Raw genomic sequence first — 65,020 nt, 5'->3', positions numbered from 1 at the left:
ATCCTGAATTCACAAATACAAATACGAACAAGACCCATGGGCTGTTGACAACTACAAACTTGGGGATTTATATCTGTTTAATCTCTTCTTTATCACCTTTACATGGAACTGCCGACAGCATAGAGGCAGAATTGCAGGATTACATAGTGAAATTGGCTGTGGTGTCTGTCTGCGTTCCTATAATAAGAGCTGATAAGCTGGTCTGTTAGATTCAAGTGTTAGGATGAGTCAGACGTGCTGTGGTCTGATTGCTCTCAGAGTGAACACATCATGGAAAACTCGATGTGATTTCCTGTGCAGAGGCTCTCTGCGGTTTGCTGGTACACAGCGGAGAGTAACAAAATAGGGAGGAGCTCCAGATGTTTTTACACTGATGAATGCAATTTTTCTTTGAGTTCTTGTCCAGTGTATCATTGGCGTTGCCCAGAAGAGCAATATTTGCATCTTGATTGAGATAAAAATATAAAATGTGAAGTTTTAACTTGATGTATATTAGTAGGGTTATGAGGAAGAGGCAAAATGGCTGAACTCAAAGTGAATACCGATATTAATCATATACTAAATGGTCTTCACTTATATAGCACTTTTCAACCTTAACGGTTCCCAAAGTGCTTTACAGATCAGGCCTCCATCTCCACGACATAGGGTTCAGTGTCTTGCTCAAGGACACGTGACGGGGTGAGCCAGGGATCGAACCCCCAACCCGCTCTACCCTGCCCTACCTCCCGGTGCTAACCACTGCTCCACCATGCCGCCCTCAAGCCTAAACCATAAGAATGGACCAATATTTGTTGTCACAAATTAAGCCTGTTAGCATTATTTTAGATAGTACACCAAAATATCAGTGGAAATCTTCTACATTGTGATTGTACCATTGGGTTTTTTGTGCTAAATATATAATAGATGATTAAAAAAACACATGTATTTATGTAATGTTAAGCCAAAGATTGAGCATTAACCATCAGTGAGAAAAGTCAACTGTTCTTCCTCAGCAAATTTTTTAATGTGCAAGGTTTTTGCAAGACATTGACAACATGAAATTGATTTAATTGCAAACCTTTTTGAACTTGTGACTTCACGAACAATCCAATTCTTTTCAGTGGTAATTTGGTTTGGACAAAGGGAGCCGAGTCGTACTCGTACATAACACATTTCATACAGAGGGTAGCAATAAGCAGTAAATTCACTGACAAAGCAAAGGGATATGGTGTCACCTTGTGTAATGTTTACAATGCAGATCATTAGGCATGACATTAGGTTGGCAATAAGAGTAATTTAGTGCCGCTAAACTGAGTCCACACATGAAATCCTAACCTTAACCCATGAAATTATGTTGGTAGGATGTCTAAATTTGAATCTGATCCAAATCTTATCCTATCAGTACCCTACTGATTATTTTGCAGATAAATTTAGTAACCCCCACCCCCTAAAAAAAAGTAAAAATGATCCTGTTGGGTTGTTGCAATTGACATGGCAGCATCTGTAACTGCTGTTTGACATCAGTCTGCATAAACCCACCTCTTCCACTGCTATGATATTTGAAAATAGGGTCAGATTTGTTTGTGTTTATAGCAGGCACCCAAACACTTTATTTGTGTCACATTTTAAAGTGGTGTCTGCTTTGGGAGGAAGTGTGTTTTTGTTTACATACAGAGCCCCAGCTCAGTCAGCAGTTTCATACTAGATTATAGTATATGATACAGGATACCACTCACGTGCCAAATTACATAATTTTTCAAAAGCCTAAAGTGTCGTGAAAATAAGAATATATGCTTTACTGAGACATGTAGTGACAGCCAAAAGCCTGGAATTAAAGTGAACGATGAGCAAACACATCCCCAGGTTCAAGCGATCAAGATGAAGAGGAAACTAAAGGAGAGGAAAATAACTTGGTATGAGGGGGGTTAACAAATGATGCTATAAAATGATCTACAAACACTGTAATCCAGATTAGCAGGTTCCTAAAGGTCCTGGGATTAGCAGTATAATGCCCACTAATGTATCTTTTAATGGAAGCTGTCGTCTATCTCGTGCATTTTCATCATATGGAATCAATGGTTTAGGCAGGAAATGGAGCCTGCTGGCACACTTGGTGTGAGATAATGATCAAAAGGGGACAGACATAAAGATGTTGTCCCTCAAAGCTCAATAATGCTGTGAGCAAACACATTAGGAAACTCTTGAATAACCTCTGTCAACCCTCTTGATAATCCCAGTAAAAAGCTCCCGCACTAACTGCCTTTCCTCTAATATTAAAGTATGCTTTCTAGATACGGCCCACACTAAGTTTTGACTGGTGCAGTCACCATAATGTGCTGCTTCTAATAAAAGTCTGAACACAATTGTATCCGTTATGTTATGTAATAAAAGGCATATTGGATTTGTTCCACCTGTGAGACGGCCTCCAGTGACAACCGCTGGAAAAAGAGCAATTTCTTCTGATGTTGCATTAAGATATCATACTGGTGTTTTTGAATGTTTTAGCCCATTTACCAGAAATCATTTATACCTTTTCAGTTCTTCAAACCATCATCCCAAGCCTTTTCCTACCTTCCAGGCAGCCGTTGTTTTCTATTCATTCCTGTACAGCATGAAAATCAACTATGAGACACGACACTAGCTTGACATCATATTGAACATCATGTCGTTTCAAATCCACGCAGCAATGATGTCACTTTGACACAATTAAATCCAAGCTTGATGTTGACTGATGACTGAAATGTCAAGTCATCAATGGCTGTCTAGAAAGTAGGAAGAATCGTTCCATGTGAAAAGTGAAATAAGGAAGTAGCTATGCTTTTGGAAAATGGCCAGAAATAGTGTAGCCATTTTAGCCATTGCATAGCACTCAAGAAGCAGTTCTCTGGCCGCTGCCTTGGACATACATGTCACCTGAAGTAAACCCACACAAACTCAGGGGAGAACACAGAAACTCTTCAAGGCTTCAGTCAGTGAGGTCTTGTACTTTCTTGCTGTGGGGGAGTAGTAACCACTAACTACTGAGCCACTGTGTGGTCAAAATATCATCTCCTAAAATCCTCTAAAACATCCCTCTTTTGACTCCTCTGAGTTTAACATCTTACTTAGAAATGCCCACATCTGAGATTAAGAGTCCAGAACAGGATTAACACTCTGTGTAGCCCTAATCTGACATGATCACGAAAAGCTCACTTGATGTCTTGTTACTAGTGCAGAAAAAAAATCTCTTAAAAGCCAAAGATGGGTGGGTCGGCCTCAGATTTAGATTTGGAAGCATATTGCAGCTTGTTTTAAGTGGTTTGTGACGGCCGGGTTAGCAGGGAGGCAGCCGAATGTGGGAGCCCAGAGATGGAGGCTGTTTGTGGAAGTATATGAGAAAGATTCAGTCAGTTAGAAACAGAGGCAGAACACCGAGGGGAGAGGGGGGGGGGGCGAGTGAGAACCAGAGAAAGAGGAAGTCTGTCTTTGTTGAATTATTGATGGACCTCATCCACTATGTGGTCTCTTACATGGCGCAGCATGCAGCAGCGGGGTAAACCATGAGTCACGCCTCGACTCCACAAAGGTCCAGACTTAGGAGGATCTCCACTCAACCGTGACTTACACACACACAGACACACACACACACATAATAGTGCTCCTCTCTGAAATCCCTATGAAGAGGAAAGCTAGGCTTACCTTAAAAGCCCTCATATAAACTTTGTATTGATCTTGGCAAATGTGATGCTGCACTCAGGAGGCGTGGGATGTATGCGTGTGTGTGTGTGTTTGTGTGTGTGTGTGTGTGTGTGTGTGTGAGGGTGGAGCTGACTAAACCCATGATAAAAAGCAACCCTTTTGCCATCCTAAAGACACAGTCATCATTCAAGACCCGCTGTTGTTAAAACTGCATGCTGAATGCAGCAGCGATGTTTCTAAAAAAATAGACTTCTTTGAAAGTTTCCGTTAAAAGAATACTTTGACAATTAGGGAAATACGCTTATTCATTTTCTGGTACAGTGTAAGCTGAGAAGATTGATATCACTATCTTATCTGCCCATAAAATATAAAACTATAGCCTGTGGCCTGTTAGCTTAGCATTGCATAAAAACTGGAAAGGGGGAAAGACATAGCCTGTCTGAAGGTAACAAAATGTGACTCCCAGCACCTCTAAAGCTAAGTATTTAACACATTACATTTTGCTAATTTAATCCGGCCAACAACCACAGAGTAGAGAGTATTTCTTGGCTCTGATCAGTTGCCAAGCAACCAGCAGATTGAAATACTGTAGACTTTTTTATACAGATCAAATTAATGAGCTGGTAGGCATATTTTGTTACCATTTGACAGAGCCAGGCTTGCTGTTTCTCCTTGTTCTTTGTGCTAAACTAAGCTAAGCTAAGTTAACCAGCTACTGGTTAAGGCTGCAGCCTTATATTTAACGAACAAGCATGACAGTGGTATCAATCCCCTCATCTAATTCTCCGCCAGTAAATAAATAAGCATATTTCCCAAAATGTCTAACTTCTGCTTTAAATTACATTCTCTTTCAGTCTGAGAGGTGGCACGGGCTGGCCACTGAGTAGCGCTCTTTTTTTAAAAGGTGAGCCTAGATTTCCTTGACCAGGAGTTTTAATGAATGAGCTGGCACTAAAGCATGAACGTCACTTCTTTAGGTAGAGTCGAGTGAGGCTTTCTAGTGTGCTACTATAGCACACTTTCCGTGCTAAACTGAGATGAGCCAAAAGGATCCATGGCACCTGCTGGGTCAAGGCTTAGCTCTAATCCTATCACATCAAGGTAAACTCTGGAGAACCCGAGGGCGGTTTGGCAAGAGTGAGAAGCGATTTGTTTAGGGAATAATGTCAGCACAACAGGCTAAGGTGCATGCCATTTACTTTGAATGTTGACAGCTTGAATCAGCCTCATTACATTTATTTTATCAGCCATTTTCTGTCACCCACCTTTCCTGTCGCTCTCCACGTCATAGTCTCTAATAAAAACATATCAAAACAAATGCAGTCTGCCGCTTGTCAACCTCTGGTGTGTGTGTGTGTGTGTGTATCATACTTATTTGTCCTTTGGCTCCTCTCACCAAAGCCTCAACGTAACCCATTGTATCAGTCACTTTCTGCAGAAAATAGAATGCACAGTGAAAGGAGCAAACAACGAGTGGATTCAAAAAATGTCCCTCACCAGGCTGTCAATAGACAACTCCACCACAACAAAACAGTGTAGGCTTTCTATAGTTAACAAGAGAGGTACATTAGTGACCTATAACGATCTGTTGCTTATTTGTAATGTTCATTGTTCTCCAGTCAAGCATTTTGTAACTGTATGCGCACACTGCAACCAGCTCACAATCTGGAGGACAGAAGGTCTTGGCCATTGTCTGTTTCACTCTTGCTGTTCACAGAAAATCCCCTCTAAAAGGCTTCTAGGTTGGATTTCTGTAGGAGAGGCGACGGTGGATGCCGCAGAGATAAGCTTGTGAAAGGTCAGAGGCCAGTGGTCAGAGTCTTGTTCTTCATGCCACTCTGGACAACGCTCCCAACGCTCAAGACTTTGAAGACTTCAGACTCTGATTTTCTGTCTGTCTGCCATTTCCCAGTCATGTTGGTCTGTCCGAAGCAAAGTTTGCATGCAAACATTTTTCTTGTATTTTTACAGCATAGACAGATGGTGAAGTGAGTGAATTAGCAGAATTAGTCCTTAAAAGGCACCAGGTCATGTGATGTTTGAACTCGAATGCCATTGGCGATTGCATACATACAGATTTGAAAATACTATACACTGTATTACCTTTACAAATACAGAGAAGAAGAAGACAAAGAATTGCCTTCATTGTCAATCTGAAGGGTTTTTATCTATGTGAATCATCAATAAATTGATCATTGGATGGATTCACCTATAGGGTCACCAAACCTAGTTTAGGAATCGTCAAATATTATGTGTGACATCTATTCAACATATGTGTTCTTATTTAAAGGGAACTTTTTAAGATTAGCTAAATTAAGCTCTAATATTCCATTTAAAACCATAAAAACATCTATGTAGCATCCTATGCAACTACACCCATTTCTCTTCTCCCCCCTCCTCCTCCTCTCGCTGTCCTTTTACCACAGATAAATTGATGCCAGGTAGCGGTGTTTAATTCAAAACCACCAAGGTAATTTCTCTTGAGGGGCCTCTCTCTTTAAGAATTCATGAAGACTTTTCTGCTTTCTCTCTTTTTATTTTCAACAAGACATTTCCCTCAGGCTGTAAGTCTGAACCGGCCTCCACACTCATCTCTATTGCTGCTCAGGCCTGGTACTTTATTTTATAGCATAAAATACAATTGAGCTTTTCAAGGGGGAAGATGTGTATGCAAGTGTGAGGATGCATCTTTTGAGTGATGAGAAGATCAATGTCACTAGCACATTAGCACAAAGACTGGAAACAGCAAGTCTGGCTCTGTCCAAAGGTAAGAAGAAAAGCTCACTAATGAACATGTTGTATCAAGACTTCAGGAAGTCCCTCATAACCCACCATAAAACCACAAAGGGACAATTTCACACTTCAGTTTTTGCCAAATGAAAATAAGGCAGTCTCTATTGACAGACAGATTTCTAATGCTAATGCTAATTACGCTCACATTGGTCTAGGGTTGTGCTAGCCTGTCATGACCTCTTCTTTTCGCTCATCTTTTGGTTGTGGTTTGGTTTTATTTCTCTCTCTCTCTCTCATTCTCCAAATGCATTTTCTCTCTCCTCCTCTCATCCCCTCTGATGTAAGCAAAGTCCCACATCTTCTTTCCCCATTTTATTCCTACACCAACACACACACACGCACACACACACACACACACACACACACACACACACACACACACATTGACAAGGGGACCAGCTACAGTCACATCTCACACTTGCTTTAAACCACTCTGCTCTCCACTCCACTTTGCTTCACTTCACTTCACTCCCAAAGCCTGCATGTCAACAAAGGGTGGTGGTGGTGGGGGCTGCTCCAAAATAATAATGCACATGGGAACCCAAGGCCCCCAGCGGGAGATTTTATTTGTTACATGAGCACTTAGCATTCATTATTTAATCGGATACAAGACTCCTGATTACACCAAGAGTTAAAATCAAATACCCCTGCTTGTCTCAGTTGCCATTCGCAGTCTCTAATGCCTATTCTGGTTCATGCAAGTGGGAGATGTTTTGGGGGATGTATATCAGGTGTGGGGAGAGCCTTTAGGAGGTTTGCATGTAGCCAGTGTGGCTGCTCTTTTGGCAGTCAGTCAGATGCTTATCTAGCCATAATGGAGAGAGAGAGAAGCCGTTCTGGAAATGGAAAAGGCTTCAGTCCCCAGATTCAGCCTTTAAGCTGCTTTAGAGGATTGCTGGGTATTTTTTCTCTCCCTCCCTCTAAAACAGACAGCTGATATCGGCTCTGAACCAGAACAGGAGAGGGCAGAAGCCCTGAGCTTTCACTGCGCAGCTGCAGACGCAGGGCAGGGAAGGGCCAAGCTGCTTTGTCTTGGCTTTATAATCCACTCTTGGGAGACATGTGACAGCAGAGACTGTTGCCAGGAAGGTCCTGCTCTCTGCTGGGGACATGTTGGCGTCTGTCCCCTCTGACCACAAGAGACCTGGTCAGGTCAAGTTAAATTTAGTCAGACCATGTGTTTTTCTTCAGCTGTCAAGCCCAAAAAATACCTGTTGTGACATCACTCACTGGACCAGAAGAGTAACATGCATGAAGGTTTTAGCTTCATAGAGAGCAGGACTGTGTCAGTTTTTTGCTTTGCTGAATTAGGCTAATCATGCATGGATTTTGGTGAAGTTCAAGGTTATGGTTGCTGTAGCAATTTCAAGAGGATTCAGGGAGTTTGACATTGACTGGGTTTCAGATCAGGCAAGCCACAGCGCACATCCATTTTCTATACCTGCTTCCCTTTCTGTACCGCCTGATCAAGGTTGGGGCGCCTGAGCAGTTCAAGTGCACATTGATTTGAGACATATCCATGCAACCTTAACAGTGACAGAAATGAATGCAGACTCGAAGTTCACTGTGAAGGTTTATGCAATTCAAGTTTTGAGAGTCTGATCATTGGTGTAGGCCATCATACCATATGGAAATGAAGGACAATCAATGGAAAGGAATGGTGGGAAAAAATGCATCCAAAAACACTGGTAATTGAATCTATAATTTAAAAAAAAGTGTAGACTTGTTATTTTTATACTACATAGAATAGAGTAGAATGTACATCCATGCACACATAGGCTACATACATACGGTATATACTCAATTATTCATGTATCATATATTCAATGCAGTGCAGTTTCTCAAAGTTTACTTGGTGCGTGTCATGCACTGTATTTAACCAAACAGCACCCGCGAGTGGAGAAATGAGATTATCGCAGTTTTGTAGTTGCAATTCAGTAACAATCCACGAGGTGACGCCATTTGAACACAAACAAAACTTTCCCCGGACATTTGCGAACGGTAACGGAGAAACCCGAAGCGAATCCCGGAAGCTCCGTCGTTAGTGGTCACTGTCAGCCCGTTGTTAGAGCGATGTGTTTCTGCTGCTGCTACGGCTGCGTTGGAGCTGGAGTTTCGCTCAAACGGGACATCAAAATGTATTAAGAAGGCGTTCCTAACAAAGGAAACTAGGGATATTAAGGTATGTAATTTAGCTGTCAGTCGGGAGCCTCTGTTTTTGCGCCCGTCGCTTGAATACAGTGTTAGCATGCTAGCTGTGTTAGCTTCTGTAAGTGGCTAGTTAGCGAACGAGATTTACCATCCAGTAGCAAGCTACTGTGCCCGGTGTGTGTGTGTGTGTGTGTGTGTGTGTGTGTGTGTGTGTGTGTGTGTGTGTGTGTGTTTGTGTGTGTGTGTGCGCGCTGATAGTGTTCAGTTTGAGTCACGACATTTACAGTTATCATTGCAGGAGGGATGTGAAGAAGGGCTCTAATCTCAGTCACACCTCTCTAACTAATCTGTTGAGGTGCGTCGGTTTGTGGTTTGTCTGGTTAAATCAAAGTGTTATCTGGCTGGATTCAAGGTTGGGCAGCCTTTGAACAAACGTTATCCTGTTCCACTATTTAAAAATGTGAAAATGTCAATTACATTACGGTGTAGTAACCTAACCTGAAACAGCATATTTCTGCAGGTATTAGCACCGGTCAGTGCGGTGAGTGACGCTTCAGTCGCAATAGTGTTTAAGACAAACCTTGAGGTGGTCGATAGAGTCTGTCAGTATATCTCAGTTATTGCTGCATGTCAGTATTGCCTCTGTAACATGGTGGTTTGGACAGAGACCTCGGCTAAACACTTTGGACAGGATTGGTTTACCACCTCAGAGTCAAGTCAATAGAGGAAAATCTGTGATTACTCAACAGACTATTAGCAGAGAATACTTGCAGTGTCACCACATTGCTATGAATAGCCATCATTATGGGTGTGTTTTCCTGGGAGTAAAAAGGGAAGACTTGCAAACTCCTAGACACCACACAGCCACATCCAGCTGGGGATGGAGCAGGCATTGTACAAACTGTGGCAATGTGTGATAACTGTAAGTGTATGCACTCAGTTGCCAGTTTATTATGTACACCTAGCTAAAACTAATGTAGCAGCCCTGCAATAAATCCTACCTGCTTGAAGTTATAATGTTCACTTTTAGAGAGGGTTTAGCTTGTTGTATAATAAACCAATAAACTGGCAGCGGAGTATTATATATATATATATATATATATATAATCATTTCTGATCCCAAGATTAAACGCATTGTGTGTGTGTCTCTTTTTCAGGTGTCAGTCTACCTGCCAGTGTTCATATGTACTTCATCCTGCTGAATGCTGGTCCAGGAGGTACACATCACAGAATGTTATTGTGAAGGGAGAACATATTAGGTAGGTTGCCCCCCATTTTTCTCAATTTGCATGTCTTTCGTCTCACAGAGCAGAATGTGTAACAAGGGCAAACAGAGCTCCCCTCCTGTCGTTGGTTTATCTCTTATGCAAAACCGGAAGAGTGGCATTCCTCATTTTGTCTTTCGCTAGCAAAAAGGTTATCTTGGGAGGCATTAAGTAGTAGTAGTCGACTATGACTAAATGTCTGTATCAGAGAGCATTTACCTCATAAGTCATTTGCAACCTGGCTGAAAGTTTTGTAATGTCTTGCCTGCAATTGTTTTGCCTGTATTATTTACACTTAAAAGTATAATGATGGGAAAGCAAGAGAAAGAAGTCTGCCCTGTTGAAAAGAGCCGTGGAATAACTTCAGTGCAGACATATCTCTGAAATAGTATAATTATGACAAATCTTCACTTCAGTTGTGCGACAATAGTGTATTGAGTTTTGAGTCAACTATGTGGTACGTAAAAATGTTTTTGTTTGGTTGTTGACATTATAGTTTGGATGTTTTTACAGAGAAGGCCGTAGAAATAACAGGTCATGTATTAGTTGTGGTTGTAATGTTATTGGCCATTAGATTCTTTGTGATTTATTCAGTTGTGTCAACATTCCCACCCAGGGGTGATTTTATTTTTGGCTCTCACTGTTTTCAGTAGAAATAACATTAACTCGGCCATTAAGCTGTTTGGCAATTTGGAAATGTGACAGTGAAACATAAAATCACTTAGAAAATCGAAACCCATTTCTTACAGGAATATTTTTGAGTGACCCTGCAAAGTGATCTGAGCAGGATGATACTGAGGTGACTGCTGGTTATGTATGTCAAAGTGAAGTGAAGAGAAGAGAAGAAGAGAGATAAGGAGAGTGGGAGAGAGAGGGACCAGTGGCCCTCAGACAAGGAGGGGCAGACATCTGGACAAGCAGCTGGTGTGGCTTTAATGGACCTCCCTTTCATTGACCACAGTAAAATCAATACGCCTTAAATTGGCCAAGAGCATTTTCTGCCCTCTTAAGGACAATGCTAATTATTTTTGTTGTTCAACAGAAAAACAGCATATTGTTCAACGCTGGCGATGTGTGATAGACAACACTGTTTGAAATTGAATACACTTGTTAAAATTGACAGATGCACCCTTTGGCAGCATTGTCGACCTGTGTTCACTATAATATTTCTTGACATTTTTTATTTTGTTTTGTCAAGTTTCTTAATCACAGAGTGGGCATAACATGGGGAGAGGGTTTTGTACTAGAACTTAAGTTGTGCAAGAAATGTGTACTGTCATTGCTTAATCTTCGTCCTGACACATGCAGTGCTGCCTGTGCTCTCGTGCATTAGCTATGAGTTATTCCTCATACAGCTCTCCAGTAGTTGATTTTACTGACTGAGCCCCTTGTGTTTTAATATTTCCCAACCTGCAAAAACGGAGACTGTTTTCAGTTTAATCCTGTCATTGCAACATGCTGCTCTGATTAATTACTGCGAAGCAAATGTATCTGACAGATAAATCAATGTCTACCATTTTCTGAGCTGACTCTTTCAGATCCTAAGACATCTTGTCTTCTGTGGTCAGTTTATTTACTAGGTGATGCTCTTTACAGTAGCCTCAGTCATTTTGATGTCTGAAATAGTGCTATCAGCTGAGACTGCTTTCCTCCTGCCTCATGTCCAGCCATGACATTTTTGATACAGAAAATGTTTTGTGGTTTTTTTTAAGGCAATTCAGCTGTGCTCTCATCATTCAGTGACGCATGCCGCCATGTCATTAAGTGAAATTGTGGCGGCTGTTTATTTTGTTCACTACGTGGTTCCCACTCCGCTTACTTTCTGACAAACGTCTGTGTTTCCAGTATTTTAATGGTGTTTGATGGGGCATTTTTGACAGCTGGCATAGCAAGGTTGAAAAAACAAAGGATTGGAAAAATAAAAGGCTTTATAGAGTCAACATGCTTCGATTGGATCTGATCCCAAGCAGCTTGAGAAATCCCTTGTCTTGTCATTATGCGCAATGGAGAACAGACCTGCTGCTGTTATTTATAAGGATTTATGCACATAGTGTGTGTTTCATATTAATACCAGAGCATAACACAAAAGCAGCAAACTTCAATTGAAACACCATATTTTCTTTAAATTATTATGATGGGGCATACATATAAAATATGATGCCACAGATCCATTTCTTAATTCGTTCAGGAGGGCTCTCATTAAATGCATACCCACACAGGTGTTTTCAATTACACTGACTAATTAGACCTCCAGTCAGGTGGAAGTTGGGTGGAAATATGTTGTGATTTAAGTCACGTCACCAAACTCCATGTACTAATAAGAAGGATTACAATGTAAGTTGCCCCGCCATAACAGGTGACATGTGTAAAAACTGTTTGGGCTGACTATGGGTGTCGAGGGGCTTTAATGTACAATTGGGAAGTAAAAAATAATTGTTGTGGGCAAAAGTCTGAGACATAAAAGTGAAAAACCTGTATTTTATCTCATTACACATATGCACACAGATGCACACAAATGCACATAGTCTAGATGCAGAAGTTAAAATACAGTATTTGTATTAGCTGGAAAGTGGCTGTCTGTTTTTTAGGCTTTTTTCCCACTCAGGAAATGTGTGTTTCTCTGTCAAATATTGAAATTTAAAGTAAAAGCCACATAGCCTTTGTGCAGCATAGCCTGGGGTGAGCCATTTCAAAGTAACAGATTTAAAGTCACTATCATTTATGTTTTCTTGGAGAACTTGGTGTGTCACCAGCCATGACAAGCCTATATAGCCAACCCAGTTGCTGCTCCAAGATTAAATGTAATGTATGATCAAAAATAGATCCTAAAGCCAGTTGTTTGCATAACCAGCCTCTTACTAGCCTGCTTGTCTTAGTGCATACACAGATTTTACTAGCCAGGAGACAGAAGACACATCAATTATATTGTAATACAGTGTAAATGTTTTTATAAAATGCCTCTTACTCTCAATCAATTCCCATCATATCACTCTGTGAACTGGACTCATAACTGGACGTCTGTTTTTCTGTCTGTCAGGAAGACATCTTTGCTGGTTTGTGGTTTCAGCTCTGCAGGCCAAAAACCTCTCATCCCTGTTGGCATTTCCATTTTGCAAGCAATTTCAATGAGACCCACTGACATGGAAAGTTTTTGGATGCAAGCAGAAACAAACAGTAGTGTGGTGTTTGGAAGCGCGCCTGGTTGGCCAGTCAGCTAAAGACCAAAAGCTTAGCTCTGCACCACCCATCTCACTGGAAATGTCTCATTTGATTTAAAAGCTTAGCAAAAGGAAGCAGTCATTTGTTTCAAAGCCTTACATCAGAGTTTACCAGAACACCACATCAACAAGTGCAATTGTGTGTGTAGTGTAAAAGCATGTTAAACAGGATTCCTCAACACTTTCAGCTGTGTCACTTTCATTTCAGGAATGGAGAGCCTGTATATGTGTGGTTGGTTGTCTACGACTGTGTCATGACAGCCAGTCACACCAGGGGATACAACACATGTGCATAGCAAGTTTATAATGCTTTTCCTGTATGAGATGATGACAGAATTCAAAAGTCAGAGAGGAATCTTACTGCTATGTCAATACATTCTCCATTCAGCAGCACCCCTTTTCAGTTGAAATCAGTACCCATCTGAATTTTATTGTCATTAAGGAAGTATTCACATCACAAGTTTTGAAACTTGTGATGTGAATACTTGTTTTAAACAGATACAAGTGAAATTCTTTACCAGCTTATCTAGATGGGATGGCAAGTCCCGCCCTCTCAGTAGATCATTAATCTGGGTCTGTCCTAAGAGCTGGAATAAATGAACTGTAGATATCTTATGTGTTTCATGTGTAATTTTTGTGTAATATGGAACAAAAGAAGAGAAACCTTTCTGTTCATTGTATGTACTTTGCTCCATGAGTATTTGGGCACACAGACAGATGGATGTTTTGGATCTGACGTCTGGCTAATCTAACAGTAAATTGCTATATGAGTTACACCAAACAAACCTAAAATCACAGATTATTAAGTATATTTTGATGCTGCCTTGTTTGATAGGTTTTAGTGAGTCACAGTGAAGCCTGCCAGCAGAAGGTATCTGGGTCTACAGATTATTATTAGCCTGTATTCCTCATGCACATGTACCTCAGCTGCAGGATCAGTTTCCTAAAGGGACCGGGGTAGCCATTGATTTATCTTAAAGCTGCGGACGCAGTCTCTCGTGACGGTCCTCAATGTTCTCTTGTGACCTTGATATGAATACAGAGGGAGAAACTCCAGTGACTCATGTCTCTTGTAATAACAGCTGCATGGCTCAAAGGGCTCTGAGAGTTGAGTCCAAGGTTGACTCACCCCTGTTCATGCATTGTCTTTGACCCACTAGTGGCGTGGTGTAAGGACGGTGATGTTAGTTGGTTGTCTGTCCAACACTTTGGTTTGAGCCAGATGTCTGAATAGCTGAAAAAAAAAGATACTCAGGGTCCTTCTGTGATGTTTCCCAATGATTTTGGTGACCATGTAACCTTTCAAAATATCCCCTTGATACACCGGTTTAACTGTGGGCTCTCTCTGAAAGGACACTGTAAACTCCCTCTGTGACTTTATTTCATGACAGAAAGGTCAATGTTTCATGATTTAGCTGGCCCTTCAGAGATGCAGTACACTTGATAAACATTATTGCCTTCTTGTGCAGTTTGTATATCAGAGTATTGTAACGTTAAAAAATCCAGAGCACTGCTATCTTCACTTAATTCTTGTATAATATTCCTATAATGTTCTTTAATTAACCACTGTGATAAATATCCATTTTTGTGTCCTTGTTTTACCTGCCACATCTCCTGCATGTGAATCTCTTCCTCAAACTCTCTGCCCTCATCTCATCGTGGTCATGTGTCATTTGTGTATTTTACCTACCATACATTATAACAGTAGTTGTAAAAACAGTGTGTATTTAAGAAAATAACTACTGTATGTCTTATGCCTTTTTAATTGTGTAGACAGAGACAGTAGCCCTAAATTTAGTCTTGCTTGGAATATTTCCCCTCTTTCTAGGGCAGGATGCAGTCTTCAAACCACCGACTGCGGGATATGGAGCAGCACCACCCGCTGCTGTCGGCAGGTGCAGATGTCGAGACAGGGAGCCTGGCAGCCAGCGTGATGGTCGGGGGCCCCCACGCGGGCCACACAGCGGGGAACCGCACACTGTGGTTCATTCAGGACAGCTGTGGGATGGTGTGTGCAGGGATGACCTGGTTCCTGGTGCTGTACGCTGAGTTTGTGGTGAACTTCGTCATGCTGCTGCCTGGCAAAAACTTCTGGTACTCGCTGCTGAACGGGGCCACCTTCAACTCCCTGGCTGTGCTTGCATTGGCCTCACATCTGCGCACCATGTTGACTGACCCGGTAAGGATGTTAAGGAGAGTAAGAATGGGCCAGGCTGAGGATGCAGGTGGAGGAGAGGTGGGAGGGTAAAAGGACGACAGCAGGGTTTGAAAGTGAAGAAAAGGTAGAGAAAACATGGACAGAGTCAGTGAGTAAGACAAAGCTTTTGTGTTTGCAAAAAATATAAATAAAAAATAGTACAGAATTAATGCTGTACTTGCAGTTAAAGCAAGTTTGAGTAAGGAATCACCTTCACAAATTTTGGATATTGTATGATATGATATGGTTCTCACTTTCTGGATAGAGTTGGGGTCAGTAGTCATACTGTAGTAGATGTTTTGACAGTGCTTGTTACAGCACTGCCGTGGTCACTGAGCTGAGGGATGCTGTGTGGGAAAGTTGTGTAGAGCAGCCTGCTAAATTGTCTTCTGAAAGTTCAATTGACTTGATGTTGTTAGTTTCATTGACAGCCACTTTTTAATGATCTCGTATTGTATGAAGCCTTTTGAAATGTTCAAGCAATTGATAATTTGTTATGCCTCTTCTTACTGCAGTGTGTGTGATGGCACAGTCAAAACTAAGTGCCACAGGGATTCTTCTGCACTGTTACTGATACTTTGTGACTACTCTTGGTGAATTTAGCTGCTTCAGGGGGTTGTAGGTCAAATACCGTTAGTGCTGCTGCTGCTGCTGCAACGTAGACTCATTCTTACTCAGAGAAACTAGATGTCTGATGACAGCTTCACTAGTGCTTTCTAGCCCAACAGCCCAGCCTTAACAATTGCTCCATTTAAAAGTCCAAAACAGGACGCAGAAGGTTGTGCAGTTGTGTCAAACTGGGGTTTCGACTAAGCCGTAAAGGTCATATAGGGTAATTCCGGCATTTCTAAACCTGAGCCCTATGTTTTACAAATAATGGGGTCTAAGTGACTAATAGTTACCAAGGTTTTGGGATGCTGGGCTGCAATGGCTGCAAAGTAATCCTTACAGACAACTGCGCCCGTGAAAAGTATGTCTACTAAAAGTGCGTTTTTGCCAGGCTCTGTGCAATCTCGTAGCTCACGCGACATCTGCCGAGGCGTGTGTCACGGTGTCTCGCGTAAACATAAACAAGGCTTAAGCCATAATAGCATAATGCAGTTATTTGGACATTTGTAATTGACAGCATTTGTCTTTGTCTGTCTTCACCACTCCTTAGGGTGCAGTTCCTAAGGGCAACGCAACCAAGGAGTACATGGAGAGCTTACAGCTGAAGCCTGGTGAGGTCATCTACAAGTGCCCCAAGTGCTGCAGCATCAAGCCTGAAAGGGCACACCATTGCAGGTCCGTCTACTTGTCCAATTTTTAACCAAATTAAATTGTGCCCTGCTCCTTTAACCCATCTTGCATCCAAATTGTGCTTTTGGAAACATCTGTTTCAGCATATTTTGTGTAAACAGGAGCAGTATAGTTGATGACATTAACAGAGTCAGTGTGTGAGGCATTATCCTCTCTTTCCTGCCTGCAGTATTTGTAAAAGATGCATCCGGAAGATGGATCACCACTGTCCCTGGGTCAATAACTGCGTGGGAGAAAAGAATCAGAGATTCTTTGTACTTTTCACTGTAAGTACACACAAGCACTGATGGAGTAGTTCGGTTCATTTTAACAAGGGGGGTGGTAAGGATTAAAAATGCATTTTATACATACGGTAATTCCTTTGAGTCTCTAAAGTTCATTATAATAAATGATGATAAATGTCTCGTCTTTTCAAAATGCTCTTCGTCTCGACTCCCCTGTACTTTTTCCACACATTTTTTTCATTGTCGTGTTTTTAATTTTGAAATGACTTAAATTACATGACTTTATATCAGACTAGAGAGAAAAATTAGAAAATTGTCCCACTAGTATTTCATGGTGAAATAACCAGCTGAGGCTCACAGCTCAGCAGTGATGTAGGGCATGACAGACAGGCCTACATGAAATGTACTCTGAAAGCCATTTATGGCTATTGACAGCATCAGCACTTTTTTATGGCTTCATATGCTGACTGGAACTTTTTTGATGACAGAAACATAAATCTGTCATATATGGCTGAGCAGTGCAAAGTCACCTGTGTGATGAAATGTTTAGTTTGCGCTCCTTACGGAGATTGTATTGCAAATGTGAAATGAACTAGCCTACATTAACACAGTATCTGCAAACTAACCTTGTAGGATAAGAGTGGAATAGCTTCTCTCTCTCTTTTTGCCTCTGTCTCTCTGTCACTTTTTTTCATGATCTCTCTCCCCACTGTTCTTTCCTTCTTTCTGCAGATGTACATAGCCTTGATTTCTGCCCATGCCCTGGGCCTCAGTGGGATGCACTTCTTCACCTGTATTAAAGTCCAGTGGAATGGTGAGGCCTCTCTGTCTTGCAGCATCTACTAGTATGTGTTTGAGTCAAAAAGATGAACAGAAGTTTATTATGAGTCAGAAATAACAGCTATTTATGCAAGAGATTGAAATCTGCTATGAGAGATGAAAAGAGACCGACAAGCAGAGTGGAAAAAGGAAAGAGGTTGCTTTCCCGTTGTAAGAACAGCTGCTCTGCACAGGTCATTTGAGTTGTGCAGCACAACAATCACAGAGCTGCCATTGATCTTTTCCTGCTCCATCATGCGTCTCTCTGTAGGAATGAACCAGAAAATGAAGATAATATTTCATTCTTAGAACTCCAGCTTCTTCTGCCGTCTGCAGGATGAATTTTTGCCACCAATTTGTTTTCCATGCTAACCTGTATTCCAGGCTACTGTGACAGGTGCAACATGGCTGGATGCATTAGAGTTACTGTGTGCACATCCAGTCTAATATTTAGGTCAGGTGCAGGATTGCAGCATCAGTAAGATAAAAATGAGGGAATCCACACATTAGATTATTAGCTTCCACTGCTTTGGAATCTGTCCTCTTCAAAATGCATTGTTTATTTAGTTGGTGTTTCATTTGATGTTTCAGTTCAGTGCAAAATAAAAACTCAGCCTTCCTTCCTCTGCTCCTGTGACCAGAGTGCAGTGACTTCTCTCCAGGGGTGTCTGTGCTGCTGCTGATCTTCCTTTGTCTCGAAGCCATCCTCTTCCTCACTTTCACAGCTGTAATGTTTGGTACGCAGCTCCACTCCATCTGCAATGACGAGACGGTCAGTATGCACTGCACCCCGACAGCTTTGTTCCTCTCAACAAGTTGTGTGTGTGGCAGGGAAGGGTCACTGTAAGATGAGGGCGTCTAGGACAAAGATGTCAAGGGACCCTCAGTCTTGATAAATGCCTTTGGCTCTTGAAGTATATATAGTATGTAATTAGTTTAATTTGATACTTTGTTTTCTCAGATGAGGAAACAAATATGATACCCTAAGATTTTCTCTAAGGTTTGTCTCAATGCTTTTCCCCATTTTAATGTTTTAATGTGTATCTTAGCATGCGAATGGGCCAAGCAAACAGACAACTTATTGGGAAATCTTTTATTTACAGAGGGGTTTGAATGTCTTGCAGGAGATTGAACGTCTTAAAAATGAGAAGCCCACATGGGAGCGTCGCATGAGATGGGACGGGATGAAAGCTGTATTTGGGGGTCCGCCCTCCCTGCTCTGGTGCAATCCATTCACAGGCCTGCGTCTGCGGCGCCTGTTGCTGTTGACCCACGGTCGCCGTGGCGGGTCTGAGTTTTCTGTCTGAGAGCAGACTGATGCAGCTCACCAACACTCTAAAGCAAGATTTCTTGTATGCCCTACTTGGCCAGGGGGCTAAGATGGACCTCTGCCCCCCTGCGGGTGTCCTTCATGTGTGGGTGACAGGGAGACAGGCTGCCCCAGTGGGACCCCAATGCATCACAACCACCACTGAAAGTTTGTATTCTCACTCTCACATGCTGACGTAAACACAACACCTTTGGTCTGCACGAGTACGCTGAACAACTGGAATATTGTTTTTAACGTGAGCAGCTTTTTGTTTTTTGTGTGTGTTTTTACGTAAAGCATGCAGTATGTAACTCAAGTGAGTCTTTTATTCTTTGTGAGGCCATCCAAGGTGCTGTTTGAACTCAACTTGTGCACCTTCAGTACACAACTTCAGCAGTTTGTTTTCTTTGCTGTGCACATGAGATTCAAGACTAGTGTTTGAATTTTTTGAGAGGGGATCAGCAACATATCTTTCATCATCACTGGACCCAGACAAGTGGATCTAAATGGGGAAATGCTTGAAAGTGCTCTATTGGACCCAGACAAGGGAATCACAGTTGAGGACATGCACTACTTAACATGGCACTTGAGAAAAAGTCTGGATATGGAGCATGGTGGACATCAGACGTGGAACAGTGCTGCCTTGATTTGCATGTGTAACAGCTCAATCAGTCAGCATCTCAGCCAGGAAATGAGGCTTTCACTGTCTTCAAATGAATGAACAGGCTACTGTGAACACAAGCCTCATTCTTATTCAAGAGGACTGAGTGGCTTTTCCTATCTGTTCATCTCCTTTGTCGTGTGTTTTTCCTTCCTTGGGCTGAATGTTGATTCTTTAGGTTACTCGGGCCAGTAGAAATTAATTTTCAACGTTCATCACAGTGACCACTCCTCAACAGTTGGCCATTATGACTCACTGGGGATGACTGCTGTTATTCTGACTCTTCACTGAGATTTTAACAAATCACCGTTTTGTATTAGTTGTATGTATGTAATTTGCTGTTCCACCACTCCTACATGCTGCTCCACGTCCCATTCTCTACAAACCATCAGTGACCCGCAGACCACTGATATGCCTCCCTGTGTTTTCATAACAAAGTCATTCAGGTTGAACAACTTTGGCTGCTGAAAAGACCGAATGTTATTAGGTTTGAATTGTTTTACTCATACACATATTTTTCTCTACGTGGAAAACTACTTCTGTGTATAGTAGGTATCCATATGCAAGAACAGTTGGATAAGACTTCACAGCATTTAAACTCTGAAAAACAAACCTTACAAACCCCCGAGACAGAGCCAAGTCACAGACGTGGTGGCTTTGCCTTTGTGGCCACCGTGTGGTGCCACATTTTTAAAAGGAGAACTTAAAACACTAGCACAACCTCCTTTGGCTCGTAGTGAGCTCATTCTGGTCTGCAGAGCCAAGCTCCATTGTGCAGTCGGCCTGTAGAATTAAAAAGGAACTGCTTTGCTGAAAGAGGCTGAGGTACCGGGCTCATTATACAAGCTTTAATACTGAACAAAGTCTTGGGGAACTCAGCAGATGCTTTGAGAGGCCTTTCCTACTTCACTCCAGAAATGTCAGGCCTGTAACATCTAGTGGCAGGACGGTAGCAGATACTTCTCCAGTGTTATTAGAACACTTATCCATGCCTTTTAAAATCATTCAGTCAAGTGAATTTGTCAGCTTGAAAGATTTTGTCGTTATCACTTATTTATGAAAGTGTTTTCTCATTTTGTGACAACTTGTCTCCCATTTTTACTCTGCATAATCAATGGGCCTGTTTGCACTGGATAAATGTGACTTTTTGAATCTAGAGTTCAGGATTTAAAGTCAAGTCCTGGCTGGTATTGTCGAAGTATTGTCACATCTAGATTCTCAAAGTCTCATTTGTATCGCGTGTTGCACAATATACTGCTGTTTGTTCTCATCTGTGGTCGTCAGGAGAAGGAGCTCTATCTCTACTGTTTACACTAAATTATGATATCTGATGCGCTATGGCTACAAAGAAACATGCTGTCATTAGAATGTAAAACGTATCTATTTTAGGACTAAGGGACACAGCACTGAAAGCTAACTGATATCAGGGGATTGTATTAATGCTGGCTTCTCATTTCTCATGTTATTCTGCTGGACTGGATCACCTCATTGGGAGAATATCACTTTCTTATTCAAACAATGCCATACTTTCTCTACATCCAGCATGGTTCATTCAGCAAGACATTTATCCTGAAAAATGAAAAGGAGTAGAGTTTAGCCAAACACACAACATGTCCATAACAACCATATATAAGCTGTCTGTCATTTATTCATGTGCATAAGACTTATCAGAAAACAACAGGAACATTCATGCGGTCTAGTTTGGCAGACGCACATCTATGTTGCTAATCAAGCAACAGCTGTTATTAAGAATAGTTGCAGGTATTGGTGCATTACATCCAGATCCAATGAGAGGCTGCCTCCATACTAATAAACACAAAATGTCATTAGAATAGAAGTAAATATCTGAAGGAGGAATTGAGGTAACAGTGGCAGGATTAATACATGGCTAAACTTTTAGTTGTTTTTGTAGGAAGTAGCAGAACATCAGAGCTAATTATGGATTGACAATTATTGCTGTGTTGACTGAGTATAAGTATTTGATGTTGACTGGTATAATTTGGGACATAATTTGGGTTTTGTTGATGTGTACAAGTATTTCACAAAAGGATAATCCTGTTTCATGACCAAACTCGGATGCTGTAATCATAACTACTTACATTGGGATTCTGTTAACAGGGTATGTAGTTTTACATTCATGCTCAGCAATAGAATCAATGAATGATGATTTTTAAAGGGTTATACCGGTAATTGTATTTTCTCCACCTTCTGCTGTATGACTTCAAAAAACTACAATCACCATGGGGAGAGGATTGTTTGACAATGTGCAAAATTGTGTAAACCATTATAACACTATTCTGTCTGAGGTTTTTCTCACTAGTTGGCTGTTAAAGGGTATTTACGCAGAAAATATAGGATAAAGAACATTTTGTGAAGTATAATGATGGATGTTTGATTGCAGAGTTACCATTAACTTTGCCATGAACAGTTGAGAAAGTTATTGTTTCCTACTCTCCTGAGAGAATGTTTCCTCAAGAACAAAAGTCCTTCAGCTTTATAAACAAGTATAGTATAGAGGTTACTATTAACAATATATAAATGGAATGTTTTATTCAAGTTTTTTTTAATTAATGTGTCATAAACTTATAATGTCATATCTTTAATGTCATTCTTTTACATAATAAACTTGATTAAATTAAAGCTGTAAGTTGTGATTGATTGTCCATCATACGCAATCTATTTTCTCTGCTCCTGGGTTTTGTTTCTGAATAACATATAAAGTGTTGTGGGTTTCACGCAGACATAACGTGCTGCAGAAATCAGGATACATGGCAGTTTGGCGAGTGTCTGTTAGGTTAGGGGGTCTTTGCATGGATGTTAGTGTCTCTTTACTTAAAATTGAGATACAAGATGCCATAGAGATTAACTGAAATTGGGGAATTGTATGGCTGCAGCATCAAAGTAAAAAGATCCATGAAGAAGTGAAAGATTTTGTGACCCAAATGAAATAAGAAATAAGATGTTTATAAAGAGCGACAGTATTCTCGCGATACTCCCTTCAGTCCAGTGGGTGGCAGTGTAATGTTTTCTGCTGATGATCTGCCGATGAACAGGAAGAAGAATTACGCCAATCGGAATTGGTATTCCCTGAATTTAAACTCTCAGACAGCAGTCATTCTAAACCCTTGATCAAATTTCTTCCCCTTCAATTGGATTGACTGATCCTGATTATGCTTAATTTCAGTTTCGATCCTAATCCTAACGTTATTCGCGTGTATTTTACGCTTTTGAGGGGTTACTCTGCTGGCGCCACAAAACTGGGATGAATCGCTGCCTGAAAATCTGAACCCAGAGAATAAAAACCCTCCGCCTTTACCGAGAAATCGTTCATCCCCTCTCGCTTCCGTTGTCATGTTGTGAATATGGCGGCAAGGGAAAGTGTAAACAGCCACCAACTTGATGTCGAATCTGTCGTCAACCGCTGGCTGGTGGACTATTATGCGTTTCTGGCGCTGGAGTTGTTTGAAAAGGAGCAATACGTGGACTTCTGTGGCATTATAGATGTAATCGACTGTAAGTAACAAACTGCCTCCCAGCTTTTGGCTTCTTGCCCGCTAAGCTATGTTAGACTTAGGTTAGCTAAACTTTAGCTCATTGTATCCGACCAACTTTGGCGTTACCCGACTGTTTTATTTACTGCATGTGAACTGTCCTAAGAGGTCTTACTGGCCAGTTTTGACTTGGGCTTCATGCTCGTCAGCGACAATATTATAAATATTACTCGTCTACAGGTAGCTAGCTAAGCCTTAGTCCTGTTTGTGACTGCCTTAATTAACGATAGTCTGTGGAGGACAGTCCCAGAAGGTCCCATAGAAAAGCTCAGAGAAGCTGTTTTACATTTGCAAAACCAACCAGTTAGCCCCCATCCTTAAAGTCTCTTCTTTTGCTAAACCGAAAAATACTGTTTGAAAAGTCTACCGATAAAGCATATAGTGTAATACTCTTTGTTTGTCGTCCGTCAGGTTATGTGTCGTGTATGTACTGGAGTTTCTACACAAACGGATAAATAAAGTTATTTTGGTTGGCTTAGTCATTAGACTGGAAGCAGCAGTTGATACAAGTGGCATGAAATGTGCAAACTGTCCTTGATTAAGCTCAATATTTTTTGAAGGCGAACTGTTTGGTCTAATTTATCTTTTTTTATAAGCACAGCAGTTCAGACAGTGATTAAAATGTTATCCTAAAATGAGTTTTTTAAATGCGGAAAAATGAATGTCATACATTTTGTCAAGTTAAAGTCAATCAATTAAAGTAGTCTATGTGTTGATTATCAGTTTGATTTGAAGTGTCCTTACTGGGTGCGCAGGGGTGAATACATTATTAGGCAAGGAGACCACAGAGTGTGATTTTTTTTTTATTTACTATCTGAACGTGTATTTTTTTTTTAGGGGAAATGACAAGCCTATTTGTTGTCTTGTTACAGGTCTCTTGGCTCGTCCTTGGGAGCCCACTGATGCCATCATAACAAAGATTCTAGTATTGAGGTTTCTCTCACGGATAAAAGACGGGGAAAGGCTTGGTGAGATCAACATAATTGCATTCATCATGGCACATCTCATTAACTTTGTCAACCAACAATGTGTATTGTTGGGGATTTAATTTGGCTGCATCTATGTGTACAATTTTCTATCTGAGCATAGTAGATAAACTACTTGGAAAATACAGAAGCATAATATTTACTTGCCTACCAGTAAGTAAAAGGGGGTGTGTAATTATTCACATAATTTGCAGTTTGATTGCATGTATTATGGTAATTTCACAGTTACATACATTTTCAGTACAATGTGACATTGCCTGATTATGTCTGGCAACACATTTCAGTGTTTTTTGACCCATTTTGAGTTGTTTAACAAAGAATGAAAATCAATACCAGATTTGGTGACAAACATATTTCAACCAAATGTCTGTTCACTTGATTCACTACATATTTTGACTTGTGTCATACTGACAGATGTGAAATGATATAATGCATCGTTACAACCCAACTGTAAAACCAAATTCAAGTTCTTTTAAAACAGTGAGCATACATCGAATTCTACTAGCATATTGTGACCTTAACACTGCAATGAATATTGCTTTGTCTTTGCTTACAGACATTTCATTTGGGCCTGACCAGTCATTGAGTCCTCTGGAATCAGCCTTAATGTTGCTGGTAAAGATAAGCCAGAAATTCAGTATTCCACCACAGGATTTCGAGAATGTATGCACTTCACTTAAAGAGATGGTAAGTGTTTTTTTAAAACCATCTTTGTTATCTGCTGACACAAAGGCACACAAATACTCATGTTAAATCAAAAGCTATGATTTAAATGATGATGCGAACCACTGTGTGTGTGTGTGTGTGTGTGTGTGTGTGTGTGTGTGTGTGTGTGTGAGAGAGAGAGAGAGAGAGTGTGAGAGAGAGAGCACGAGAGAATACATCAGTTCATGCTAGCTAAGCATCAAAATACACAAATAAGCTAGACTTGTTTCATCAGATTTGATTAACTAATAATTTTTTTTTATTTCTATCTTCAGATGGTGGAGATTTTCATTAAGAACAATGAGTTTGACAAAGCAAAAGAGGTGCTGAACAAACACTTTACCACACGAATGGTTGGCAAGGTGAGTTAAGTAACCAGAGCAGCATGTTCACTCAATAACTCCATATTTCCAGTGAGTCAAGTCAGCGTTTAACTTCCTCTCTCTTGGTCATTGCTGTCACACTGTCAGTGCATTGTTATCAAAAAGTTGCAGTGTCCATTGTGAGTAAAATAATTATGTGACAATATTACAATGAATAAAAGTTAATAAGTTAGAAGTATATTTTCACTACTAGGTAAAATACTTAGTGAAACAGATTACTTTGAAACAAGAAGGTTGTATTTCTACTGCTTACCTTGTGATTGTCACAACAACAGCAGATGATGGAGATGCTGTGCTGTCTGAACCTTTTTTATTTGGACACAGCTGCTACAAACCAAATATGTGTTGGCAGATCGTCGACATAAGCGGCGTGTGCTGTTTCACTCGTGCCTGAATTTAATTCTTGATTTTTAGTTTAATTGTGTGCATGCCATGTGCTTCACATAACTGAATGTCTGTGTTCTCTGTAGAGAGCCATATTCATGGGTCTCATTAATCACAAAAGTAAAGCACATGAAGTCATCGAGCAAATCGACTTCAAACAGTTCAAGGAGGAGATGTTGGCCTTTTGTCACAGGCTCTGCCTAATCAATGTTCCCTTTCTCCACAAGGTATGTTGCTAAGTATTAATCACAAAATATGCAGTGAAACTTTGATTTTAGCTTTCTTTATGTTGAGGCATTTCGGCTGCAAATGGGCATGAATGATTGAATATTTGGGTTTGAGATTTTATTGCCCTTTTATGCTGATTTGTCAACAACACTAATTTTCTGATTACAACAAAAGCTTTTTAGAAGCGTATTTAATTGTTAAACAATCATGAGTCCTCTTCAGACTTTGAAAACCTTTTCATATGAGTTCAATAAGAAAGCCTTAACATTTGTTCAGCCAGTCCACAGATACAACACTGTTGATTTGTTGGTGAAGTACCTGTCTTTATACGTATTTTGTGTTTTTGGTTTGTGTATGTGTAACAGGCTGCCAAACAGCTTGTTGATAAAATACTTACGGAACCAGACGACATGACTGCTGGACCTGATGAGCAAGACGAGCCGGGCCCGTCCTCTAGTCCACAAATAATCGACGTCCGTTTTGTACCATGGTAGGCTCGCTCTCCCTCTCTGTTCATTTCAAACAGACTCATCATTACTGTTTAACTACAAAATTGCCAAAGCAGTACGGCCTCTGTTAAGTCACGTAACATCATATGACACTGCCCCTCATTGGACTGCGTAACAGCAGTGGCAAAAGGGCCCCTTTACAGTTTGAAAATCTGACACAAAAATTCTCACACTGTTGTGTCTCCAGATCTTGTCCCCACCGCCTTCCTTTCTTTATTTTTAGTTGGCTGATCTCTGAGGGAGGCCAAGGCATCACTGACATCAGAATCTGCCACAATTAAGCTTTAATTATTAACTTTATTAATACCCTGATACCCACCATTAGGATCTACGCTAACCACATTTAGTACCCATATAACCATATATTTTTACTTTGCCCACCATATCCAAGCACAGTATTTGATTGAAAAATATTTATGGGTACTTAGTTACAACTGGTGTGGTCAGGGCTCCAGGCAGGAATGTTTCCAGTACATTTTTATGGGAACACTTCTTATTCTAAGCTTCTAATATGATGACTGGCGACCCCTCTTATTCTCTGGCCCAAATACTCTGTTCAATCTCTTTTTCTTGCCTCTATCTTATCTTCCAGTATACATACAATTATCCAGAGGACCAGGCTGGAGGCAGCCTACAGGGCTTTGGCTGCAGGTCCAGATGAGAGAACATTTGCTCAGCTGGAGGAAGAAGTGGAGGAAGAGGAACAGGCAAGAAGAGAAGATCTTTCTCTGCACCTCTCACCTACTCCCAAGAAGAGTACCATGCAGGACTCGGAGAAGGATAGGCGATTTCAGAGAGACTCGGGCAGCCCCATGGAGGCTTCCCCAGCAGACCAACCTCCACAAACTGATGCTGCTCCTCAAACACAGGCAGGTTCACTCTCAAAGACACCCTCAGTGCTGAGGAACAGGCGGCTTTTCACTGTGGCACGTCTGGTGGTCGAGCCGGACAGCCAGGGGAGTTCGCAGTGCACAACGTCCTCACAGGAACTGGAGGCTGAAGTCAGAACAGAAGAGCCACGACTGCCACCGCCACTGGCTATACCCAATGAAGAAGACCTGCAGAACCCAGTAACAGACAAAGAGGTTCCCAAACCCACACGGACGTGCTCCAGACGAGCCAACAAAATGTGCAGCAGGTAAATATACTTTTTGGCTGTTTTTAGAAGTCACTTTTTACAAGGTGATCCCAGAATTTGTATACTGTTTTTACATGAAAATTATATTCATTTTTACATGAAGTTAGGGGTACCCTGATCAATTAAATGGCGATCAGAATACTGTTGCAGAGATAGCTTACAAATGACACTTTTAAAAAATGTCATTAAACAGGCAAGTCAATAAATGTTGCTCAAACTGTGTTTTCACTGCCTGAAGCTGCTCCATCACACAGGCCTGTTTCTGCCTAGCCTCACAATTGGTTGCGATGATGGTTTTTACTGTAGTGATGTCTCAAGATGTTGTCAGGCAGGCAGTATCTCTGAGGGACTGTCAGCTGAGGGCTGGAGGCTTGTCTGAGCGTATTATAAGCCAACAGAGTCAAAAGTGCAAGGTGTAACAGTGCAACTGCATGTGATACAGAGCACTCATTAAAATGACCCTAGTTCTGAAATAAATAACTAGTATGATGGGGTAACAGAATTTATTGTGAATTTTATAGGGATATTCTGTGCGTTCTAAGTACGAATATGAATTACATTAAAAATATATCTTACACCTGCTCTTGTATAGCACATTTCATTATGAGTAGGCTGAGTGTGGGCCTGTATTGCTCTGTGAGTGTCCGGCACTAAAGCTGCTTGTTTTGTCATCCAGAGCCTCAACTAGTTTGGCAGAGATGTCAGCAGACAGTGAGGAGGAGCCCCCTGGCTGTGTGGCCAATGGGGAAACTTGTGTGGGAAAACTCCATAACCAGTCCAACAGTTCACTCAGCAGGTGAGTCCAGATGTACAGTATCACCTCACGTATTTAGGCCTATTATCATATCGTAATGTTGAGCCATGTTAATTGTGTTGCAGACTGATGAAGCTCGAGCCTTGAGACTTCACTAGGAATAGTGTAAGCAAAAGAGAAAGTATTTGCTGTGTTGTGATTTGGATGATCTAATAGTAAGAGGTTGCCTATTCCAAAGTTTATGGTTAAAGACGGCAAATGCAAGGTCTTCATTTTAAGCGGGGATCTGGGGACATCAAGTAGACACTGGTTAGCAGACTGTTGTGCCTGATGATTGTTAATATCAAGATTTTCATAGTTTATTCTAAGCATCTCTGATAGCCAATGAAGTTTTTGTTTAAATTTACCTTACAGTGAGGTAGGTAGCTTTAAGCGTCAGTGTTGTTGCTTTAGTTAGTTAGTTGGTGGTTGTTTCCACTTAATGGCATCTGGAAGAAAATGTAATCTTTTTGTCCTTTTTACACATTGTGCAATTACTTTGACAGTTGAAAACATGGTCATTGAATTTGACAGACAAAGAGCAAAGCATGATTTTAGTCAAAGCAGATCTCTCCTTTTCTGGACAATGCTTTGACTTTGAGTCTCAACTATCATCATGCAGAAACTCCACTAAGGCAAAGCAGTCATCATCAGACAGTGACCAACAGGAGTCGCCGGCTTCCTGTAAAACCCCAGTGAGGAAACCTCGTAAACAACTGGCCAGCGACCCTCTCAGCAAGCAAGTCCAAATACAGTGTTCATTTCATGTCACTGTTGGTTAACGATTCAAGGATAAACTTGATGAACTTTTTTTTTTTAATGCAGGGATCCAGGTAATACAGGTTACATCTGTATCACAGACTCTTCATTGGACAGCTCACCCAACCTGTTCCCTCTTCACCCCGTGCCTCAAACGAGCTCCACCCCTCACAAGGACTCTGCTCAAAACGAAGGTCCTTCCCATTCAAAATGGTGAGTAAAGCAGCGGCTTTAGCTAAGAATGGATTGACTCACCTGTTGTGAATGAATTCTAACATAACGTTTTGTTTTTTTTAAAGAATGGAAAATCTACCCGTTTACCAGGTTTAGAAGATAATTTATGTACTTTTTTTGTCACTGATTAATGCACATTTTCAAAGTCACAAAGTTGACATATGTATTTGTTTCCCTCCGAGTATTCATTCTAAAAGTCACACAAAAGTTACACATATTGATGACTTATCTATAGAAATGTACTTACTGGAAAGATATTTCATACTCTCTTCGCTACAAACACACACCAAAATTCCATCCAGCATATTTAAATAACTGCTCTAAAATAATTTAATATGTAGCCCTTGTTTGTGTTTCACAGCTATTTATCAATGACTGTTATGAATCAGGGTGGCAAGCATTAAAAACTCTTGTTCATAGGAAACAGCTGTACAGTAGTGCAAAGGAGAGTAAGGATACATGGAGCGATGAAGAGTCGTATTTCACCTCCAGAAAGAAGAGCGGTAATATTTCATCAAATATCTGCTTAAATCCATTTGTGAAAATGCTTGTTCATGCATTCATGTAATATATTTTTGTTTTTCCCAAAGCATCGCACAACGAGAGCACCATTTCAAATTCAGGCCACAGAAAGAGGGTACGTATAATAAGACTTGCATTTGTAATATTCAAAAGTCAAAAATGAAGAGAAAGTTGTTGTCTGTATTGGGCTGGTTTGTCAGAGCAGCAGAAAGCTGAGTAACCTCATGTTCCTGTTGTGTTGCAGAAGTGGACTGAGAGTGAGACTCAGAAGTTGAAAGAGGGCGTCAAAAAATTCGGCGAGGGCAACTGGAGTAAGATAAAGGCATATTACTCCTTCAGGGATCGAACAAATGTCAACCTGAAGGACAGATGGAGAACACTGAAGAAGTTGAATATGATCTGAACGTTCAAGACAAGTTCCAATGGACTTGATGCCTCAAGATAGAGAATGTTTGTTTTTTCCACATTAATTTCTTGGTTCCTAGTACGGGTTATACCTCTGCACAAGCCAGTCTTTCCCATCCATTTTCTGCTTTAATCATGTTTTGATTGTTGTACAGTTTAATATCCTGACTTTCTAGTTCATTAAATTTTCATGGTTAAATTTGAGGCATTAGTTGTCCCTTTTTATTCCTGTAAAAAAACTGCAATGGTGTCTTGATTCATGCATTTTCACTGCAGCCGTATGTACAGTAGCAAATTCATAAAAGACTCAAATAAATACAAAGACATGGATTTATTTGAAAGATGACATTTACAAAAGAAAACAAAAGCATTCCCCTTCATTTTGATAAGATTTGACTCAGTGAAGGGGAGTATCAGGAGGCTCAGACAAGGGAATCCTGTAGATGGCAGATTAGCATATCCCAAAGAGAATCAATAGAGGACTTTATCAGTCCCTAGACTGTGCAGTGGAAATGTGGGCTGACTGTAACATCTGCTATTAAGGTGCCCTTAAATCCCACCACTTCTCTGTTAAAAGGGAACAGCTGTTCTGGGCGTGAATGTTACTGGGTATGAAATGGGTTAAGAAAAGGGGCATTTGACAGTCCAGCTGTTGATGCATAGTTATGTTAATGTGTCTTCATTCCTAATGAACTCTCCCACATCAGCCTGGTGGAAGACTACGATGGACATGGGGTCCACTCGCCGACATTCCTGGGTAGACTTCGCTGCCACTCCGAACCCCTGAGAAATAAGACGCATAACTGGTTCAGAAATCCCCTCGATGAACAAGGACAAAGATCAAAATCTGTTTTACTAGTTAAACTTAATGACTAGCAAATATGGTATTCTGAACTTTTGGTAATTGGAGTGTGTGCAGATATATTCAATTCAGGAATGATGCATTGTTGTGAAGAAATGCAGCTGACAGCACACCACAGCTTCTTGTAACATCTCAGTGCAGAGTATGCTCGTGTGTGCAGCATGTTAACTATCCCATGTGCACTCAACATTTTGCAGCACGAGTTGCCCCAGTGGGAATATAAACCCTTGACGGTGCACTGTGAGCGCTACCCTCAACCACATGAGTAATACAGCATCAGTTACAAAACTTACCAGGGGCACGTCAGACATGGAGTAGACCACAACTCCCTGGTACTGCATAGTGTTTTCAGTGATTCTCCCAAGCCCAGATTTTAACACATGGTTCCCATAGAGGAAAGACTGCTCTGCTCCAGGTTTCACCCACACCTTGAACTGAAGACAGAAAAGCTTCAAGTTATTCATACATGCAAGACTTACATTTTAACTAACTACAATATTGCATTAAACTTCAAGACAGCTTCAAATACATCCATATAATTAATAGCCACGTGTGTGTGTGTGTGTGTGTGTGTGTCTTGGCAACCTAGTTACTGCAACTGTAGCTTTGGTCAACAAGTTTACATTATTGAAGTGATGCACATCAAAAGTCAAAATGTCTGCTGTGAGGCCTGTAGGTATGCCGCTGCTGTTCTGACACATGGCTCATCAACACAGCATCTGCACACGCCAGTTCTTACTGGCACACGCCTCTAATGGAAATACATGACTGCTGTGTTCAACTGACAGGCCACTCTTACCATTATAAAAATAAATAGGGACATTTGACATAATAGCCATTGGCATCTAGTATAATGTTATGGCATGAGCTACCAGTTTAACACAATCCAAGTGGCACGCCGTCGTAAAAATCAGAATGAACAGGTGGAGAGTGGTATCTGCCAGTGTGACATGCTGCTTACAGGTGTCATATGCCAGTAGATCAACAGTGGAGCAGCACTAAGGACTGATATGTACAACTGAACCATGAGGGTGGCCTGTCATTAGCCACTTATGATCTCTGCATCACTCCAGAGTTCACGGCTCTTCCTGTAGGCTTCTCAGAGACTCTGACAGACGATCCCTTTGACATCAATTCAAATTGGGGCTCTGCTGAAAAGGACGCACCACTTCACTACATGTTTGGATTGCCTCACTTCCTCATTGCATCTCTTAACCCAACCTCCACTTGTAGGAGCTGAGGAGAGAGGAAGGGATGTAAATGATGGAAGCAAAGATACAAATAATAAAAAAATGTGCACCCATAGTCACCTTTGCATAGGGCGCCAGGAAATCCAGAGCTGTGATGTGCAGGCGGAACTTGATGGTCTTTGTGAACTTTCCAAAACATGTTCCCACTGACACGAGCTTGTCCCGGGAAATGTTTGTGGCCAACTTAAGAATTTTCTCACTGTGGAGAGAAAACGATGATATCTGAATTTCTCGATGTAGAAGTATTGATCGATACCAACACATGCGTGGTCATTTATCCTGGATTACCTCATGTAGTACACACGGTCATTTTGCAGTCTGAAACAGTAGGTTCCGTCAGGTCGGTCCACTAGAAGTTTTATGTTTTCACCGATGCTGTTGTGGGAGAAAAGACGTGGATCACATACACACACACATATAGGCTAACAAGGATGCTAACATGCTTGGTCAAACATGAATCTTAAGGGACTAGCAAAAATATCCTCTAAGTTTTCTTACTATTTCGACAGCTTCTCGAACATCGTTTTCGTCTCTTCGTCTGTTAGTGGCCTCATCTTGAGTATTTAAAAGCAACTTTTATCAGCGAATACTTAGTATCTCCTGTGAGAAACGTGAAAACGTGGGTCAACACCGGAAGCGGTCACACTCTATAACGGAAGTCAGTTGACGTCTTCCGCGAGCTCAGTTCCTGATTTTTTTTTTTTAGCATTCTTTAGCTTTCAGTCGATCGTACGTTTTTACTCCGGCAAACCGCCCGCCATCTGGTAAGTTTATTCACCTAAAATTACAATAACTCTTGGAAATGGGTTTACCCTATAGCCGGTAAACAGTAACGTTAATAGCCATTTGTGTAACATTTCGTTTTTGTTGAACATTGAAGTCACACTTTCGAAAATGGGCTCAGTTAGCCTAGTTAGCCAGCTGTCAGTGGAAAAAAACACGGACCTGCTGCTATTGGCGAACTAGGGAACGTTAGCTTGTGGGCTAACTCTGTTAGCAGCTGATAATGCTAACGCTGATCCGCTGCAGGCAACGACCCCGCTCTACTAAAGCAATTCAAATGAAATCAATTGTGAAACACTGGGATGTCATCAGTGACTGCATTGGGTTGCACCCGGTTGTGGGTTAAGCTCGGACCTCGCCGTGTGAGGTGAGGAGTCTTTGCCGCAGCGGTGCGAAGTTACATAACGCTAATTTGTTTGTAAATACTGATTACGTTCGTGTAATCCGAGATCAGAGGCAGAGTAAGTAATCTTTTTAGGGATCTCAACAGTCATGAAGATCAACATTAAGCACCTCTGCACTCTCTGGCACCTGATACTGTGATTCACCTGTAGGGAGTGCACAGTAACAGCTCAATGTCAGCGCTGTGTGATGTCAGCCAGAGTCACATATTAGGAAATCTACTTTGTCAGCGAGCTCTTTGCGTTTGGCAGATCATTTGATCCTACTGTTACCTCCTGTCTGACAGCAATAATGGCTGGAAAAGAAATGCCTGATCCTGTTTTTCTGATGCTGCCAAGTAAAGTTATACACAGCAAAACCATTATATTCACTGACACGACACCTCTCGAAATACCCGATCCTGCTGCAGTTCAGTAATACTTTACTTAAATATTAACTTAAAAGCCTTTGTTCCTGATAAATAAAGCACTAAAATTTGGCATAGCCGTAAAAGTCAATTAATTCCATGTTGCCTCCAAACACAGCTTACCCGCTACATTTCTTCTGTTATTTTTGTGTCTTCCAAGTAGAAGACATGTTTCCTTTTTAAAAGTCATCATTTGGAGATCCTGTAATTGTTTCTCGCCTATGATATAGGACATTTAGCAGTCATGCAACATAAAATGTTAAGTAGTAACACCATAGACTTTTCCAGTCATTTCGTCAGATGATGCTCTATGTTATTACATTTTCTTGTGTGACCCGTTGGTGAAATAAGCCTCCACATTATTTCAGCTTCAGGGAGATATTAATTAAAATGGCTACTTTATCAAGGCTGCAGTGCCAATAAGGGCATGATGAACACTGATCAGTGAACATGGAAGGTTATAATCAAATGCTTTCTTGTTTACCACAAGAGATGACGTACAAAAAGAAAAGTGATCACTTTGACAACTTGTGTTTTATAGTAGGTGACTGCTCAGGATGCCACATTGAAACTCACAGTACACACTGACCCAATTTGTACAACATGTTTCTTTAGATTTCCGTGTCAGAATACCTGTTAAGTGTAAACAGTAAATGTCTATAACAGCAGTTATTTTTTTAAAGTAAATACACAAATAAATATGAAATAGAAGTATTTTTCATTAGAAGAGCTATACATACACCAATGTCCCTGCTTCTAGGTTTGACCTCATTAACAGTGGGTGTTCCCGGAGGAGAACTATGGCACGCTAGGCACAAAACTGGCTACTTAATCAACCATTTAAACTACTTTTCACTACAAAATATTGCTATCAGGCGGTATACAGCAACTTTTATTCAGGAAAATTTGACCAGTGCCTTCCAAGAAGGTGCCCACAAGTCACTAATTCAAATCTATGATTGTTTGACAGGAAAAACAAGGTGTAGACATTATGGATAACCTTGACAACAATGACTCATTTGTCATTGTATGTCAGTATTTAAATCAAACTTTTTGTATTTTTCTACACCTTTCTCGTGTTGACAGGAGAGTGCTGCCCCGTGTTGGGAGAACAGTTCTTGTGCCAACGGTTTACCCCAGGATAAACCAGTGGTCGGCGTCTGTCATCAGTTTCCGGCGTGTGTTTGCGGCTCTGGTAACACAGAACAGGAAGACAGACGCAGAGAGACGTCTGAAGTGAGAGAGGAAATTGCTGTGGCTTCTTCATCTGCCTCAGAATGACTGAGTTCTGGGTTTGTTTCAGCTGCTGCATTGCAGAGCAGCCACAACCTGTGAGTATGAAAATAACTTGGGAGACAAATTGATTGGCTCAATTTTTAATGTGGCTGCCTTGTTTTAAAGTGGGTTGCGTTTCAGATTAGAATATAGGTTAATAAACAGAGCAGTATTCTCTGGTGAACATTCACTATTCCTAGATAAAGTTCCTTTTAAAAACTGTCGTGCCTGACAAAAGAAATATTACATCCTCTTTTTATTGTAGATTAAATAAGAACGTGGCAGGGCCTCCAGCTAACCACATCCCGCTGTCTGACACGACACTTGCTTAGATTCAAAAAGGTTTATATTGTAATAGCTAACAACCAGTTGTGCCTCATTGTAGTCAGTCAGCCAGTCTGTCTACTAAGAGATAAGATAAAAGGGTTCGTGACTGGCGACCTGTCTCAGTTGTAGTTCTACAGCACAGGTCCACTGCTTATGAAACAAAGTTTTAGAAGGTAAACAGGAAAGGGATGAGTAGGCTGTGTTTCCACCCTCACTGACTAGTAATATTACCATTAATATATTTAGAATGATAAGACTGGTGATGTTTAGGTTTAAAGAAAGTTTGTTTATGTTACTCGTTTTCAGAAACGGCGGCGACGGATCGATCGCTCCATGATCGGGGAGCCAACAAACTTTGTTCACACCACACATGTAGGCTCGGGGGACATGGGCCTGGGTTTGGCATCAGTAAGTTTTATGTCCTCCTTATTGAATATTCAGCCAACAGAGGTATAGCATACATGCGGTTTCAGTCAACTAACATGGACACCGTGATGTTTGTAGGTGGACCTGGTGCAGGCCCAGATGAAATCTAAAGGGGGTTACGCGCATGGAGGGTCTGAAGGTTCTCAGTTGTAACAAGGTGAGAGATACTTTTTCATCCCTTAGTGGAACTGATATTCAACCACAACATTTTCACTACCCCAGTGCGTACAAGCCCAGCTTAGACATGTTTTATGGAAATAGCTATCTGTGGCTGGTAAAAGGGTTTGTTTTTGAAGGAAATTGTTATTTAAAATGGATTTTACATGTCAAACTGAAAAATATTCAAAAATTATCTTCTGCAATATTTAACAGAGCAGTGAAGCATTCTTAGTAAACACTTGTAGCTTTAACACGTTTGTTATTGATGAGAAACAGAACTTTAACATATACCACTAGGAGTCGTTGACTTGTCTCCACCCATGCGGTGTCATAACAAGTGACGGTAAGTCATGCTTACACACAACAGCAAGCTGGCCTTATGTGGCTTTGAAAGGAAACTGGTGAAATGCCTCATAGCACATACTTGGCCTGTGCTGTATACAGTCATGTTTTATTGGAGGAACTCATCCCTCCCTCCCATGAAGGGATGACTGTCCTTTTTGCTCTTGATTAGCTCTGTAGTGCTGATAACCACTTCCATGTTCCTTGTGACAGTCACTCAGCTGTCACTAAAATGATGAGCATTTGTATGTTGAGTTTTTTTTGTACATTTAGTTTTGTCCTTTGTTTTTCATTGCTTTCTGCTGACCTTAGGCAACTGGTTAACTGTTAATGTTCCCCCCTGCCTTCTTTTTAAACTCCCACTGGATGTTGCCATGGTCGCCTTTGCTGTTCATTTTTGCCCCCCCGTCACTCTTTCTCCCCGCACTTTGACATCAGATTTGATAGTAAACTTCTATGATTTTGGGCTTAACTCACCCCTCCTATCGGTAGCATTTGAGATCCTAACATTTGTTCCATTTCTTTCCCCCCGCAGCCCTTCACAGTCTTGTGGAAACTACTGTTGTTGATATGAGGAAGCATTTTCAAAAAGCAGTTCTGTCTGTAATGGACGCAGGACCAAAAGATGAAACTACTGCTTTTCCATAATGTTGTATATATTTTTATTTTCCATTCCTTTTTTTTTTTAATGAAAGCACTGCTATCCATTTGCTGCCATACTGTTGCACTGTAAAGAGTAACTGTTAAGAGTAGATAAGAGGGTTTAGAAAGCTCATAATCTCAGTCAGACGTATGCTTGTGTGTATGCATGAGGAAAATAGTTTCATTTGCTGTTATAGCTCATTTGGATGCCTGTATTTATTCTCTGATTTGTTAACGGACCTCATGGTGGCTGGGCCACGCTGGAGATTTGGAACATTCAGTTTCCTTCTTTATTCTCAGAGGTTTATCAAAGGACAGGTAGAGGTAGCAAGGCAAAAAGCGACATGTTCATTGTTTTATTCTGAGAAATACTCATGATTCTCTGAGTTGCTTTCAGGGTTGAAGATTGCTGTCTTGTAATAAACTTGAAATGAGTAGAGTACACTGGATCATACATTGTACACTCACACTTGCTTAGGAATTTCGCATTGATTTCAACTGTTTTTTTATACTCATTTAGATTGAACCATATAGAATTTTAATAAACTATGAACTTCCTAATCTGCCTTCTGAAGTCATGTTCGTTATTTGTTTTCATTAGTGTCGAATACTGAGCTTAGTGGTTTCAAGATTCTTGTTTATATATATATCTTTTTATTTTTTTTTTTATTCGTCTTTTCGAGGCTTGTGTACAGTAGACTAAGAGTTAAACTTGGAAGTAACCAAATCACCACTGCAAACACCGCCACAAATGTGGGTCAGGTTTGATACAGTCAGCAGTGTTCTCAAACCTGTAGTTAACTACTGTATGGCCATTATAAATTAGTTGTAACTGCTGTTCCTTTCTCCCAGCACAGTTTGTGTTACACATTATGTCTTCTTAGAGTATTTCTCTTGGCATAAAATCATTTTTCACTTTTTTCGGCTGACTCGCCCATAATCTTGTCCCTCCAGAGAGTTTCGATTGACGTCTTAGAGCTGACAGACAGCTACTAAATGGCATTCAACCTTAATGTGACCCACCTTTGTAGCAGTGTGTATGATTAAGTTGCTTCAGTGTTTGAAGATGTTTTCATGTGATGTTAACATTTTTGTCAAAAACATTTAAAAGTACAAAAGGTATTAAATCCCCTTCTGACCCAATATGGACATTTAATTGAAAGTTATTCCCAGTTTGTCTGTTTGTGCAAAAGTTGACCCTCCATTTTCAAGGAGATCGAATTAAAATAAGCACAACTCTTATTGCCTGATTACACTGGTTGTCAGTCGTGTTAGTGATCAGACTAGAGTTAATGTCCTTTCTTGTTAATGACTGACTGCTACTTTTTCATCCATCAGTATTGTCATGTGTAGTCCAAATTTCTGATCCAGGCTCCATTGAAGATACCTTGATGAAATCTTTTGCAGATAGTGATAGTGACAGAGCATGCATGGCCCCTTCTTGGAGTCTATAGTGTTCATCATGTACATACTGCTCATCGCTTGTAACAATGATTTATAAATCAAAAAGTCAAAGGTGTCGAGCTAACCAGCAGGCCTGGATCTATTAATACAGGTGGTTATTTGTCCACTGTGTACATCGTATGATTTACTATTCCAACAACAGAATGTGGTTGTATTATAAGTCAAGCGACAGTCTGTGTATATTGGTGTTAAATGAGTGCTTTTGTCATACTATTTATGATACAAGAATGAAATATTGGTGTTGGTGCCAGGCAACATAAAATACCTGATAGAGAATACCTAATGGATGTAGTAATATCTTATCATTTACGGCCTTAAACCCACTTTCCAGACATCCACCAACAGATTTAATAATGTGATTCATTGGGCTGAAATATTGTCACAGATCTCATCTGTTCCTCTTTAAATGTTTCTGTAGTAATTCCTGTGTGAAAAGAGATCCACGTACGTGTAGACTAGTTCGTTTTTTTTTTTTCCAGCTCTGGGCTAGATGCTGTAGTATGTGCAGACATACCAGGATTGCAGTATATTATGTGACCAGCAGGCTGTGCTAGTGGACTGGTTGAATGTGATTTAAAAAAAAAAAAGTTTCCTTATGGGATTCCTGTCATAGGACTTATTTTATGATGATACTGTAAATACGTAACATAAAAGTAATGGATCCATGGTTTCTGTGTATTCAGGGTCATACATATTTTGGTTACTTTTCTCGTATAGCCTTCCTGTGAAGGTTTTTGTTTTTTTGTTTCTCAGGAACTGCCTGATATGTAGTTCCCACTTTAAGGGAAATTCATCTGTCTTTTTTTCTGCATTTTTCACAATAAAAAAGTAGAAATAAATGTTCTATGTTGATGTTTGACCAACTGTGTGTGTGTTCCATGTTTTCACTTCAGGCCAAAACCCCACATCTATGGGGTGAGCTCACTTGTCTGAAGTAAAAGCACCAATACAACAATGTAAAAATACTCCACTACAAGTAAAAGTCCTGCTGTCAATATCCCACTTAGGTAAAAATTGAACTATTGAACTTCAAATACCAAAAATAAAGGTATTCATTCTGCAGAAATACAGCCCTGTGATTAGATTGTTCCTGTTGTGTCAATGTGTAAGTAGCATTTTATTGTTGTAGCTGGTCGAGATGGGGCTAGTTTTAGCTGTTTAATATAGTAGTTACAGTCAGGTAGTTTTAGTCCAGTGGTTCCCATCTTCACTGGTTTCTCTCATCTTAACACTTTTTTGTGAAATATTGGAGAATTTTACTTCTTTGGGCCTTCAACAGGAACTGCTAACAACTCATAGACATCTGAAAAGTGGCAAAAGGCCCCAACCAGACGGTTAGTCACAGGCCAAAATGGTTGGGAACCACTGTTTTAATCTTGACAATGAGTTGTACTTTAATCTATAAAGTGACTATATCAAATAAATGTAGTCAAGTAAAACGTACAATATCTGCCTCTGAATTGCAGTATAGCACAGGTAGAAAGCAACAGGAAAGAACCTCAGAATTTTGCGTAAGTACTGTAACATAGTAAATGTACTTTCCACCACTGTAAATAACTATTAGTAATCCCTGATGTAGGTTTAATTTAAAAAATCCCAGCTCTTCTTTATTAGACATTCAGCTGCAGTCCGCAGGAAAATCTCAGGTGTAATTACAGGCTGCGTTACATTCAGGTGTGGTGTTGTGCCTGCTGACAGACTGGAATGGCATGATTGTGACCCTTCAAAGGAGCAAATCCATTTTTAGTTATTGATGTTGTTTACACCTGTGCTCCTCCTTCTATGACAATGCTATATTAAAATGCCATGAAAAGGCCTGTACTGTACAAGCACAAATAAGTGGTGTAAAAATATATATTTTAAGTTATAATCGATAAAGTATGGCTGTTTTCATATGAAAGTGTGCTACACACAGTTGTATTCAGTGTGGAGGTTCATATGAGATTAAATTTCCTCACATATATCAACCTCACGTTCGCTAGATGTTGAGCTGTCAGCAGTCTTTAAAAGCCTTTATTGCAACAACACTAAAGAGATTAGATTACAGTAGATCACATCATTATTAACTGAACCTACAAGTGTGACTTATATTTACTGTGGCTCTATTTATGTAGCAATACACATTTCTTCTCTTTAAAAGTCAAACAATAAAGGCATGTGACAGGTCAGCTTCTTTTTATTCATCACATAATAATGTAACATAATATAATTCAGTGGTGGATTGATAGTCTAATAATGACTTGTGGATTACTGCCAAATATAATTAATTTCCCTGCATGTTACAGATTTTGTTGAAGTGAGGCACACATTCAAACACACAAGACAAATCACCTGGGATGGTCACCTCTAACACACCATGTTTGTGAGCTGTGCCGTCAGTTACCATAATGTTTCTACAGGATGCAATAAATCTGAGAGCAAAAACATCCAAAAATAATTTGACAGATTGGAACTCAGTCGTTACTAATTGGGAAGCAAAAATAACAAACAAACAAACACATATACACAGGATATATAAAGATTCCCGACAAGGTCATTTGTTTTAGTTGCTTTTATATTTTGTAAATGCAGGATTATATTGAAAATACAAAACAAACACAAAACAAGTTGTACAACATCACACAAAACAAACTGCACCATCCGATGCCTCAAAAATGTTCAATATACACAATTCTCACTGTTTCTCTTTGAGGAATCTAAAAAATCTGTACAAACAAAGGCATGAAGGAATTAAAACGCATACAAAAGAAAGTCAGCGTACTGTGTAAAATGGCAAAGCATGGGAGATTTGAACTCACAAACACAAGACAAACCTACAAACTGTTAAAGCCACACGTCCTGCACTTCATTTACTGTACGTTTGCTAAATTAAAATTCAAAGAGCAATAAGTGACCCAGCTCTGAAGGGAAATGAGATCTGTTTACTCTGTTAGCTGTGGTGTGAGCTTGGTGTCATTTCAGTGAGTTTGAGGCACTGAACCATAGTGAACCCAGGTGATGATGACAGAGGCAAAGCTTGGCTTGGAACAGGATCTTCATGTCAGCATGCTGAGCAGAGAGGATGACCGCCCGGCTGACTGACAGAGCAATATTCTCTGTCCGCTCGCCCTCTCTTGTTTCCCTCTCTCAGCGGTCAGCTCAGCACAGATAGACAGCAGGAGGAAAGCAGCTGAAGTTTAGCAAGAAAGCCTGAAGGGGGAAAACCAGCTTTTAATCAAGTACGTGGTAAACACAAAGAGCATGAGGATGTGGCGTCGGAGCACAGCTACGGCATCACTGTTGGCTGATGTGTGGACCAATCGGAGAGCTCCTTGATGTAGTTTGACGCAAACAGATCGTTGTCGTTCTCTGTGTGCAGAGAGTACGGGTTATCATCACCAGCACCTGAGGAGCACAAAACAGCACTTTAACACACACGCAGAGACAGGAACAGATGGGAACTCTGAGCTATTACTTTTAGCATTACTGGATTTTTATTTTATATATAATATTTTACAACTGCAGCATGGGATCATTCACACACATACCTCACACGCGTGAACATGTCTTTCGTGGCTATTTTTCATTGTCTTTCTCACAGTAATACTTCCCCTCAAATTTTATCATTAGTCAGTACTAGATCTTTTTGCAGGACTGCATTCGTCTCTGAACATTTTTATTTTCAAACTGTTACTACAAACTGTGAATATGTATGTAGTGTCGTACAGTGCCAGTGGTCCCACAGTGAGTGGGTTCTCCATCCTCTCTGCTCTCCACTCTGGTTCCAGAGGTCAGCGCTGCTTAAGTGGTCCATCAACTACAGGAGACAAAACGCCTACAGTCAGTCGGACAGACAGACACCGCCTGCAGAACCCAAACTGGAACATCCCAGGAACATGCAACTGATCTCTAAGCAGTTGAGTCAAATAGGATGCAATTTCATCAGGAAGTGAGAGAGTCTGTGTGGCGGGAGAAACCGCACAATGTTCGGTCATTGCATTTAGTCAGTCAGTCCATTAAAGTTCTGGTACCTTAAACACGGCCTCATTCTGCTCCTGGTCCTCTGGTTTGGCCTCCCACATTCCTGCACAACAACAATAATCCTGACCAGGCTACAGAGGCAACGTTTTATAATCAACAGTCTGAACAGCAACAAAACACATCTCACCGTGAGTTTGAACGTTGCTAAATGTGTTTTCTGCGAGTGTCTCCACCTTCTGCGGTGCGTCTGAAGTGGGTCTTGTTGTGTCGGGTTGCCAAGTGTGCGTGGTGTATGTATCATCACCTAAACTGGCCTGTCTTTCTCGGGGCCTGCTGATCAACCGCAGCCCTGAGAGAGGGGAGGTCACATGAGGTCTGTCTGAGAATACTGTATGTTTACTTTTGTGTATGTGGTAAATACATTTTAACGGCGTGTTTTACCTCTCCTGCGCCTGTGTGTTTGTGTGCCTGGCAGCATCCTGTAGACTCTGTAGGCATTGCTGCCTCTCTTCCTGCTGTGCTCCCGCAGCTCACAGATGTCAGGCAGGGAATTCAAGGCACAGCGGAAATTTGCCTTCCACGTCTTGGGATCTGGCTTGTCTTTGCCTGGATGGTACCGTCCTGAACAAGTGAACAAGTGGATAGACAAACATGGGTCTTTTTTCTGTACAGTTTTCTATGCTGGAATACCTGGCCTCAGATTTGCTTGGTGGCAATTTGATTAACAAAAAATAGTTTAGGAATATGCAACTTGTATAGGACCCACCTAATGGCCCATATTATGTCAGTTGATATTGTGTTTTAGTGGTGTATAGTTGCAAAATAAATTCAATGAAATTAGCACAAACAAGTTGGAAAAAAGAGTTCAGAGAGTTCAAAACCTGAAGCTTCTGAGGCCCAGCGGCAGTTGTGTGCTATGCCTGGTTAGAAATTCAGCCCACCTGAAAAAGCTAAAGAGCTCAAACCTGAAATAAGTTTATATTCTGAATAATTTTTGTCCAGTCATTTTAAGTTTAAAGAGTTTAAAGGGAAAGTTTTAAGCCTGTTTCACCTCTGACGGGTGCTTTGGTGCACCTGTAACGGCACCCAACAGTGATGTCATGGTGTCCCAGAGTACATCTGTGCATCGCTGCAGCAAGGTGAGAAGTTAAATCCCAAGATCAGGATTCAGGAAAATTCCATCAGCCGCAGGGAGGAGGTAGGATTTATATCTCAAACATCAAACTGTAACATCTTTAACTGTGGCTGAAAAAACATTATCTATCACCAGCTGGCAGACCATCGATCATCAACTGCACAGTCAAGCGACTTCATCAAGTGTGTCGAGTCCTTTCTCATATTTAGCACCACAGTGTGATTTGGATCTCAGCCAGTCCTCTGTGATAAAATCACTGGAGCTTAAAACGATCCACCGTGGATCATTTACAGCAGACAAAGACGAACAAGAAGAGAAGGAGCACAGATAGCAGCAGCTGTATTACACACACATGCTGCAACCTTAAGTGATGATTCAGTTACATATTCTGTGTGCTTTTTTATTATTATTAGTTTTTTTAATATTACAATCTCTTGGATATTTAGCTGAATTTTAAAACTGCATCTGTTTTTTACATATTCAACTGCTGAATATGATCTTGTGAAGAGTCGACCTGTTGTACTTTGACAGCAATACGATCACCCTGCTCAATCACAGCAGCTGAACTGGAGCCTTCCCATGATGTGATGCAGCTACAGTCACAAAGCATGACTTTCCCAAGACAGGAGTGATGTGATGCTGTGTGTGTGTGTGTGTGTGTGTGTGTGTGTACAACGACTTTACTCAACTCGTTACTCAGAACAGAAATGAGCTAACAGAAACATCTGGTTATGAGACGATGAAACAAAAGCAATTATTAAATTATTATACTATTATATTCTATGATTTAGAATTAAGTGTATATTCTGAACACAAAGCAATCAAAAAGAAAGCAAAACAAAGCACTGTGTTATTTGTTTGATTACTAATCTGACACAGATTACTTCTTCAAAATGTCCAGATTCCAATTAGAAGAACTGAAAGGATTAATATAAATCATTCATACTTTAGTGTGAGTTTTGTTCCTGTGAACTTTGCATGTGAAATGTAAATACAAATGTCGGCAGCAACAGAGACAACTGGGCTGGAAAGGTTTTAAATGTGCTATGTTTGTTCGCACACACTAAAAACCACATGAACTGGACGATCATCTTTTCCCAAGTTTGTTCCTTTGAATTCCGTTTGGCATTGAGCTGTCATTGCAGGGAGTTGCATGAACTGGACTGAGAACAAATCTTTGCAGATCTTTTAACTGTTAGCGTCTGCTCCTGAGATTATTTATGTTTATTTGGCACACACTGGTGTCATTAAAAGCACGTAGCAGGAAACTGGGAATGTGGTAGATCTAGAAAAACATGGACTGAATGATACACCCATGGCTGCTCTTCACTGGAAACACTTCTACTAAGCACCAACAGTTTTCCTAAATGCAGTGAAAATGGCCAGATGCTATTACAGTTGTTGTACAAATGCTGTACAACTGCAGTGCATATTTTCACTTTAACACACATTTAGAAACTGTATTTATGTAAACTCAAGAAGTTATTGCTGTACCAAGGATTATTCTTTGAACTAAAGACCATTTTTTCTCATTAATGAAGTCATCCAGTAAAACCTTAAAATCTTTTTGGGGCATTTTGACAGATCCCTGGCCAGAATTGAACCAGGGATGTTCCACCACCAGGTTACCTGTACCACCCTCTTAAAGTGAAAATTGAATGCACATGTACATAGACTCTTAACAGGCAGTAAAGAGCTGGTCAGTCATTTGTCGCTGACGGTCACTGGTTGCTTTTGTTAGGAAAACAACATAAAGCTTACTTGTTCAGAGAACATATTGATTTTACATATGGGGCTGAGCAATAATTCAATACTATTGTTTATTATTATTGTAATATTGTTGTATGTAAATTTGGATTACATACAAAAAAATAGTTACTGAAGTTTCTGTTTTACATGTGTGAACTCATTACAGCGGAAAACAAGCAAATACATTAGACATTGATTAATAAATCTGGCACATTGCCATATGTTTTGACATCATGTCAGTATTCATTTTATTGTTATCATGCTACAGATTTCAACCATATTGCCCAGCTGTAGCCCTGTGGATCACAAATATAAGCTTTTTCCCTCTGTGGTTTTAATCATTTGTTGCTTTGCATCAAAGCATCAGCATGCAAATGTAAATGTAAGAACGTAAAACATGGTATCAGGCAAAGTGCCTTAGACTGATAGAATAAGAGCAGTCTGAATGGACTAGGGGACCAACCGGCTGGAACAAAACACATTAGTAATTGTGTGGGCCTCCTACCAGTGTGCATGGCCCAACTCCTGAAGAGTGTAGCATCTCGGTCGATACTCCAGCCATGACGAGCGGCATGTTTCCATGGGATTTGGAAGATACGCGCTGACTGTAGAATAAAATACAATCAAATACCATAGGATAGGTTACATTGCTGCCAGAAGCACTTCATGATTCATGCGCTTATTCTATGTGCGCTGCGCAAAGGGATTTTTTAACAACATCAACACCCAGATGTATACACATGTGTATGTATGGGATGAGGGTGAGATGGAGGGGTCTACCTGGTCCAGCCAGCTGACTCCTGGATACCTCCCGGACTGAATCTGCTCCTCCAGCCACGGCCTCAGCCTCTGCCGGCCTGGTTGTTGCATGCTGCAGTCCAAGCTTCAGGTGTGCACAGAGGTGTTCAGTATAGATGCGTCACCGGCCGCACAGGAGTTTCAGCAATAACAGAAAATTTCTTGGGAACTCAGATTAAATCACAGGTTAGTCTGGGCCACCCTTCCTCCTCCACTGCATTCTTCCAATCAAAGGCCTCTCGGTTATGACAATCTGTCTCTCCTTCTCCGCCTCCAAAAAACGTCGTCAATGCTTAAGTGGCTCCTCCAATTACAGGAAATACTGTTTACACTGTGAGCGAGACTGAGGTGGAGCGGAGAGCTGTGAAGGTCCTTGTACAGGTTTTTCTGGTAAATGTACAGTGTATTAGTGTGTTGCATTTAATTCTGCCGGGTTAAAGTAAGTGCTAAAATATGTTGGTGATCATGTAGTTTTTCATATGGTTTGACATGAAGTTAATGTGGCAGCAGTGAGACAGTAGTGTAGTCATATGGGAACAGCAGGTGGAGGCAGTTAATACTGTATGTGACAGATGCTTTACATATTGCAACAGGCACCTTTACTTCTGAAGTAAATTATTCTGTTTAGTTAAGCAAGAACACCCTTTTAATACCTCCTGTCAACACTAGTTCACATCCACATTATCTGTCATTGTATGACTGTCAGCACTATAGCAACATATTACAATCATATATAAATATAATATCAATGATCAATTAATGATATTACATTATGATGAAATGGTGTAATTATATTAAATTGATGTATCAAAATATATAGTGCATTACTTTTAATTATATTTGCATAGTAAGTGATATAATATAATCTTTATGTTTTACAGTTATATGAACTATTACTCATGTTTATATAAACAGAATATCTTTAGCACTCAAGTCAGTTTATCTGTACGTTCAACCAACTGACAACCCACATTCCTAACTCTAAAAAGTCCCACCTCTCTGCCCTCCCCATTAAATGAAACACTTTTGAAATATTCCTCCCCAAATTATGTCCTGCCACATCTGCAATTTCAACCGAAAATATGTCAAAACACAGGAAGGATAATTTTCCTAAAGTTTCTACCAATGTAACTTAAATATGACATTTCTGTACATAAGGTGGGACACAACATACAAAATAATAAACTGTTAGTTGGGGTCAACTTATCCAAATAAAAAAAAACATTTTCTCACTGATCCAGTCATGCAGTTAGTTTCAGTGTTATTTGCATATATCTCTAAGATGCCTTCTGTCACAACAATACAAGTGAAGAGCAAACAATTTGAAGCAAACACAACTCAGGATCATACACAGGCCACGACATGAACAGCTTTTATTTATTATGTTTTCAAGAAATGTCTTAATAATAACATTTGTTTCACTTCCCAGAATACACAAATTTCTTTACACATTTATAGTGAAATGAGTTCTTTTGAGTTAAGCGGAGTTAAGCTGTGTTGACTATCACCTACTGTGTGATGGTGACAAATGTTTCTGTGGAAGTGGCTCAGCAGTTCCAGATAAGAGATATGAGGAAGTAATTTCCCAACCCTGAACAGCGCCAGCTCAGCATGACAGCTGATTGTGGTGGCTTGTTTCAGACGCAGCATTTAGTCCATTTTTATTACTTAAAAGGCTCCATATTGGGTACATATGCTATGTAGCACGCTTGTAGAGAGATTTAAGAAATCTATTATGGCTCCTGTTGACTCATATTTCACTGAAGTCTTACTAATACTACCGACTGAATGGTTAGACATGATTTCAGACAGTGTTCCTCTCAGCTATATACAACATTTAAAGAAGATTTCAAATGACCCATGGCGATTTAAATGTGACACAAATCATCTTAGTCGAATATGAAAAGTGAAATACAGATACATCAGCAGACTTTGGCTCTTTTGTTCAAGCATTTGTAGCAAGAACACATTTCCAACTTTGTCTCAAAACAAGTGTATTCTGTTTCTGACAGAAAGTTTTACTTGAATGTTTTTATGTAAAAACTTTATGGACGTTGGATGATGTTCTTAAGGTGCAAAGATGTGATTTCGTTGAATGCAGCAAACAGAGCACAGCCTTTAAAACAGTCATGAGAAAACAATGTCAATGTAGAAAATGTAGAACAAAAAACAAAAATTCCCTGATTCTATAAATTATACATTTCCATGACAACAGGACAAACTCCTGCTGATAAAGATCATGTGGTATGGTTGAAAGATCAGGGGCAGCTACTAAATGGACCTTGAGCTTGAGGTGAGATTGTTTTTCCAAATTCAATGAACTTTGAACACCAGTCTGTGATATCATCCTCTCCATCTCTCTCATCTCCTAAATTTCACAGCAATGCTTACAATTCAAAAAAGCAAAAACAGCATTAAAAAAATGTGAATGCATGAAAATCCAGCACTACACACTTTGATAGCCGCTGTCAGAGATTACTGGCATAGATTGGTCAGCAGAGATCAAAGAGAGAAAAGGTCTTTGGAGCTCGGAGAGACACTGACCATCCTGGACGTTGTTAATGGAACCTGGAAAAACTGGGCTTAAGCTTCGAGGCATCTTGGTGAACAATTCCTCTGGATGTTTGCTCAAATGTTCCTCTTTCTCAACGCTTCTCTTCTCAGAAAACAAAATATCAGGCTGCTCCACTAGATTTTGAAAAGCCTGGTAGTCATCAACCACTGGAGGAAAGCTGTGTGAGCCTGCAGGCACACAGCGGTAGCAGGGATTTTCATCACATATGGTGGCCTCTTCAGTTTTTCCATTTAGCTTTGTGGCACCACTTAACACCTGATCAAAGCCCTCAACTCTGGACACAGGATCACATGACGCAGTTGTGTTGGGTCCACTAGAGATGGAGGACAAACTGGAGTCTTCTGCAGATGAAAATCTCCCAGAATCTGCATTACACTGCTGATATGACATGTCTGTTGGCATGAGAGTTGAAACCACTGGAGGTAAATTAACAAACAGACAAGCAGGAAGTGGATTGTCAGGACAGATCAGTATGTCACCCTCACTAGGATGGCATACAGAGTCACAAGGCATTTCAGCATGCATCTGAACCTCAGAGCTGTCTGTCATAATCTCATGTGAGCAGCTGGGAATGAGGATGGAATAGGTTTTATTGTCAAAGCCAGACGATCCAGAATTCATACCATCAGCTCTGACACTACAGGGGTTGTAGGGAGCGCAGAATAAACCGCTGTCTTTGTTTAGTCCTTTAAGTGAATTGGGGGTCAATGGTGATATCGGGCTGATATTGGCGAAGGCTTTATCAAGGGCATCCTGAACACTGGCTATAATGTCAGCAGGTTCTGTGTTAGCATAACTGAGACAAGAGGAGCCAGTGCTGATTCCACTGCTTTGCTGAAGGCTCCCACTGCTAGTGTCCCTCAGTGACTGCTTGGACCTGAATGCAGAAAAAAGGGTTGCTTCAACTGCAAATATAATCACAAAGAAATCCTTTAGGATTTGATGTACTAGTACAGCCATACAAACCATGGTTTGCTGTCATCTGGAGCAAACGGCACAACACACATAGAGGAGATGATGGGTGGCACAGGCTTCAAGAGCTGCAACAAGGACGATAAAAACTATAAAAACTAATAGGTCTGTAACATTTCAGGTAAAGGGGTCAATAAGTTTTAAATGGGCTTCTTCATGTTTCTGAAAGTATCTGGAGAGGCTTAAAGTTATCATCACTAAGATGTCAGTGGTTGGTTTGGCGACACCCATGGTTACTGGTGGTAACAGCAAGTGCGGTTTGATACTACAGCAAACGCCCGTTGAGCAGCTACTGTGTCCGAAATACAACATAAGAGAAACTGGTTAATCTGCTTACAGTGCAGCCAAACAAACTCAGGTTGTTTTAATAAAATAGCAAGTCAATAATAATTGCAACCATGGTCTGATTTCATGCTGTAGTTTCAAGTAGTTATCCAAGATAAAATATTGGCAACGCTGGATTACATGCTACATTGTTTGCTGTGAATCCCTTATGCATGTGAAGGCAATTTGAATCCAGTGCGGGAATGGCGGACCCTGTCACTAACAATGAAAACCAGTATATAAAGAAGTAAAAACAGAATGTAGGTGCATTGAATGACTATTGCTGAAAAATGGCAACAACAAATTGTATGATTTTGTGAGAAACTTAAGGATTATAACTTCACCATTTATGGTTTATGTGTAATTAATTAAAATAAACAGATGCAACGATTGTCATTTTGACCAACATCAAGTTTACATCACTGTGTGCCTCACCTCTTGCTCGCTGGGCTGTATAATAAGAAGTTTTGGATTTTGACATTTGGCAACTGTGTCCCACTGTGTTTTGAACCTAAAATCAAATGCACAAATAAATCAACAAAATTACACACGACACATAAACACAGCACATAAGTGACAGTATTTAAGGGAAAAAAAACTTTCATATAATTAATTTACAGAGAAACAAGGCAAAAACAATCTTTTATCTGCATGACTTACTTTACATAACAGCCAAATATAGCACTGCTGATGATGACTGCAGCAATACTGAGAATGATGATGATAGTCAAGAGCAGGGAATTAGAGGACAGAGCTGTGAAATAACACGTATGAAGTAAGTTTTAAAATCACTCACATTTTTGTACAGATGACATACAGTGGAGAGATCAACAAGAGAGGGGTGCATGGTGTATGCCTTTAGATCTACACCAGGCTTGTGTTATGTGCAACAGGAAGGCTTTTCAGACACCAAAACACTACACAGCAGTTCAAAATGCTATGAAACTCTCATGATTCTTATCTGCAATTATTGAGGGGAAACAAGTATCCTACACATACTAGGCCTTGTTACCCTGAAAAATGTTTATTCATTTTGTGTTTTTCACAACAACTGAATGCAGCGTATTATCTTTTTGATACTGGGAGCTAATGTTAAGATTCGATATCAACACTAATATTATGATACAGCTGAATGCGGATTAAAAATATATTTAATCACGTCTAAGAATAATACAGTATACTGCTTGAAAAGGGGCAAAAACATTAAAAACGACACTTACGGGTTGTGAATTCCCACTCTTCACTACTGTCACTGTAGCGATCACTCCAATCTGTGTAACTTTTCACGCTGACCACATATGTCGTACTTGGCTCCAAACGTTGACCAAGTATTTCATAGTAATTCAGTCCATCAATTGTAGTTGCTTTGAAACATTCAGATATCTGGTATGGAGAAACAAGAATTATAAAAAGGAGGATTCTGCAATCACAGTTTCTTTAACTTTACGGCAACCTGACTTAATCAAATGCCTATGACTATGTCTACATGTCCAAGACTAATGATCTCAGTGTTATACAGTGTTTTGATATTGCTCCTACCTTTTCTGTGTCTCCTTTTTTATGGTACGCCACACAAGCAGTCAAGGTATCACTGAGATGGCCCACCATGTTTTTCGTCCACTTGACTTGAAAATTCCCGTTGGATTCATTCACTGAGATGATTGTTGGGGTTTTGGGCTTTACTGTAGAAGAAGAGAGATAAGAAAAGTAAGGGGAAAGTTTCTTAGCCTCCATCCCGTTTATACCCAGTCACCCACTATTATAGGTCTGGATACAGATTTATGGACTTAGTACTATGGAACCTACTGCTGTCTATGACGTTGATGATTTTGGACTTCATGCTTTCACCTCCTTTCCAAACTGTTGCTGTATGAGTCTCTCCACGTACAAGTACTATTTCAACAGAGCAACAACACTGTCCAGTATCACACTGCTTAAAATGGCAACTCTTCACCCTGTGGAATACACAAAGATAACACACAACATGCTCTGAATATATTCAATATTTATATTTCAGGCTTGGCAGGCTGATTCGGTTGATTTTAATATTACCTAGGCTATATAAGATTGAAAAATAAATAAATAAAAACAACAACTCACCCATAACCATTGTTGCTCTGGAGAGTCAGATTGTATTCAGTGCAGTTCTGCGCTTGAAAGCGGCAAACCATCGATGTTTCATAGTCGTTGGTACAGTCAAGATTTTGGCCTGTTTCATTATTATCTCCTGCACGAAACAGAGATTACACGAGGAGATGAATAATGAGAATGCGTTATTGCGTAGATAGACTATTTAAAAGTTGTCTACAAGTCCTCTCTACGTACCAGGGAGAGCTGCTGCAATCGCAATATTTCCTAAAAGAATGAGGGCTACAGACATCCTGTCGCCAACTCGCCTGAAAGCAAACACAACAACAGATATGTTCTTTACTTTAAGGCGACACATTGGATGGTTAAAGTAACGCAGACGAAGCGAGATTACCTCTTTAAATCCACAACGATCCAACTCAGCGCCTCCCTTTAAGTGCGAAAGTGAAGGTAGTTTGCTGCGTGCTTACAGTTCAATGCCAGAGTCTCTCAGTCTTCCTGACATGGAAATCTTTTACTGGAAATGTTGCGCCACCAATTCAGGGGAAGTGCATTACACTCCCATTTCCTCATATACAGAAGCAACGCACGCACTTCAGCCGACAGCAGATTGCTGTAACATAACCTACTGTACATGGAGCAACACAAATACCGAAATACAAACCGAAGTACAATTTCCCTCCGGGGACCAATAAAGTATTTCTGATTCTGATTCTGATAAATTAAGAATAAGTGAGCTTGTGGATGAACGTGTAATAGCTCCCATATGGATTAACACTGGTGGAAGGATCCACATTTAACTGTGCACTTACTTAACTGAAGGGTATTTATTTCTCTGACAGTTTTCTATGTAATATATAATATTTCATGTTAAATTGTTATCTGGTAGTAGGCCTAGAGAGAAAGAGGGTAATCCTAATGCAACAAGGGCCCCAGGCAAGAAGTCTACATCACTGAAATAAAAGCACCATGATTTTTCTGATTGTCTACTGCACATTATCAAGCTCAGTTAACACCTCTGTGTGTGTGTGTGTGTGTGTGTACTACTTCCATAGTTGTTGAAATGAACTTGAACCAGAATCATAGAGAAATTAGTTATTGCATTATAAATCATGTCATTTACAGTAATATGTGACAAATGAATCGTTTCATATGTTAGCTTTACTTTAGAAGTTCACATGGATTATTAATTCATTGTTAGAGAACTTAATCATGCAAGAACATCTTTACAGTTGGGAGTGCCTCCTGTTAACACAGTAACACTAGTCAAATGCAGAAGAGGTGCATTTCACAAAAAGTCTCTATGTTGCAAGGGTGTAGTGCAATGTAGTGAGTCTTGCACACAATCATTTCCATCGCTCAGTTCTTATGATTTAACTGTGAACTATATGCAGTAATGAATTAAACTGCATGCAAGGCAAACTAAAATGAATAGTAGTGTAATCTCACTGTGAAACCATTTGTTAGTGAGTCTGTTGTTTATTTCATATGTAAATACATACATTTGTTATACTTTATTTCTGCACATATTCTGAATTATATTATGAGATTTGTCAAATTGATATTGCTCCACCCAAACAAAAAACACTGACCACTAGTGCTATTATATCCAGCCATTCAGATTTTTGTTTTACTTGCTGAGTTTTTGAGATTTCTGTCTGAGTATCTGAGCTTGTTGGTATAAATATCCATCCCATCATATGGATCATACTGTTTATCCTACTGTAATATTATTTCCACGCACGTTTCAGATTTAACTATAGAAAATGTACCACATCTATAAGCACACACACACACACACTCTTATCCAGGGCAGACCCCAGCTTTGTATTTCAAAGTGCATGAACTGACTGCTTGTGGTTGTATTTACTGACACTCGAGGTTATATTTACTATTTTTTATTTCTGAAGCAACTGAAGCCAAAATTCACTGGCACACACACACACACACACACTAAATATCAAAACGACTGCAACTCTGAAGTTGTTGAGTACTTCCGTAGCTAACTCTGTACTACTGGACTTTCCTGCACAAGGTACAGGGTCTTCCTTTATACACAAACATACATACATAAGGAGCATTCAACATGATGTCTCTGCCAGCAGAAGCTCTGCAAGAACACAACACATAGACATGTAACAAGTATTCAGATACTTTACAAATTTAAAAAGTACTAATTCCACAAGTATTATCTGCAAAATGTACATAAAGTATCAAAACTAAAAGTACTCATGCTGCAGTAAAAGGGTCCCTGTCAGTGTTTTACTATTAAATATGATGCTTTTGGATTAATATTACTGCTGCATTCATGTGCATGTTGCATTTTACTGCTGTAGATGTTTAAGGTTGAGCAAATTTGAACTACATTATATACTGTTGGGTAGTTTCATCTACAGCAAAGCATCATTTTCTATAAGATCATCATATGTTTGTTGTTCCGTGAGAACCACGTATCTTTAAAAAGTCAACTTTTCATGAGCTCAGAAAAAAATGTTTCCAACTTTGTGACAATTCATTTTCCAGCCAATCCCAGGGGGGTTTCAAGTATAAGAAATACTCTAGTAAGGTACAAGTACCTTGAATTTGTACTTGAGTAAATGTACTTAGTTACATTCCACCACTGCATATAACAACATGTACAAGAGCATCACATTTAGGAACTGCTGCTCTTCACAGGTGGAAAATAGCTCAATGGCTTACAGATATTCAAATATATGTATATGTATGTATATATGTATACTATACAATATACAAAATGTATGCCAATCCATCATGGAGACGAGGTATTTCACTGGATAAGTCATCATTTTGACCTGCTGGGGGCGCTAGATGAAAAGTCAGGAGATCACCAGAGTCATTAGGATACATCCTCTGGGGATCATGGACGTGCCTCCAGTCGTTGAGATATTTCAGTCTGGACCAACCGACTGACGGACCAACGGACTGGCTCTGCCATCCCTAGAGGTACGCTGCTGCAGTAGTTTTTCTGGCTCCAAGCCCTCAGTAAATCATGACACATATCATGACAAAATTGTTTTCATGTGTACCTCAGGAGCACTCCAAGATCAAGAGTTTGCTAAAAATGTACCCATGGCACATATAAAAAAGATCAGCCAAACAGGATCCTCTGGTATCCACATCAACACACACACACACACACACACACACACACACACACACACACACACACCATACCCATCTGACTACTGTACATACCAACCCTGCTTCTGCAACACATGCAGTACAAAGCTCCAGCTGTTTACTTCTTGTCCCAGTTCCATTTATACACATGAAACACCATCTTCATCTTGCTCTCTCTCTCTCTTTTACTCATCCAGAACATTGTAGTCATGATATTTGACGGTCTACTATTCTTAGCTTTTTGGCATGACACTGTACACGCTCATCCCTACATTAACACCCCTGCAAAGAAACATGCACAGTAGCAGCAGAACAGCGTGTCAACAGAGTGATTCAAATTAGACTGGAGAGCATTCAAGAGTGACACAGCGTCTTGGGGTTGTGATGCAGACCATAATTTAAGTGTCCCTGGTTCAATTCCAGCTGGGGACCTTTGCGCCATGTCACACTCATTTCTCCCTACCAGTAATTCCTGTCTATCAATAAAGGCTAAAATGCAAAAAAGCAGCAGTTAATTTATCAGATAACCAAATCACACACATATTATCCTTTTTCTGTCACTTCGCTTTAATAGCATTGACAAAGTTGTAGAACCAATGGAGAACAGACAGGGTAATGAGCACATGATGAGCAATGACAGTGAGGTTGCAGCAGCAGAAAGCCTTCAGAACAAAGAGTTAATAATATGTCATGGGCACATCCTACATGGTATACCTCAGATAAGGTAAAAAAAAAAAAAAAATGACACACCTGAATGTTCAAACGTTCATTTGATCTAAAGGTTTTAGTTACTGAGGCGTTTCCAATGAAATACTTAAACCCATATGTGATTTTTGAATACCTCATGAAACCCCAAACCTGCTTCAACAGCATTCACGCCTCTGGGAGGGTTTCCACAAGATTTAGGAACCTGGCTACAGATCATTAGTGAGGTCAGACGCTGAAGTTGAGCATTGAGATCTTTGGTATAACCCATTCTACTGCAAATGTTTCTCAATGGAGATTGCATGGCTGTATGCTTGATTTTGTGCACTTTTTAGCAGGAGAACCCATAAATTACATGCCTACATTTTTAGAGAGATATTGTGCAAATAGCAGAAGACAGGGAAGGCTTCTCCTGTAGGGCCTCTCCTATCTTCAGTGTTTAATATACTGTATGTGCTCCGTTCTTAGATCTTAGATATTCTTCAGCACAGAGTTGGAGTACCAGCAACACTAATGCTAGTAGCAGCAGCAGTAGTACTATTTCAACAAAAAAGTAGGTCTATCATAACCTGAAATACATTTTAAAAAAAGAATATATATATATTCTTGAATCAAATTGTAAAGTCCATCTGCAACAGAACCCCTCAGACCGAGTCAGAGAACAGATCTCTAGACCAATCACATGCTTCGTTCTCATAGTCAAGGTGGTAACAATTAGATCCATCCAGACTCCCCTCATTAACAGTCTCACTGTCACAACTTCCTGTTTGTGCCAGACCTCTCTGTGATGATGTGAGAGTTTGTTCCAACAGAGTTCTTTCATAATTAACTCCATCTCCTTCCCCAGTATGACCCAAATCACTGCTGCTGTTGTCAGTCTGCCTCCTTCTTCTGACCTTCACACTCAGTCGTGTTTTAGCAGCAGGAGTAGGAGGAACAATAATGACTTCATCGTCCTCATAATCACACACAGTGACATCACGATCACTTGAGTCACATTTGTGGTTGATCCTCCCTGTTGACCATGCGTTTAGAGCTCCTCTCTGGATCCTCGGGTGCTGCTGAGCCAGCAGATGGTTTTTATGCTTGTCAGGTTTGCAGAACCTCCTTTTAGGGGTAAATCTGTGGCTGTGGCTGCTAGATGTTGTACCCCACACCCGGTTTTCTTTTGTAGACTCTCTGCCACACTGGGACAGCCGGTTAGCACGGACACAGTTTAATTTGCAAAGAGGAGACGTGATTTTGGATGGCTTTTTACCGTCCATTCCAGTCATATTTCCGTAAAAAGCACAAGAATCTCGACTGTCAAAGTGTGAACTGAATTCACCTAATGTCGAGGTTCTGTAAGTGGAGGCAGGTGACCCTGATACAACAGCTACTTTTACAATTGGGGTGGACTGAGAGGGAGGGATGAAGTCAAGATCTTGTGTGCCTGGTGGAATTAAACTGTCTCTGTTAAAGCATCTATTACTTTTCAGCTTCTGTTTGTCTGGTGTTGAATGTGGGACAATACACTTTTCACTCCTCAGGGGCTGTTTGTCTGGCTTGGAAAGCAGTGGGCAAGCTTCTGTGGTCGTCTTGACAGTTTCTGCATGCATGTTGAGAGTGTTTGTGTTCATGTCGATCATGAGAGAGCTACTAAATAGGTCTGCTGAACAGTTGTAGGTATCCCCTTCAAGCTGCTCTTCTTCTTCATTTTCAAAAGACAGAGAACTATCTTTTTCATCCTCCTGATTACACTCATGGGAACAAATGTTTCTGGCTTGACTTTTGTTTACACATCCAACGGGGCTCTTGTATACCTGCTCAGATAAATCACGTCTATCACCTTCATTCGGTGCAGGTGTATTAGTGATATCCAGTAATATCCGTGAGTGGCTGTCGGTTATCTGCGTGTTGCTTTGACAAGAAGAAGTTGATTCAATTGATAAGTTCTCATCTTGTGATCTGATTTCCAGGTTATTTCTCGCCATTTCTTTCTGATTTTTCACATTGATGTGGGGCTCTGTTTCACTGACAATGTCAAAATCTTTGTTTTCCTCACACAGAAACTCTGTCAGACTCTCAGAGAAAGGCAGATCCTCCCAAGCCAAGGAGTTTGACAAAAATGTTTTGGTGAGTTGTCTGGTACAAAACCCCTTCGCCTTGGAGCAGTTGTGGCCAGGTGGGGAGGGACTGAACCAACTCCTCAGGTTGTTGGTGTTGCCAACAGATTTCTCAAAAGAGGAGTATGTGTATTTGGCAAATGACGGACTATTGTAAGAACTGCACTCTAAAGAAAGAAGAGGTGACCGCACGGTCTCCTCTGTGGCTTGGTTCTCCAGGCAGCCTTCCTGTATGTGATGTGGTGTTTTGTTGTTGTCTGTCTGTCTGCTGTTCTCATGTCCACTGTCCTGGGTACTGCAGCCTTCCTCCTGCTCTGCCGATGAAGTAACAAGTCCTAGTGATTGTTGCCATGGAGGGGTGGGAGTAAGGGTGCAGTCTTGGTACTGTGATCTTGGATGAAAACAAAAGCCAAAATGAATAATTCATCCAGTGACACCACCTGACACAGGAGATTAGCACTGAAAATCTCATTTACTTGCATAAGTAAATGTTGTAGTGAAATTGACGTGAAACTAATTAAATACTGTAACTCATTGGGTGAAGTGCAAGAAAAAGATTGAGTGGCACATATGAAGATAAAAAGCATGTAAAACTAGCCAGTATATAGAGAGGATCAAGAGAAGACTTAAAGAGAGTTACCAAAGTTTCAAAAGAGTGTTACAGAACATACACATGACATCAGTACAGGCAGGTTGGACTGTCCAGGGCGAGACAGCCTTGTCTCCTGTTTTGTCTTTTTGATATAACTCAGAAAATGAAGATCTTCTGTGAGTGCTTTGAATTTTTTACATTTAATTTGTATTTTCTTCCTCTCCAAAAAACACTTTCAAGTGAGCAAAAACGTTTTGAGGCACAGTTGCAAGGCATAGTTACTGGTCTCTAGTCAAACCAGTGAGCTTGTATTTTGTCTTGTTTTTACTTTGATTTCAGATTGAGTCAGTCTCACTAATTACCATTAACTTCTAATTTGCTTCTGGCCCTTGATATACAACACTGGGAATTATCATATAGAAAGCAACAATTATCAGAAGCTTTTTTGTGTCATTACCTTTTCAGTGATTGGGAAAGAAGACCTGAGGCAGAAAGTGTGGCATTATTGAAGCTGCTGGCTGGAGAATGACACGGAATCAGCAGGAGGGTTGTTGCTGGGGGTCTGGAGGTTTTGCTGGGATCAGTGGATCCCAGTTCATATTCTGCAGCTTTCTGAAGAAGGATCCGATAATAACTGACCACTGTGCAACCTTCCAGGCCTGTAGCTTTGGGCAGAATCATCTGACTGGCGATAAACTGGACTGTGTCTTTACTGCTGGAGCTGTTCCCAACAGGCCCTCCCAACCAAGGCCTACTGTCTGTTTCCGTTACCTGAAGGACACAGACAAGACCAGGGGTGGTTGAGAGCAAGCAGCCTGAATACAAATTAAATTCAATAAAACACACATTGGCATGTTCAAATACATAAGATTATACCCCGACCAGTACTGGTACTCCTATAATTAGACTTCGATTTGCTTGGAGACTAAAAATGGCTAAAACAGATTTAAGAAGGCTAAACCGTCTGAAATATGGCCTAATACGTTTTAATCCCTTAGTGAGACCAAAGATCATATAAAAAGGCAAGAAAATGTCAGTGGTCTTTGACAAGATTTCTTGATGTTTGTGTAACATCAAATCTCTTGGAAATAAAACTAAACTATATTTGGAAACTAAAGAAAATCCACTATCCAATTTCAGCCTGGTATCAAACCAATATCAGTATTGGTACGTGCACAACCCAATAAGATATCCAATACCCAACTGCAAGTGTACCTTTATACCAAAGATGAAATGTCTGCCAATGAAACAGTCCTCGACAGCCTTCACCAACAATGTGGATCTGGTTGATTCTCCAACTGGTCCCTCCAAGTTCTCAACCAACCTACAAAATTACAGACACAGCAAAACTGCACAAAGCTTTTCACTGGCAAACAGAGAAGACACCAATAACAAGTTGAGCGTTTTACATGCTTCATTAAACACTGGTAAAATAAATTTAACTTTATAAATACATTCCCTCTGATCAACACAGGGTTCACTAGTGTTTTATAGCAGAGTTAGGCTGAAACTAAAACTTCCACTAACGTCATAATAAGTTGACTTCTCTGAAATAAAACATTAACCCACCCACCAGATATTTAAACCAGACTTGTGTAAGTAAGGTGGTCAACATGTTCAACACAGAGAATGATGCAATGCTTCAGATACAGAGCAACATGCACCAACTGAACTTGTTTAGCAGCGTCTTTAAGATAACTTTAAATTTCCTGCAATTAAATAAAACTGAAAGAATTTTGTGTGATTAATTCCAGTACAAACGCCTCAAATTCAATCCAAACAAAAAACAGGATGTTCATACGTCACATTTGTATAAGACCGTTGTAATTTGACAGCATAAATCAGAGCAGAAATTTGGAGTTGCTTGAAAGATAATTTCCCATGCTCACCTCTGTAAGCCACTAGCATGAATGCCAAAGAAAGGGTTCAAGCAGGTTCCAAATACGGTTACTCCAAATATGCATGCGTCCCTGGCCACCCTCAGTGAGAGACGATATCTGTGATCAACCTGATCCCTCAGACAACTGTAACCACACTTTGAGCATCTGCATCTGTGGTGGGTAGACAGACAAAACAGATATACACGTGTCCATGTGTGAGTGAGTGGGAGGGAGTTACACAGGGTTCATTTGCATTGTAGGTAAAGGGTTAGCGTTTACCAGGTCACATACATCAAAGCAGAAATCAACTCATTTTCAGGTTAAAGCTAATTCAGATACCGCCTTGACATAATAAAGTACTGGTATTAGTTTCTGGTTAAGTTTTTGAGTGATAAGTCAAAGTAACGTTTTGAAAATACGATCCATGAACCCAATGTTTCCCCCCTGAACTGAAACAAATCAGTCTTAGGCGTTGGTTGTTTGCGTTTTTACCTCGTCGTTTCCTCCTGTCCAACATTAATCCTCGAGAAGCAGCTTTTACAGCACGGATAAAACACACAGGCATCTTGCAGAGACAACACAACACAATCCACCAGAGCCCGTCTCACAGACATCGAGTCTGCCAAGATATTCCTCTGAGGCACGGACACTTGGCTGCAGCTAGCGGGCTAACTTAACCTTCTCACAAAACGCACGAGTATTACCTTCATTGTAACGGCAACACTTGGGCTATTAATAAAGATAGACCCAAATCTCATTCAAAGCTAAACAAAAAACAAAAAACAAAACACCACATTTGTCGATTTCTAACTCTTAACGTCTCTTTAGCTGCCCTTGTAAACTACGTACTTCTTCGTTTTGATTTACAGGTGGTTTGGCAGCCAGCTCTACATTATCGCCCCCTACTGGATTGGGTGTGGAACAGTAGATCGGAAGTTAAAACAACACAATGCTGCAGACAGCTGTTTGTTTTGTTTTTTTGTTTGTTCTTCCATTTACCCAGTGTAGGTTGGCTGGACTCACAGGCTCACTAAGAGCAACATCCTGCTTCACTCTCCGTTGCACATTCACACCTGTCCTGGGAGGCTGCTCAGTACTACCCCAGTCTTGTACCATTTCCAACTGTGTTTGGTGCGATGGTGCCATTTTTCTTAACTGAAATGTGAAGTTGTGTGTTTTGAAATAAAATATCATACAATTGCTAATAACCTTCTACAGTGCTGTCACTTTACTTAAATCTCACAAAGTCATTCTATAGTGTATTATCCCAGTTCCATACTACATACTAATTCAAAGTAGTTTGTAACGTGTTCACACAGGAGGAGCTAAATTAACTATACTTAAAACAGCCAAAATGCACATTAAAAAACATTGGGACACCTGTATCCTCCTAGAGGAGGAAAAGGTGTGTGGACGGCACCACCTGCCGTCCTCAAAGATCAAGTTTTTCTGTTTAAAAGTATCTTTCAGCCAAATGTCTTTATGCTATGTATGCTCTGAAATAACATCAGAATGTCTTTATTAAACAAAGGGATTTTCAGGTGACTGTGTGTGATTATGAGGGCAATGAGGTCATTATTGTTCCTCCTACTCCTGCTGCTAAAACACGATGGAGTATGGTCTGCATCACAACCCCAAGGCCAACAAGACGCTCTGTCACTCTTGAATGCTCTCCAGTCTAATTTGAATCACTCTGCTCCCTGGTACTTCTGTTGGCAGCAGAGTCCTTAAGTTGACACGCTGTTCTGCTGCTACTGTGCGTGTTTCTTTGCAGGGGTGTTAATGTAGGGATGAGCGTGTACAGTGTCATGCCAAAAAGCTAAGAATAGTAGACCGTCAAATATCATGACTACAATGTTCTGGATGAGTAAAAGAGAGAGAGAGAGCAAGATGAAGATGGTGTTTCATGTGTATAAATGGAACTGGGACAAGAAGTAAACAGCTGGAGCTTTGTACTGCATGTGTTGCAGAAGCAGGGTTGGTATGTACAGTAGTCAGATGGGTATGGCGTGTGTGTGTGTGTGTGTGTGTGTGTGTGTGTGTGTGTGGATACCAGAGGATCCTGTTTGGCTGATCTTTTTTATATGTGCCATGGGTACATTTTTAGCAAACTCTTGATCTTGGAGTGCTCCTGAGGTACACATGAAAACAATTTTGTCATGATATATGTCATGATTTACTGAGGGCTTGGAGCCAGAAAAACTACTGCAGCAGCGTACCTCTAGGGATGGCAGAGCCAGTCCGTTGGTCCGTCAGTCGGTTGGTCCAGACTGAAATATCTCAACGACTGGAGGCACATCCATGATCCCCAGAGGATGTATCCTAATGACTCTGGTGATCTCCTGACTTTTCATCTAGCGCCCCCAGCAGGTCAAAATGATGACTTATCCAGTGAAATACCTCTTCTCCATGATGGATTGGCATACATTTTGTATATTGTATAGTATACATATATACATACATATACATATATTTGAATATCTGTAAGCCATTGAGCTATTTTCCACCTGTGAAGAGCAGCAGTTCCTAAATGTGATGCTCTTGTACATGTTGTTATATGCAGTGGTGGAATGTAACTAAGTACATTTACTCAAGTACAAATTCAAGGTACTTGTACCTTACTAGAGTATTTCTTATACTTGAAACCCCCCTGGGATTGGCTGGAAAATGAATTGTCACAAAGTTGGAAACAGTTTTTTTTCTGAGCTCATGAAAAGTTTCTTTTTAAAGATACGTGGTTCTCACGGAACAACAAACATATGATGATCTTATAGAAAATGATGCTTTGCTGTAGATGAAACTACCCAACAGTATATAATGTAGTTCAAATTTGCTCAACCTTAAACATCTACAGCAGTAAAATGCAACATGCACATGAATGCAACAGTAATATTAACCCAAAAGCATCATATTTAATAAAAACACTGACAGGGACCCTTTTACTGCAGCATGAGTACTTTTAGTTTTGATACTTTATGTACATTTTGCTGATAATATTTGCATACTTTTAATTAAGAAAGGTACACATCTGAAGTACCTTTACAAAAAATACTTTTTAGTTTGACCTCATTACCAGGCAGATTGTCAGCATTAGCCACTTTTTTATACTTTTTCCAATTTGGTCTTGATAACTTCTGTGTTTGCAACTATCTACGTACTACTAACTAACTTCCTCTTTCACTTTTAACTAATGGAGAAACCATGCTATTAGTACAATGATGTGTGACTTACTGTCCTAAAAATATAGGATTGAGGAGGAGTTACCGTTTTTATGTTTTTGTTTTTTGTAAATTGGCCATTAGCCTGTAGATGCTTTATTTATACACTCCCAGAACTTGATATGTTTCCAAAAGTTGCAGCTGTGTGTGTGCGTGTGCCAAGGGAGACCCTCTCCTTTGCGTGCAACTAGTACAGTACGTGAGCTATGTCACCAAGCACCCAGTGAATGGAAACACTCAAAGCCAGTGTTTGTCAAGCACATGTGGTACTTTGTGTGTGCGTGTGTGTTATGAGTAATAGCATAATTTCTTTCATTATTTTTATTTTTATAAAAGGAGGTGCATACAATTTTTTTTATTTACTTAGTAAATATATATATATAAATATTTACTTTTGCCTCTGATTTCTCTGTTCCTCTGTCCATGTGGTCCTGGATGAAACTGTGACACCAATGATGCTGATGGCCATATAAAGAAGAGTCATGGTGTAACACTACAGTGTTATGACTGCTGAAGACAGAGAAAAACACAGTCACATACCAGGTCCAGGTCCAGAGATTTGTAAGGTGTAGTCATAGTCATGTTTTAATGGGATTTGAAAGCTGAATAATACCCAGAATGTTTGGAACATGTGGAACATTTTGATGTTTGAATGGAGTTTCTAGCTGAAAGTATGAGTGAGTAGTTGAACAGTAGTAACACTTGAAAAACCTTGACGATGTTTAGATTCTGAACATTCCCTCCATTCATTCTTAATGGGGAAGATTTCCTGGAAAACCATGAATATTTTGGAAATTATGAAAGTTATGAATGAGAAAAGTAATAGCAGGAATGTCCTAATTGAACTGAATATTTTGACGTTTGAATGAAGTTTCTACTATGAAAAATGTGGAAAGAGTAGCATGCCAAAAAAAGAGGCGGAATAATAATAATAAATGTTTTTTTGTAGAAGAACATATGTTCTTTCAACATTCACACCGACAGTAACTATGGACAACATAAAGCAAAATAGCAGTATTCTATTCTGTTCTATTTTTATATAAAATATTTGTAAAATATTACAACTGAATTTGGTTGCGTTTGTTAAACAATTCATTTTACAGTTAACAAAAGACTCTTTTTCAATCTGTTAGTGTTTTTGAATGGATAGCACACCAGCAAAATGACTGTCACTTGCTAATTTCTTTTTTACATATTTTGCAAAAATTATATGCGAAGTTTTGATTATCATATATATGACCTACATCTTG

The 65,020-nt window shown here is 40.2% G+C and overlaps 7 protein-coding genes across 8 annotated transcripts; 3 read left to right on the top strand and 4 right to left on the bottom strand.

Moving 5' to 3' along the window:
- The first annotated feature begins 8,585 nt into the window (after positions 1 to 8,585).
- Positions 8,586 to 18,930, top strand: zdhhc7 (zinc finger DHHC-type palmitoyltransferase 7). The gene is made up of 8 exons (XM_070906898.1): positions 8,586 to 8,632; positions 9,759 to 9,860; positions 14,913 to 15,263; positions 16,441 to 16,565; positions 16,750 to 16,846; positions 17,537 to 17,618; positions 18,265 to 18,395; positions 18,748 to 18,930. The coding sequence occupies exons 3-8, from the start codon at positions 14,919 to 14,921 to the stop codon at positions 18,928 to 18,930; spliced, it is 963 nt and encodes a 320-aa protein (XP_070762999.1). The 5' UTR covers positions 8,586 to 8,632; positions 9,759 to 9,860; positions 14,913 to 14,918.
- A 4,025-nt stretch (positions 18,931 to 22,955) lies between these two features.
- terfa (telomeric repeat binding factor a) lies at positions 22,956 to 30,388 on the top strand. The gene is made up of 13 exons (XM_070908169.1): positions 22,956 to 23,106; positions 24,017 to 24,112; positions 24,687 to 24,817; positions 25,111 to 25,197; positions 25,689 to 25,829; positions 26,196 to 26,320; positions 26,932 to 27,477; positions 28,154 to 28,273; positions 28,893 to 29,009; positions 29,096 to 29,242; positions 29,684 to 29,766; positions 29,854 to 29,900; positions 30,030 to 30,388. Exons 1-13 carry the CDS (start codon positions 22,956 to 22,958, stop codon positions 30,186 to 30,188), a joined length of 1,950 nt encoding a protein of 649 aa, XP_070764270.1. The 3' UTR covers positions 30,189 to 30,388.
- A 137-nt stretch (positions 30,389 to 30,525) lies between these two features.
- Positions 30,526 to 32,931, bottom strand: nip7 (NIP7 nucleolar pre-rRNA processing protein). 2 transcript variants are annotated; one of them, XM_070908896.1, is made up of 5 exons: positions 32,801 to 32,931; positions 32,591 to 32,677; positions 32,363 to 32,501; positions 31,346 to 31,486; positions 30,526 to 30,973 (listed from the first exon to the last, which is right to left on the bottom strand). In XM_070908896.1, exons 1-5 carry the CDS (start codon positions 32,854 to 32,856, stop codon positions 30,854 to 30,856), a joined length of 543 nt encoding a protein of 180 aa, XP_070764997.1. In that variant the 5' UTR covers positions 32,857 to 32,931; the 3' UTR covers positions 30,526 to 30,853. The 2 variants fall into 2 exon arrangements, with proteins under 2 accessions (XP_070764997.1, XP_070765005.1); XM_070908904.1 differs by lacking the exon at positions 31,346 to 31,486.
- Positions 32,932 to 32,994: 63 nt separating this feature from the next.
- cdc42se2 (CDC42 small effector 2) lies at positions 32,995 to 37,629 on the top strand. Its single transcript, XM_070907032.1, has 5 exons — positions 32,995 to 33,066; positions 34,980 to 35,224; positions 35,802 to 35,903; positions 36,000 to 36,078; positions 36,958 to 37,629. Exons 2-4 carry the CDS (start codon positions 35,171 to 35,173, stop codon positions 36,072 to 36,074), a joined length of 231 nt encoding a protein of 76 aa, XP_070763133.1. The 5' UTR covers positions 32,995 to 33,066; positions 34,980 to 35,170; the 3' UTR covers positions 36,075 to 36,078; positions 36,958 to 37,629.
- A 3,441-nt stretch (positions 37,630 to 41,070) lies between these two features.
- On the bottom strand, positions 41,071 to 46,284 carry LOC139286431 (interferon regulatory factor 1-like). The gene is made up of 7 exons (XM_070907227.1): positions 46,153 to 46,284; positions 45,878 to 45,977; positions 42,930 to 43,109; positions 42,676 to 42,837; positions 42,539 to 42,591; positions 42,234 to 42,324; positions 41,071 to 41,912 (listed from the first exon to the last, which is right to left on the bottom strand). Exons 1-7 carry the CDS (start codon positions 46,240 to 46,242, stop codon positions 41,794 to 41,796), a joined length of 795 nt encoding a protein of 264 aa, XP_070763328.1. The 5' UTR covers positions 46,243 to 46,284; the 3' UTR covers positions 41,071 to 41,793.
- A 1,244-nt stretch (positions 46,285 to 47,528) lies between these two features.
- Positions 47,529 to 52,553, bottom strand: LOC139283212 (uncharacterized). The gene is made up of 10 exons (XM_070903193.1): positions 52,524 to 52,553; positions 52,367 to 52,437; positions 52,142 to 52,268; positions 51,848 to 51,996; positions 51,581 to 51,723; positions 51,262 to 51,424; positions 50,702 to 50,795; positions 50,477 to 50,552; positions 49,712 to 49,785; positions 47,529 to 49,622 (listed from the first exon to the last, which is right to left on the bottom strand). Exons 2-10 carry the CDS (start codon positions 52,419 to 52,421, stop codon positions 48,617 to 48,619), a joined length of 1,887 nt encoding a protein of 628 aa, XP_070759294.1. The 5' UTR covers positions 52,422 to 52,437; positions 52,524 to 52,553; the 3' UTR covers positions 47,529 to 48,616.
- A 4,066-nt stretch (positions 52,554 to 56,619) lies between these two features.
- ddias (DNA damage-induced apoptosis suppressor) lies at positions 56,620 to 61,166 on the bottom strand. The gene is made up of 6 exons (XM_070906419.1): positions 61,045 to 61,166; positions 60,562 to 60,723; positions 59,888 to 59,996; positions 59,130 to 59,443; positions 57,498 to 58,471; positions 56,620 to 57,425 (listed from the first exon to the last, which is right to left on the bottom strand). The coding sequence occupies exons 1-6, from the start codon at positions 61,164 to 61,166 to the stop codon at positions 56,620 to 56,622; spliced, it is 2,487 nt and encodes an 828-aa protein (XP_070762520.1).
- Positions 61,167 to 65,020: the final 3,854 nt, after the last annotated feature.

The sequence above is a fragment of the Enoplosus armatus genome, chromosome 1 (assembly GCF_043641665.1).
Source record: "Enoplosus armatus isolate fEnoArm2 chromosome 1, fEnoArm2.hap1, whole genome shotgun sequence".
In the NCBI taxonomy this organism is placed as follows: Eukaryota; Metazoa; Chordata; class Actinopteri; order Centrarchiformes; family Enoplosidae; genus Enoplosus; species Enoplosus armatus.
This window is presented reverse-complemented; position numbering and strand designations above follow the sequence as displayed.

Bases quoted from the DNA above. Each gene is read 5' to 3' on its own strand.
- ddias (XM_070906419.1), bottom strand. From the start codon at position 61,166: ATGTCTGTGAGACGGGCTCTGGTGGATTGTGTTGTGTTGTCTCTGCAA. The intron at 59,444-59,887 runs GTACACTTGCAG...TGTGTCCTTCAG, and splicing joins ATTTCATCTTTGGTATAAAG to GTAACGGAAACAGACAGTAG. The intron at 58,472-59,129 runs GTAATGACACAA...TTTTCATCCAAG, and splicing joins CTTTCCCAATCACTGAAAAG to ATCACAGTACCAAGACTGCA.
- LOC139286431 (XM_070907227.1), bottom strand. From the start codon at position 46,242: ATGCAACAACCAGGCCGGCAGAGGCTGAGGCCGTGGCTGGAGGAGCAG. The intron at 43,110-45,877 runs GTAGGAGGCCCA...TCACTTGTTCAG, and splicing joins GAGTTGGGCCATGCACACTG to GACGGTACCATCCAGGCAAA. The intron at 42,838-42,929 runs GTAAAACACGCC...CCCCTCTCTCAG, and splicing joins AACACACAGGCGCAGGAGAG to GGCTGCGGTTGATCAGCAGG.
- LOC139283212 (XM_070903193.1), bottom strand. From the start codon at position 52,421: ATGTCTGTAGCCCTCATTCTTTTAGGAAATATTGCGATTGCAGCAGCT. The intron at 52,269-52,366 runs GTACGTAGAGAG...TGTTTCGTGCAG, and splicing joins GATTGCAGCAGCTCTCCCTG to GAGATAATAATGAAACAGGC. The intron at 49,786-50,476 runs GTGAGGCACACA...TCCTTGTTGCAG, and splicing joins TACAGCCCAGCGAGCAAGAG to CTCTTGAAGCCTGTGCCACC.
- cdc42se2 (XM_070907032.1), top strand. From the start codon at position 35,171: ATGACTGAGTTCTGGGTTTGTTTCAGCTGCTGCATTGCAGAGCAGCCA. The intron at 35,225-35,801 runs GTGAGTATGAAA...ACTCGTTTTCAG, and splicing joins TTGCAGAGCAGCCACAACCT to AAACGGCGGCGACGGATCGA. The intron at 35,904-35,999 runs GTAAGTTTTATG...TGATGTTTGTAG, and splicing joins TGGGCCTGGGTTTGGCATCA to GTGGACCTGGTGCAGGCCCA.
- nip7 (XM_070908896.1), bottom strand. From the start codon at position 32,856: ATGAGGCCACTAACAGACGAAGAGACGAAAACGATGTTCGAGAAGCTG. The intron at 32,678-32,800 runs GTAAGAAAACTT...CTCCCACAACAG, and splicing joins TTCGAGAAGCTGTCGAAATA to CATCGGTGAAAACATAAAAC. The intron at 32,502-32,590 runs GTAATCCAGGAT...TTCTCTCCACAG, and splicing joins GACCGTGTGTACTACATGAG to TGAGAAAATTCTTAAGTTGG.
- terfa (XM_070908169.1), top strand. From the start codon at position 22,956: ATGGCGGCAAGGGAAAGTGTAAACAGCCACCAACTTGATGTCGAATCT. The intron at 26,321-26,931 runs GTAGGCTCGCTC...CTTATCTTCCAG, and splicing joins GACGTCCGTTTTGTACCATG to TATACATACAATTATCCAGA. The intron at 28,274-28,892 runs GTGAGTCCAGAT...ATCATCATGCAG, and splicing joins TCCAACAGTTCACTCAGCAG to AAACTCCACTAAGGCAAAGC.
- zdhhc7 (XM_070906898.1), top strand. From the start codon at position 14,919: ATGCAGTCTTCAAACCACCGACTGCGGGATATGGAGCAGCACCACCCG. The intron at 15,264-16,440 runs GTAAGGATGTTA...ACCACTCCTTAG, and splicing joins GCACCATGTTGACTGACCCG to GGTGCAGTTCCTAAGGGCAA. The intron at 18,396-18,747 runs GTCAGTATGCAC...AATGTCTTGCAG, and splicing joins CCATCTGCAATGACGAGACG to GAGATTGAACGTCTTAAAAA.